The 65058-nt window shown below is 39.7% G+C and overlaps 1 protein-coding gene across 3 annotated transcripts; it reads right to left on the bottom strand.

Moving 5' to 3' along the window:
* Window positions 1–19487: 19487 nt before the first annotated feature.
* Window positions 19488–40165, bottom strand: LOC109215117. Of its 3 annotated transcripts, none has more exons than XM_019379139.1 (19): window positions 40051–40165; window positions 32584–32707; window positions 32198–32425; window positions 30247–30333; window positions 29875–29964; window positions 29660–29786; window positions 29461–29561; window positions 27210–27378; window positions 26850–26971; window positions 25560–25688; window positions 25389–25487; window positions 25238–25295; window positions 25078–25153; window positions 24868–24997; window positions 23906–24063; window positions 23047–23119; window positions 22589–22783; window positions 22135–22228; window positions 19488–20512 (listed from the first exon to the last, which is right to left on the bottom strand). In XM_019379139.1, exons 2-19 carry the CDS (start codon window positions 32656–32658, stop codon window positions 19650–19652), a joined length of 2874 nt encoding a protein of 957 aa, XP_019234684.1. In that variant the 5' UTR covers window positions 32659–32707; window positions 40051–40165; the 3' UTR covers window positions 19488–19649. The 3 variants fall into 3 exon arrangements, with proteins under 3 accessions (XP_019234684.1, XP_019234682.1, XP_019234683.1); XM_019379137.1 differs by having other exon boundaries at window positions 32584–32722; window positions 39947–40149; XM_019379138.1 differs by lacking the exon at window positions 40051–40165 and adding an exon at window positions 39947–40044.
* Between the last annotated feature and the right edge of the window lie 24893 nt (window positions 40166–65058).

Below are 65058 nucleotides of genomic sequence, written 5' to 3'. Positions count from 1 at the left end.
GACTTTGGTCAACATTTTGGGTAAACGGACCCGGACCCGTGATTGGACGGTCCTGGAGGGTCCGTAGAAAAATATGAGACTCGGGCATATGCCCGGAGTCGAATTCCGAGGTCGAGAGCCCGAGAAATGAATTTTTCTGTGAAATTATTTTTCAGAAATTAATATGGAAATTCGAAAAGGAAATTGATTAGAACGTGTTGGTATCGGGCCCGTATTTTGGTTTCGGCGCCCGGTATAGGTCTTATATATGGTTTAAGCGCTTTCTGTGAAATTTGGTTGAAATCGGATGTCATTTGACGTGTTTCGGACCTAAATATCAACAAATGAAAGGTTATGAAGTTTGATGAAAAAGTGATTATTTTGGGGTTTGATTCCTCGTTTTTTATGTTATTTTGGCGATTTGATCGCACGGTTAAGTTCGTAGGATGTGGTTGAGTTAGTGTGTGTGTTTGTTTAGGAGCCCCGAGGGATCAGGAGTGTTTTCGGAGGTGTTCGGGATGGTTTTGGAGTTAGGAAAAATTGTAGAAAAATCTGATGTTGGTGCACAGAGAATTCCTTCTTCGCGTTCGCACTCCACCTTCGCGTTCGCATAGTTTCAGTGTTTTCTCTTTCGCGTTCGCGTCACCACCATCGCGATCGCGTAAGCCAAACTCAGGACCTCAGTACTTTCCCCTTCGCGTTCGCATTCAGTGGCTCGCGAACGCATAGCTTTGCAACTTGCCTCATCGCGTTCGCGGGGTCCTTCCCGCGTTCGCATAGCACAAAACCTGGACCCAGCCCATTCCTTCTATGCGATCGCGTCATACTTTTCGTGATCGCGACGCTTACCAGTTTCTCTTCTTCGCGAATGCGACCCTTATGTCGCGAACGCATAGGGTAATTTTTCCCAGTGATTTTCTTAAGTTTCCAGAACAGTAACTTCGGGTTTTATTCAAAACATTTCACGAGCTCTCTTCTTCCCCAAGCTCTAGGAGTCCATTGAAGCCCCCATTCTTCAAGACCACTTGGGTGAGTAAATTCCCACTTGTTTCCTTCATTTTTCTTCATCATTTATCAAATTCCTAGGCTCAAATCATGTAATCTAGGGTTGAAATTGGGGGAAATGGGTAGAGTTAGGGCTTTTCAATTTTCTTTGATTTAGACCTCGTATAGGGGTCGAATTTGAAAATAAATTGTATATTCGGGCTCGTGGGGGAATGGGTGACATGGAATTGGTTCGAACCTCGTGTTTTGACCAAGCGGGCTCGGGGTCGATTTTTGGAATTTTGGGAAGAAAGCTTAGAAATTCATATTTAGGCATTGGGTTTAGTTTGTTTAGCTATTATTAATATTGTAAAGTCGTTATTTCATAGATTTGATTGAGTTGGAGCCGAATTCGAGAGGGAAGGCGGTCGTTGTGGATTGATTTAGCTGTGGAAGTTGCGGTAAGTGTTTGGTCTAACTTTGGCTTGAGGGAATGGGGGTAGAGTCTTACTTGCTAATTGCTATTTGTCGAGTACGGTGTATAGGCATGGTGACGAGTATCTATACACTGGTGTCTAGCATGACCGTGTGTCCTTATATTGAGATTATCCTGAATTGTTGTGACTCTTCCATGCTTATTTGATGATTTCTATATATTGTAAAGAGCATGAGACGGAGATTATGAAATGACCCTTGGAGCGATGGCTCGAATGTTAAATGAATTATAAGTGAGAAGTGCAAGAAAGTGAAAGAGTTGCTTTTCTCCCTTGCCGGGACGTGTTATTGGTTTTGTTGATTTTCTCCCTTGCCGGGACGTGTTATTGGTTTTGTTGATTTTCTCCCTTGCCGGGATTTAGTTGTGTTGTTATATTTCCCCTTGCCGGGATTGCCGTCACTAGTTGTTACCCCCCCTACCCCTTACTTGTGATTGTTGATCGGGTGAGGTTTTGTTACCTATATAATTGTGGATCGGGTTGCACGCCACAACAACACTATATAATTGAGGATCAGGTTGCAAGCCGCAACAACACTATATAATTGTGGATCGGGTTGCACGCCGCAACAACACCATATAATTGTGGATCGGGTTGCACGCCGCAACAACACTATATAATTGTGGATCGGGTTGCACTCCGCAACAACACTGTATATTTATGGTTCGGGTTGCACGCCGCAACAGTATTGTATGTGATCGGACTAGGTTGCGCGCTGCAACAAATTATGGCTTAAGTGTGTTTACTCCGGATTTAAGTTTATATTGGCTGTTCTATCCTTAAGTTTAGACTTCTTGTTTTAACTGTTGCCTCCCCCCAGCATGATTCCCCCCCCCCCCCCTTGTATAAACTGCTTATTTCCTATTTATTTTCCGCAATATATTTCATAACTGCACAGGTTTATCTGGTAGTCTGGTATAGCGTCGTCACTACTTCGCCGGGGTTAGGCCAGGCACTTACCAGCATATGGGGTCGGTTGTGTTGTGCTACACTCTGTGCATCTTTTTGCACATATCCAGGAGCAGCTTTTGGGCCTCAGCAGTAGGATTTGATTGGGAGCTGACTTCAGTCCAGGGACTTTCGAGGTAGCCTAGCTGACGTCCGCAAGCCGGAGTCCCTTTTATGTTATTAGTTTGTTTTCCTTGTACCGAGACAAACATTGATGTACTTCTATTCAGACTTGTTTTTAGCACTCTTTAGTAGTTCGTGAGTTAGTGACACCGGATCTGGGTAGAGTTGTATTGAAACTTCCGCACTTGGTTTTCAGTTATCTATGTTTTTAAGACTTTCGCTTTTATTTCAATGACTCCTTTTATTTATATCGTTGAGAAGTTATCAGAAAATGTTTTAATACTTGGCTTGCCTACCTCCGACAGTAGGCGCCATCACGACTCCCGACGGTGGGAAATTCGGGTCGTGACACCAGGGTGTGCGTTGATTACCGTGATCTCAACAAGGCGAGTCCAAAGGATAACTTCCCACTGCCGAACATCCACATATTGATTGATAATTGCGCCAAACATGAGATTGGTTCTTTTGTGGATTGTTATGCGGGCTATCACCAGATCTTAATGGATGAAGAAGATGCAGAAAAGACGGCATTCATCACGCCATGGGGAACGTACTTCTATCGAGTCATGCCATTTGGTTTGAAAAATGCTGGGCAACCTACATGAGGGCGATGACAACCATATTCCACAACATGATACACAAGGAAATTGAGGCTTATGTGGATGACGTGATCGTAAAGTCTAGGAAGCAGTCTGATCATATCAAAGATCTGAGAAAGTTCTTCCAAAGGCTTTGCAGGTACAATCTTAAGCTCAATCCTGCAAAGTGCGCTTTTGGTGTTCCATCTGGAAAATTGTTGGGATCCATAGTCAGCCTCGAGGTATTGAATTGGACCCATCAAAAATCAAAGCTATCCAAGAATTGCCACCTCCGAGGAACAAGATTGAGGTGATGAGCCTGTTAGGGAGGTTGAATTACATCAGCAGGTTCATTGCTCAACTTACGAAAACGTGTGAGCCTATCTTCAAGCTGTTGAAGAAGGATGCTGCGGTCAAGTGGACAGACGAGTGTCAAGAAGCATTTGATAAGATAAAGGGGTATTTGTCAAACCCACCTGTGTTGGTCCCGCCAGAACTAGGGAGACCTTTGATTCTGTATTTGATGGTCTTGGACAACTCAGTTGGATGTGTATTTGGTCACATGACATCACCGGCAGGAAGGAGCATGCCATATATTATCTCAGCAAGAAGTTCACATCTTACGAGGTTAAGTATACTCATGTTGAGAGGACGTGCTGCGCCCTAACTTGGGTAGCACAGAAGTTGAAACATTATTTGTCATCTTATACTACTTACCTCATCTCTCGCTTGGATCCGTTGAAGTATATCTTTCAGAAGCCTATGCCCACAGGGAGGCTCACAAAGTGGCAGATCTTGCTCACAGAATTTGACATCATCTATGTGACTCGGACTGCAATGAAAGCATAAACATTGGCGGACCATTTGGCCGAGAATCTAGTGAATGAAGAATATGAACCTTTGAAGACTTATTTCCCTGATGAAGAGGTGATGCACATTGATGAATTGGAACAGGTTGAAAAACCAGGATGGAAAATTTTCTTTGATGGGGCCGCTAACATGAAAGGCGTTGGGATAGGAGCGGTACTTATTTCTGAAACAGGGCATCACTACCCTATTACGGCTCAGCTTCGTTTCTACTGTACTAACAACATGGCTGAGTATGAGGCGTGCATTCTGGGTTTGAGGTTAGCTGTGGACATGGGTGTCCAGGAAGTCTTGGTCTTGGGGGACTCGGACCTTCTGGTACATCAGATTCAAGGAGAATGGGAAACACGGGATTGAAAGCTCATACCGTACCGACAATGTCTGCTTGATCTTTGTCAACGGTTTCAATCAATAGAATTTAGGCATATTCCAAGGATTCATAATGAGGTTGCCGATGCTTTGGCTACTCTGGCGTCAATATTCCATCATCCGGATAAGGCTTATGTGGACCCTTTGCAGATTCAGGTCCGTGATCAGCATGCCTATTGTAATTTGGTGGAAGAAGAACTTGAGGGTGAGCTGTGGTTCCATGATATTAGGGAATACATCAGAATGGGAGTTATCCAGTGCAGGCCACAGGTGATCAAAAGAGAACAATTCGATGGTTGGCAGGTGGATTTTTCTTCAGTGGAGGGGTTTTGTACAAAAGAACTCCAGATCTGGGATTGCTGAGATGCATAGATGCTAGACAGGCCATAGCTATTATGACCGAAGTATATTCTGGAGTCTGTGGACCGCACATGAGCGGGTACGTGCTGGCAAAGAAGATTCTCCGAGGAGGTTATTATTGGCTCACTATGGAGCGAGATTGTATCAATTTCGTGCGCAAATGTCATCAGTGCCAAGTGCATGGAGATTTGATTCATTCTCCACCATCTGAATTGCACACAATGTCTGCACCGTGGCCTTTCGTTGCCTGGGGCATAGATGTCATTCGGCCAATTGAGCCATCAGCATCGAATGGGCACAGGTTCATTCTAGTGGCCATCGACTATTTCACCAAGTGGGTAGAGGCCAAAACGTTCAAGTCGGTAACCAAGAAACGGTGGTTGATTTTGTGCACTCAAATATCATTTGTCGGTTTGGGATACCAAAGGTGATCATTACAGACAATGGGGCTAATCTCAATAGTCATCTGATGAAAGAGGTATGTCAGCAGTTCAAGATTACACATCGCAATTCCACCCCTTACCGCCCCAAGGCAAACGGAGCAGTTGAGGCGGCCAACAAGAATATAAAGAAGATACTTCGGAAAATGGTGGAGGGTTCTAGACAGTGGCATGAAAAGCTACCTTTTGCATTGTTGGGTTACCGCACTACTGTTCATACTTCAGTAGGGGCGACTCCTTATTTGCTGGTGTATGGCACCGAGGCAGTGATACCCGCGGAAGTGGAAATCCCATCCATTCGGATTGTCGCAGAAGCCGAAATTGATGATGATGAGTGGGTCAAAACCCGCCTGGAACAATTGAGTTTGATCGATGAGAAAAGATTGGCAGCAGTGTGTCATGGCCAGTTGTATCAACGGAGAATGGCAAGAGCATATAATAAGAAGGTGCGTCCACGAAAGTTTGAAGTGGGTCAGCAAGTGTTGAGACGTATCCTTCCACATCAGGCTGAGGCCAAAGGCAAGTTCGCCCCAAATTGGCAGGGGCCGTTCATTGTAACTAGAGTGTTGTCAAACGGTGCTTTATATTTAACAGATATAGAAGGCAGATGTGTAGAAATGGCCATCAATTCCGATACGGTCAAGAGATATTATGCATGATCTTCTTTGGTTTAATTGTCTTTGTTTGTACTTGGCATGTTTTGAAGACTGGAATGACGAAGGCATTTTGTTCTGCTATCTAAACACTTTATCCTTCGTTGGCCCTTTTGAGCCTTGTTTATTTCCTTTCATACCCCTCTTTTGGAATCAGTAGCAAAGATCAAAAGCACAAGTGTGAAAGATAAGTAAAGAAAAGAAAAAAAAGAGAAAAAGAGAAGAAAAAAAAAGAAAAAAAGAAGAAGAAAAAAACAACAAAAAGTGAAAAGGAAGAAAGAAAAGAAAAGAAGAGAAAGTGGAAGAAAAAGAAAGGAAAAATCACAACATACAAAGTGATTCCTATGACATGAACTACGTTCGACCTGATCCCTTTTAAGGATACGTAGGCAGCCTCACGGTTCGGTCCCATCAAAATAAAATCCAAAAGTCCCCAACCAAGAAACTGGGGCAAAAGTTGTGGTTGTTATAAGAAATCTGATTCCGAAAGTTGTAATTTTGAACCTATGTTGAATTGTTTTGAGCCTTTGATACCCTTTCTTTCTAACCCTATCCAAAAGCCCACGTTACGGTCCAAAGAAAGACCTTCTGATCAGTCTTCGAGAAATGCCAAGTCGAGCAAGTAGAGGTGATTCGTGTCAGGGGCAACACTCCGGTCCAAGTAGAAAAAATAATGAAAATGAGAGAGTCTTATTGGTGAAAACCCTCACGGGCTCCGTAAGGCGACGGGAGCTGAGAGAAATAAAAAATAAGAGTCTTATTGGTGAAAACCTTCACGGGCACCTTGAGGCGAAAGTGAGTTGAGAGATGAACAAATGAGAGAGGTCTGTTGGTAAAAACCTTTCAGGGCACCGCAGGATGAATAAGGTCAAGGTTTGGTTGAAGAAGTCAGGTTGTGGAGTTCCGGGGCAACAAAGTACGGCAACTGAAAGTTGATTGGTTGGACAGATTGGGCCGATTAACCCGAAATGCATGTCATGATCCATGGTACCAGCTGTTCCACTCAGATAAGTCTTTTTTTCCTTTTTTTTCCTTTTTAGCAAGTCGTCCGGTTTTGGATTTTCTTTATCCTTAACTCTCAAGGTCATTGCATTTCATTTCTTTTGGGGTTTGTTTCTCTAAGATGTTTCAATGTCAGTCTTGTTCAAAGCAAATAAGAAAGGATTTCAAAGCTCACTACCAACTTCCAAAATTGCAAAGCACAGTGTGGCCAGAACATACCAAAGATAGCATGATGTAAAGTGGGATATAAGGAGTCACCGGAAGTTTCATCGGTGGAATGACTTAGTAATTTCATGGGAGATGCAAAGGTTCAGATAAAGGGGTCAGAGATGTAAAACAACGGTTTGGGTATAGAACACTCGGGTCATTAAAGGTCATAAGGTTTGAAGGTCAGTCAGAAAGTCAAGCGATTCAGGGCCAGTTCGGGGAAGCCGGTCAAAACAAAACACGGCAGCGGAGAGACTTTCAGCAAGAATGCCATCAACTAACCACCACATTTTAAACTGACAAGATTTTTCTTTGATTGAAATAGGGGCAAAAAGTTTCGTTGTTTCGGAGAAACCCTCCGTAAAGAAAGGCAAGCACCAGACAAGTATGACCGTAAATTATCAAGACCCTCCTGGAAAATGGGACCTAGTTTAAATTTCAAAACAATCATGAGTAGCATAATTTAGCATAAATATACCCCAAAGGAATATAAGTTGGTTTCAAAGTCTACATGTTCGAAGATAGGATTCAATTAGGAGTTTTCAGGACCCTCCTGAATAATGGGACCTAGCTTTAAGATTGTTGTTAGATAACAAGATGTATCGAAAATAATACCTTTAGAAGATATAACTTAGATTTAAAATTGTTGTTTAATTAGGAATTGTCAGGACCCTCCTGGATAATGAGGAGTAGTTTAAGACCCTCTTAGATAACAAGATTTAGCGAAAGCCACACCTTTAGAAGATATAACTTAGATTTATAATTGTCGTTTAATTAAGAGTTGTCAGGACCCCCTGGATAATAGGACCTAGCTTTCAAATTCTTAGTAATATTTGGTAAAATGATTCAGTTTACACTCACATATGTGCCCAGCTACCAAACTGGGAGCAAAAAATTTTCTTTGTTTTTGTCTATTTTGTTGAAATCAGGCGCCCACCTGGAGACCACGGGAATACATTTCAAGTTTAGCAGTCAGGCGCCCACCTGGAGAGCACGGGAATACATTTCAAGTTCAGCAGTCAGGAGCCCACCTGGAGAGAACGGGAATATATTCAAGTTCAGCAATCAGGCGCCCACCTGGAGAGCAAGGGAATACAATTCAAGTTTCAGCAATCAGGAACCCACCTGGAGAGCACGGGAATACATTCAAGTTCAGCAATCAGGCGCCCACCTGGAGAGCAAGGGAATACAATTCAAGTTTCAGCAATCAGGCGCCCACCTGGAGAGCAAGGGAGTACAATTCAAGTTTCAGCTTTCAAGTTTCTTATTGATATTTGGTAACATGATTCAGTTTACACTCACATATGTGCCCAGCTACCAAACTGGGAGCAAAAATTTTTCTTTGTTTTTGTCTATTTTGTTGAAATCACGCGCCCACCTGGAGAGCACGGGAATACATTTCAAGTTCAGCAGTCAGGCGCCCACCTGGAGAGCACGGGAATACATTCAAGTTCAGCAGTCGGGCGCCCACCTGGAGAGCACGGGAATACATTCAAGTTCAGCAGTCAGACGTCCACCTGGGAAAAGGGAAAGCACCTCAAAGTACAATTCGAGTTCAGTAATCAGGCGTCCCCCTGGAGAAAGGGAAAATATCTCATATTACAATTCAAGTCGGTAACAAAGGAATTTCACCGGGAGAATACAAGTCGACGAGGCAACAAGGACCACAAGAGCAAGTTTGAAGATATAGATAGGATTTTTGTAATGCATAGATCATAGTCTAGTCTAGCTTCTTTTTATTTTTGACATGGTGTAATAAGGGGTTCAGTAGGCAGTAGTAGCAGCAGCAGCAACAGTGAAATCACAGCTTCATGGTAGTCCCAGCTACCAGACATTCCTGAACTACACTGACCTGATTCCTTTTTAGCCAAGGATATCTAGGCAACCTCGGAAGCAGGGTGCGGTCAAATCTTTCAAAAAATGCTTCCCACGGAGTATTCAAACGGGCAAAAATTGCTCGGATCCGCTCACTCTATCTTTGCCCGAAAACTCTGCGTGTTTCCGAGCAAAGAGGGGCAGTTGTGAGCACGTGATTTTTGCCCTATATGAATTACTCCCACAAATTCAAAAAATAAAATAATTGTCTTTTTATTATTTGCAATTTTGTGAAATTTTGTGGGATTTTCCGTTAATTGTTTGCATTTATCTGTGCATGTTCATTTTATTTAATTAATGAAAAATACAAAAATACTTGGCATTTACATTTAGGGTTTAATTTTACATTCTAGGATTAATTAGCAAATTAGATGTTTTATAAAAAGGAAAAATCACAAAAATAGTTCAATTGGCACTTTTAATATTAATTTATATTTTTGAGTAGTTTTTCTTTTAGTTTGTTTTTAATTAATTGTGATTTGTTTTTTTTTTAGGTTTAATTATATTTTTCAGGATAATTTGGTTTTAGGATTTTAACTTTGATTTTTAGTTTTATTTTTAAAGAAGGGAAGGAAAGGAATTAAAATAGAATAAGAGGAAATTGAAGAGAAAGGAAAGATAGGAATCAGATTTTTTGGGCCATTCTTATTTCAATTTCTCAAGCCCAATTCAATTCTTCCTTATACCCATCCAAACCTGGCCCAGATCCACCCCCAAACCCGGTCCAAGCCCCAGTCCATGAGACCCATGAAACGACGCAGTATGAGATCAAAACTGCATCGTTTTTAGTTCGTCCACTTAGAAGCAATCCTGGCCTTCCATCCAATCTGATCTAAGGGCTAAAATCACTTCCCCCGCTTTTAATAAAAATGTCCGAACCCCCCCACCCCCCCCAATTAACCTAGTACTAGGTCGTTCTTCCCCCTCACCATCTCTCATCTTCTCCAAAAATCAGAGATACCCCTCAACCCTAGCCCGCCGCCACCTTTTCCCACCCCCATGGGGTGGGGGCGCCACCTCCTTTCAACGCCAAAATCACACCACATACCCACCGTGATCTCCTCTCTCCAAATCCCTAACCCATACCCCTCGAACCAACGTTGAACTCGTCGAATCTTAAAGCCGAGTTTAACTCAGAAGTTCAAAATCATCTTCCTTCAAGCCTGGTAACATGCAGTGTTTTCTTTCAAAGTTTGAGAGCCTGACTCAACGAAATTAATGTCGATTCAGTTGTTCTTGACAAAGAACAACGGATTCGACATAAGTTTGGTTGAGTTTCTGTCTCCGTTTGGTTTCGAGCATGACTCGGTAAGTTCTTCTTCCTTTATTCTGATTTTCTTTCAGTGGTTCATCTTCCTCCTCATCCCCTTTCTTTGGGGTTGGTCAAAATTCATTTGCGTATTCTGAGGTTCAAACTGGGTCCTCTTCTTTTCTTTTGTTGTGAAAGCTGGACTATCGGAGTCTTTTAATCCACCTTGTTTTGTTTGTCTAAGTTTTGGTGTTAATAGCATAATTATTGTTTCATTATCAGTTTAATCGCTTAGCTAATGAAATTAGGTCCATAATTTAGTTAATTTGCTGTTATGAAATTAGATTGGTTGTTTCGGTTGTTTTTTTAAAAGAAATGGTTCCAGGCTTCTTTGTTTGGGGAAATTTTGGGTTAGCTCTAATCCGGGTCCATAAGTGTTGTAATTGGTTTATAAATAGCAACAGGCCCAAATAGGGATTCAATTTGGGGTCTATGACCCAATTAGCTTGGCCAGTTTGATCCGGTGGGTTTTTAGGGTAATAACAGGGGTGTTGAAGGGTAATTTAGGTACTCTAGGTAGGGGAATCTTTTGGTAATTGATTGAGAAGCTTCTAGGAAGCTGGGTGGGAGGTTTAAATTGATTTTCAAATTTTTAACTAAGGCCAGCTAGGCAAAAACAAAAATTGGAAAAGGGCCTAAATGCAAAACTAAAATTTGCTATTTGCCCTACTTCCCTTGCCTATAAAGGCACCTTTTCTTGCCTTTCAAGGCAGAGCGAAGAGAAAAAAAATTCTGGAAAAACTTGAAACGGATAGGCATTGTGAGTGAACTCTAAACTAACACTTGAAATTCTGGATTCTTTTGGTGAAATTTCTTGAATCACATTAAGTTTCAGCTTTTGGTTCTCTTGTGTTTGGTTTAAAAACTTCAAAAAAGGTTATTTTCAAGTGATGGCATTTGGTTAGAAAGGTTTTGAGGCTGGGATTTGGGTTTTCAAAAGTGATTCTGGGTTGCTGATCCTATTACTATTTTATTGCTGTTGCTGGTGTTGATTTCTGTTGTTAATCCCATTGATATCTCATTTCTTTGCTTCTTTTGTTGCATTTCCAGGTATGTGACCTTGTAACTCCTTTGGTTGGAAGTGAATTTGAGGAATAAAATGAAAGTGAAGAATTGAAGCATGGAAACTGTTCCATTTCATTTTTCTCTGATTTGTTTTTGTTTAACTTAATGTGATTACTTTGTCCAAATTAGTTGTAGTTAAGCATGTTGTAGTTACTAGTAGAGGTGATATAGTGTTAGATTCATGTGTTTAGCTCTCGGTGCAGCTCGTTGGTTTCACACAAGTTTGAATCATCATTAATTCTGTTAGGATCTGTATGATGTATGCTCATGTAGAGTTAATAATCATGCTCAAAGTTATGTTTAATTGAGGTTTGTTAGAGTCTGCTATTGTTGAATGCTGGCTGTAGCTATGAATTTGGTCACTGAGGGGCATGTTTTGAATATGGACTTTTGGGGAATTATGGTGTTAGAGGGTTTAATTGATTCATACATGCTTAGATCTGTTTCAGTCAAGCTTGAAGTTAGTGTGTGCTTTTGGTATTCATTTCTGACTTGTGCTTACTGAAATAGCCAGTATAGGTTAGAATATCAAACTTTCAATTGGAATCTATGTTAGTAAGTGTTTCGTCTATTCTTGAAACCATGCAGTGCTGTTTTGTTTAAAAGTAGCGAATAATGTTGGATTTTAAGTAACAAGGTGATAGTGAATGAGTTATCATAGGATTATATCTTCATTATAAACATGATTGGACATTAGAATGCACTTTGTATCATGCTTAAAGATAATCGATTTTAGTTTTAATTTTCTGAAACCTTTTGAAGCATTGTAATTTGTAATCGTTTATGTGTATTGAATCATAAAATTGGGCTGTAGCGTGTGGCCCAATTGCTTTAAAGGTGCAGTTCAGCTTGTTGCATTTATTCTTTTGGGCTTCAAGTGAGCCCAATATCCTCTTTTGTGTGCGTATGGATGCCTGAGCACTTAGAGGATTGGGCCTGACATTGGTTTGGTCTTCCAACCTATCGAGTGCTGAATTTCAAAGTAACACCATGCCTGTGATTAACGAGTGTTAGTTTGGACATTAGCCCTTAAAATAATAATGCCAAGGTCCTTCAGCCCTTCCTTATAGTTTGAACAACATTCTTAGTTAGCTTAGGTAATAATAGAAGCCCAATTCCGTTAATTTTTAGAATAATTCGAGGTGTGCTATGCCAAACAAAAATGACAATTGCATGGCCCTCGTTTGACTTAGAATTCGAGGCGTGCCACATAGTGAAATTTCCATGGCCCTTGCAAAATTGCAAACGCGTAATTGATTTAGGCGCGTTAGTTTAATAATCTACCTTCCTAAACTCGGGTGCGCATTTATGTGATCCAAATCCAAATCTCAACGTTAGATAAAATGTGTTGCGGATTGCGGGTGCATTTATGTGACGTGGTTCAAGACATATTTTAAATGACGTTGCAATTTTCCTTTAAAATAATTAAGTAAAGCGGTTATAAAGTTAAAATTGGATCCTAGGCTAAAATATGTATTAAAATCAGATAATAGGCCAATTATAACAGTTGAGCAACCATGCTAGAACTACGGAACTCGGGAATGCCTAACACCTTCTCCCGGGTTAACAGAATTCCTTACCCGGATTTCTATTTTTGCGGACTGTAATACAGAGTCAACCTTTTCCTCGATTCGGGATTTGAACCGATGACTTGGGACACCATAAATCTCCCAAGTGGCGACTCTGAATATAATAAATAAATAATCCCGTTTCGATTGTCACTTTAAGTTGGAAAAAACTCCCTTATACTACCTTCCAGGGTGTAAGTAAAAAAGGAGGTGTGACACATCCAATGCATCTGCTCGATGGATAGACGATATTGCAACAAATACACTAGTCTCTCCGACAGGAACAGTCCCCAAGCAGTGGGCAACTGCAATCGAGTGTATATCCCATGATGCTCGGGCAGAAGAACAAAGGGATTTATGACAACTTATCACCATCTGAACATATGCTTCATACTTTAATTCTAAGACTTCCTTGCCCTCAAAGGTGTCGCGTGTTGTACCTTCAAACGTTGCTACGGCAGATTCGCCAGAAATTAGGGTTTGTTCTTGAACAAAGACGACGGAGTTTGGGGCTGAGCAACTTGATTTTCTGTTAATATATTTCAATATTTTGCATGTATTTCATTGTATTCATTGTCTTTTTGTTCGTTGTAATTCAATGTATCTCGTTGTATTCCATGTATTTCATTGTATTCATTGTCTTTTTTTTCATTGTATTTCAATGTATCCCGTTGTATTCTATGTATTTCATTGTATTCACTGTCTCGCTATATGCCATGAATGTATTCATATGTTTTTTTTAATTAATATAATTTATGTATTCAGATGTATTAAATAATTTCTCTGAAGATTGCTATGTTTTTGGAGTATTTTTCGGTTGAGAATCTTTTTTATAACTGAAAATACAAAATTTGTGTGTTATACTTGAGTTTGTTGAGTTATATTAGGAGTCTATTATGTTAATTGATTCACTTTTCGTTTTAAAAACAGTGTAATCCCCTATTTCACGCCGTTAATACAGTCGAATACAATAATCTGTCAAGCTGTAATCCCATGTTTCACTCCATGAATACAGTCCAATACACTCGAATACAACAACTGATTAGCTGGACTTCCCTGATACACGCCTATTTTTGCTACTGTATTCATGAATACAATAGCTTAAATACAATACATCTTATAACCACAGAAAAGGTATCTATAATCCGTAATATAGCAAATGGTATCTATAGACGGCTAATTACTACTAAAAGATAGTGCTTTATGAAAATTTCTCAAAGAAAAACCCCCAAATTGTTCGTAGACTGTATTTGTGGGTACTTTAGCTATCATTTCATGAAGAGTTGCTTTTCAATGGACGCATCATTTGATTCCTTTCATCAAAAGTCACAACATTTAGAACTCGTTTCACCAAGCTGCCGAAAAATTCTTATTTTGAAAAGTGCTTTTATTGAAAAGTGCTTTTCGAAAAAATACTTTTGTAAAATTTCTGTTTATGTTTGGCCAATTCGTTTGAATAGTGCTTTTGCAAACTCATTATGTTTGGCCAATCTTTTAATAAAGCACTTTTAAGTATCAAATTACGAAAAAAGGACAATAAAGGTTCAATTTGCGATTAGTATTATTTAGAAAAAAATAAATTTAAACATTTATTATAAAAGAATTCAATTAAAATGTACCGTAAAGTAAAAATATAAATTAAAAATTTCAATCAACACAAAATATAGTTATCCCAAAGTAATAACATTAAATGCTTGTATTACTTATTGTTCACATGATAATTTAAATTAGTATTTTAAAAGGCGTTTTCGGGTCGAGTCCTGGGGCGAGGCGCACCAAAAATGCCCCGAGGCGATGGTGTGGTACGAAAGTCTCAAGAGGCTTTCGCCCAGCAATTCGAGGTGTACGCCCAGCAATTCGAGGCGTACGCCCGGGCATTTGGGGCGCACTCCTAGACGTTTGAGGCACGTTTTTTGTAGCAAGGCGTTGTCACGATCCAATTTCCCCTCCGTTGGGTTTCGTGATGGTACCTAGTCGTAGGGACTAGCTAAGCATAACATTTACTGAATATAAACCATAATAACGAAGGTCTAACAGTCTTAATATAGAAATCTTTATAGAATTTACATCTTCCCAAAATCGGCAGTACAAGTCATAAGCTCTACAGAGTTTCACTACAACTTCTAAACACAACTGTATGGAAATAAGTACAACAGTGTGATTACAAAATTAGAAGGTTACTCCTAAGCCTGCGAACGCAGTAGTAGGGTTACCTTGAGTCTACTCGGCAAGAAGCCGCACAGCTACTAACGAACAATACCTGGATCTGCACAAAAATATGCAGAAGTGTAGTATGAGCACACCACAGCGGTGCCCAGTAGGTATCAAGACTAACCTCGGTGGAGTAGTGACGAGAAAAAGTCAAGACACCCACTGGTCTAATAAACTGAACAAGTATAAGTATAGAAACAACAGAACATGATATCTATATAAAGACTACGCGATGTGGTTAACAATACAGTAATTGCAATAAGGAAAGAAAACAGCAAGTAACAGCGGAACACCATAATAAGAACACAGAAAAGTGAACGAAAATACAACCCAAATCCGAAATCACAAATACAACAAAGACAAGTCATAACTTAGCAACTACGGCAGTTTTCACATATAGTCTTAGCCAACAAACTTCAATCAATTAGTCAAATCCTTCAAGTGATAAAATAGTACGAAATGTACTTCAATCAAATAAATATTTTTCAAAAATAGTTCTTTCAAAATAAATACCTTTCGAATATAACCTTTCCAAATAAATATCCTTCGAATATAAGTCACCCTGTGACACCTCATCTCATAATCATACAATACGGGTCTCGATACCTGAGCCCTAACATTTAGCATCCTGTGCCCTCATCATACCTCAAAATCATACTGACAACTCACATGCCAAATAGAGCCATTCTCACATGGAAGGCAAGTAAGCGAGGGTGTGCGTCTATACTTAGAATATCAAGAAGCCTCTTATCCGATAAGGGTACTTAGCCACGTGTATGCTTGTGCAAGTGTCCTAACATAGTTCATACCAGCTAGTAAGCATAAGGAAAAGAAAGGAAAGCACGTAGAATGTTTACACAGGGATAGAATCGATGAAAAGCAATAGCTCAGAACATAGTGATAATAACAGGGGATCTCCCAGGATACCGTCCCGTAGTCCCAAATGTAAATGTGCATGGGGATCTACCGGAATACCGTTCCGTAGTCCCAAAGTAAATATACAGAACATGGGGATCTATCGGGATACCGTCCCATAGTTCCAAACGTAAATGTGCAGGGGGATCTACCAGAATACTGTTCCGTAGTCCCAAAGTAAATATGCAGAACAAGGGGATCTACCGGGATACCATCCCGTAGTCCCAAACATAAATATGCAGGGGGATTTACCGAAATACCGTTCCGTAGTCCCAAAGTAAATACGCAGAACCGGGGGATCTACCGGGATACCGTCCCGTAGCAAAGTAAATATGCAGCGTAACCAACAGAATTAACAGCTACAGCACGGCAGAAATCTCGTACTTCACCACAACAAGTACAACAACAAAAATGACAATAATACAAAGTACGACGAGTAAACCAACTCAAGCACAAAGAAACGGTAGAACAAGTTCACAAGGAATAACCACAGTAAAGAATGCTAGGCATAAAGGGAACAGTTCAACAAGGGAAAAATAACATATAGCAACGATCCCACAATATACAAGTCAACAATAAGGAAGCCAACACGAGTCAAATAGTTTCAAATAAAGGCAAGTCAACTAAGATATAGGTTATCTACACTCCTTTTAAGGTTGAGCAATTTCGAAGGATATTCAACAATTCAAATAATGGTAAACAACAGAAGATAATCTCCGATCCAATTAAAACTAAACAATTATATGATGTGACAATAACAATTTCAATTAAAAATAAGCAGTTATGAAAAGATAGCATGACGATAGAAGAGGCAAAATCTTCAGTTAAGTCAAATAAGAGTCAAATAGGCAATAAGAGTGAATCCTAAAGCAATTAATTCTAACTAAAGCATGTAGAAGTGAAACCAGCAAATTGGAACTCAAACGTATCACGAACAACTTCATACACAGTGAGTAACTTTCCACAAATAAGTCCGAGCACGCACTTGTCACCTCGCGTACACGAACTACAATCAACATAGAAGACTCAATTCCTAAGGGGAAGTCCCCCACACAAGGTTAGGTAAGATACTTACCTCAAAGACGACAAACCGATACTCTAAAATGCACTTCTCAGGTGAAAAGACCTCCGGACGGCTCAAATCTAACCAAAATAACTTCAAAGCACAAATAAAACTCATAAGAAACTATTCCGAATCATAAAGTCTCAATCTTAACAAAATCCAAAAATTGGTCCAAAAGTCGACCCCCGGGCCCGCTCCTCGGAACCCGACAAATTTTACAAAAACCGAGTACCCCTTTCGATACGAGTTCAATCATACAAAAATTATCAAATTCTGATACCATTTTGTCCCTCAAATCATGATTTTTCATTTTAGAAATTTTCTTCAAAAGCCAACATTTTCGTCAACCAAGAATACAAATTAAATGATAAAAATAAAGATAAAATCATGGAATATATCAAATACTAGGTGAAGAACACTTACCCAATCGAATTGCTTGAAAACCCCACAAAGAATCGCTCAAAACCGAGCTCTACAAGTCAAAATATGATAAAAATGGTCTAACCCTCGATTTGGGAATATATTCTGCCTGCCCAACTAATTGTACATCGCGATCGCGGAAGAAGCAATGCGATCGCGAAGAAGAAAATGGACACTACCCAAAAATGCACTACGCAACCGCGAGATGATGCATGCGCTCGCAGAAAAGGAAGGGAACGAGTCACTAGCTGTTATAGCTGAGCTATGTGAACGCGGGAGATGGACTGCGAACACGGAGAAGGCAGAAACATACGTGCGCGATCGCGGACTAGTATTTATGAATCGAAGAAGGATAATTGTTAGCCACCAAATGAGCCTTCGCGATCACGGCTATGCCTATGAGATCGCATAGAAGGGAACACCAGAAGACAGAACAACAGTGCAAAATAGGGGGGAAAATACATGTATCCCACCCAGAACACACCCGAGGCCCCCAGGACCCCGTCTAAACACACAAACAAGTTCTATAACCTAACACGGACTCGCTCGAGGTCTCAAATCACATCAAACAACGCCGAAAATGTAAATTGCGCCATGAATCGAGCTTATGAACTTCCAAATCTTCCAAGTTCTAGAACACGCGCCGAAACCTATCAAATCATCCCGGAATGACACCAAATTTTGCAGACAAGTCCAAAATGACATAACGGAGCTGCTCCAACTCTCAGAATCGCATTCCGACCCGATATCACAAAAGTCAACTATGGGTCAAACTTTTTCACTTTCAAACTTCAACTTTTCCAACTTTCGTCGAAATGCCTCCAATTACCCTACGGACCTCCAAATCTGAATCCGGACACACACCTAAGTCCAAAATCACCATACAAAGTTGTTGAGATCATCCAAACTCATTCCGGAGCCGTTTACACAAAAGTCAAATTTCGGTCAAATTTTCACCGCTTAAACTTTCAAAACTAGATTCCTTCTTCCAATTCAACTCCGAATCATCTGGTAACTGAATTCAACCATGCCCGCAAGTTGATTAACATAATATGAAGTTGTTCAAGACCCTACGCTGCCGAACAGAGCTTAAATTCTCAAAACAACTGGCTAGGTTGTTACAGGCGTAAGCCCCAAAGACTTTTTCAAATTAAAACAAAATTTATTGAATAAGTCATTCATATAATACCCAAATTCTCAAAAGTCATCTTGCAATTACTCAAAAGTTTTAAAAAGGAACTGAAACGTATTAAATTTAAAAGTCAAGGCCTTTTATACTGATTGAAGTCCTAATTTATGTTCTTTCCCAATTCTTTATCTTGCCCACTAGTCTGCCAATATCTCCCAAAAGCAATGAATATTCAATTTTTTGTGTACAAATATAAGAGAACTCCATTCTCCTTCATAGTAGCAAGTTTAAATTTCAAATTACAGGTTAGTCATCATTTTTGTTCCTCCATATTGCCTTATTCTTTTCGTCTCAAGTTACTTATGCTTGTAAGTAGCATATAATAGATTGTTTTGACTAGTTTTTTGTTTTGACTAGCGTATATATGTATATAGTTTTCTTCAATTTTTATACAATTTTACTTGTTTATAAATATTTACTGTAATTATATTATTTTATAAAATATTAATAATTAAATACCCATGGGGCTTACGCCCTGTGCCTCGGGGCTCACGCCTCCCTGAGGCATATGTAAAACGCCTCGCGTTACGCCCATGCCTTTTCAAACACTGATTTAAATATGTCAAAATACATCATTTAATATAAATTTAAAATCTACTCTTAGGAATAGGAGAAAGAGAATAATAATATGATTAAAATAAAAAAGAGAAGAAATTTATAGCAGAAATAAAAAGGAAAAGAGGAAAAGGAAAAGAAAAATATTAAATTAAACCTTCCGTTAGTGCTGGCTTTTCATGGAAGTTTCAAGGTATCTAGCCGCTTAAACCTTCACTCTATAGTTAGAACCGGAAAAACTATACGCACAATTATATCAAACTTATTAAAAACAAGAGATTTTAGTTGCTTTAGCATGATTATGGCCATGTGCTCGATCCTGGAATTATACACACTTACAAAGTTTGTAAAGCTTCAGTATCACGTGCAAAGAATATACTACCATAATTTAAACTTGTATTGTCAAGTACAATGGTATTCTTTTGTCTTGATGATATAGTTACACTCGCAATGGCAAAATTTGAGTGAAATTTTGTCAATTAATCAGCGGTTTAACTACATCCAACTGATCACTAGATCCAGTCTCAACAAGTCTTGAAATTTCCTGTGGCACTGGAATGTTAAGCTCAGAACATATCAAGTGTATTATTTTCGCAGTCACAGATCCAAATGACAACTTATTCAGAGTTACTGCAATTGCAAACTTATGCTTGAGGTTACAAAAACCAGTAGATCCGCCCATACCGGAATGCCCGAAGCCAATAAGTTCCCCATTTGTTGAGTAACTCCTTTTAAACCCAAGCCCAAACTGCCCATTAGGATAGGTAAGGTTTTCATATTCTCCAACTCCCATGAAAGCATCATGAACTCTTTGGTTGTGGAAGAGTTTGTTATTCCGGTTATCACTTGACGTATCACCGCCACTGTAGCTATTGTCATCGGGAATCCGGACGTAAACATTACCTTTTCCATCATTTCCATAACCATTATCAATAGATGAACTTCTATTTTGAGTCGGTCCAGGACCATCAACATCTGAAGCAGCAGCTTTCTTTCGAGACTTTTGCTTCTTAACAGTCTGTTGAGAAGGGAACTTTGGAATATGTGGGTGGCTTCCTAAGGTTGGGATGGAAGGATAATGCGGTGGAGGAACTCTCCCACCCTCAGCGAGTGTAGCATAATAGCGGGCTAGGGCACGAGCTGAGCAGTGTCCATTGGCAGCAGGTATAATAGCACGGCGAGCATAGAGTGAGTTGAATATGGCAGGTAAAGTAGTTGCAAGTTGAGCGATCTGCTGTGGCTGGAAGGTGGATGGCAAATCTGAACGGTTGCTGACATTCGACAACTTGGTGAGATCATTCATATCTACTGTAAGCGTTGCAAGTCGAGATTCCACACCTGCAATAGGGAATTTTAGGTGTCAACTATCAAATGGTTTCATCTACATACATAGTCATACTCCCTCCGTCTCAAATTAACTGCCGCGTTTCTCTTTTACACGCCCCTTAAGAAAATATTAAATAGGAAAGGATTCTGACTGCTTTACCCTTATTTATGTCTTAAATTATAATCTGTTTTCATTAAATATTTACTCATAATTAAGGTATTTGTAGTCTTCAAGAACAATTAATATTAAAGGCAGAATAGGAAAAAAAATTAAGTTACTCTTGAACTTCTAAAATTACAAATAATTTGAGACAACTATTTTTAGAAACCATGACAGATAACTTGAGACGGAGGGAGAGTCTCTCTCTATATATATAGAGAGAGGGGGGGGGAGGGGGGGGGCTGTGATTATAGCTAGGAAGAGACTGATTAAATGACCATGCTATACAATAAGACCCTTCAGGATGTACCCATCCCTTGCCCTCACGGAAGGGGATTGCGCATGCTTGGGTGGGGATTTGAAATATGGGACTCAGTGGAATAGAATTGTTTTTAAACCTATATCTTCTATATGTGAGAAAAGAAGGTCTGAGTGGTTTGATCATTAAATGTGTAAAGCAAGGCTGTCACTCGCCTCCAGAATATAAATTGTTTGAGATATGAAACTTTTCTTTGTGGTTTAGACGAAACCTACATAATCGGGACATAGGCAAATTCAAAACTTGATAGATCTACTCCAATAAAAGAACATCACATTGTTGCATCAAGATATTTGGAAGAGAATAGGAAGGGGAACCAGGGTTTTTTCAACAAGGGGAAGCCTGGGAGTTGCTAATTCTGTAGCAAGTATCTACATCAACAAGTGCTCAAGCATGAAGCATATTTACATGGTGATACAGAAACTTCAGTCCGGAAAGCCCTTTATAGGTTAATTTCTTGAGGCTTTGGGGTTCTAGAATTGACTATACAAAATCCTGAGAACTCTATGGCTGTCCTCCTCCTGAAGGTCATAGGTCAATGCACACAGCAGCTGGTTTCTCACAGTTCTGTACCATGTGAGAAATAAGATAAACAAGGTGAAGAAATGGAATGCCAAAGACTAAATGTCATACGTCCAAATTCTTCTACAGTCACACTTTATAATGTATCATTATCACTATTATTATTGTCATTGTTATAGCAACTGCTTTGTCTGACGCCAGATGGGTTGGAAATTTTGACAACTTAGTGATCAGATAAGCTACCCCTCAAAACTTGAGGTGGTTACCGGCCAACTGCCCACCTACAAGTACTCATAACTCCAGCATGTTAATACCGACAATATTTCATCTGCATCATATAAACATGGGAAACTTATTTTGAACCTTAATTTTTAACGAGGTAGCTGCGATAATATTGAACATGGATAAAAGCAGTCTAAATTTTCATTTTTCGGAAGTATGACCTATGAATATGGTATATCCCGCGCGGTTAGATTAGTTATCAACTGACAAGGGACCTAGAAACTATGACGATTATTTGCTAACATGTCAGTCAGCATAGTTAACGAGATTGAACAAGCAAAGATGAGCCAATTGATAGCAAAGGGCAGTAGGAGGAATTAGGAAATAATAAAAAGTAGACACTAATCATGCCTGGAGGAATTCCAACATAGAGCTCGCCGTCAATCTTTAAAGGGCGAACAAACACTTCTTCTAGGAGTTCTTGAAATCTTCTTCCTGATGCTCGCTGTATTGAGATGACAATAGATAAATACCTCAAAGCATGTCAAGATTTTATAATATACTGATAGCAAATATGTTTTTGTACAGACGCTCCACTACAAAATTATTTCATTTCAAATTCGAAAGAGGAGCCACTAATAGGTACTGTCAGATCTTTCTGTAACAAACCAATCCCCATCGTCCCATCGTGACCATAAACATGGTTCACATTTGGAAACTTACCTTCAAAATTTAAGTTAAATTTAGTTCAATAACATTTGGTGCTTTGCATACTTTAGTTGATGCATTAGGGGTCATGACACAAATAATTGGCAAGCAATTACAGTCATAAAATTTGATCAGAAAATATGAAATGCAACATTACCTCAATAATGCCACCGCATAACCAGCCAAATGACAAATAATGGTACACCTGCTCATGACCCGGTGCAGTTTCTGCAGCAGTCATGGCAATCCGCTTTAAACATTCATCCCAATCAGTCATCAAAAAAGGATCTTCTTGGCTAATACCACCCATGGCATTATGTAAACCAGAGGTATGGTTAAGAACATGATGAACCTGCCATAATCAAATTAAAAATAAAAAAAAGATAAAGAAGCTTGCACTCAAACTGACATAGTTGGAAATTAAAACAATTAATATCCAGGACTAAGAAATAGGTATTCTACAATTCTTGGTGTTGCTTTCTGTCACTACTTTCAAATATTTTCTGGGGAAAAAAAGAATGAAATTAACTTTTCTTCTTCTTTAATCATTTACTCACTCAAGAAGTGTCAGAAACAATTTCTATTGTGGTGTAGCTCATAACTTCTTATACATACCTTTATTTGGTCTTTTCCATTTGATCCAAATTCAGGCCAAATATTTGCAATATTGTCCTCAAGCTTCAGCTTTCTGTTAGATATAATGTTCTCATTGGTTAATTGCAAAGGCAAAAATTATGTACCCCAAACAAAGCTAGAGCACAAAATGTCTCACAAACATAGGGTACCTCCTTAAACTTCAAAATGAGCAAGACACATTGAAAGGAAAGTAGAATTACAAAATGAGTATAGGAAAGATCAAGATCATTAGTAGATAAACCGAAAATATTTCTACTTTGAAGCTCTTAAAGTTTGAATCAGTATTTTTAAAATGGACGTATGAGCAAAGGTGTTTCCATCCCATGCATACCTTCTGAATTTTAATTTTTTTTTTTAAGAATGGTTACATATACCTTCTAAATTTTGATTTATCAGGAGCCTTCAAATGTAATGGCATATTCGATAAATAAACTACAGCAAGGAGCAAGTATGAAGAAATAATGACACGCCTCGATTGAAGGCAGGCCTTAAAAAAAGTCCCAAACAGGGAGAAAGGAGGGTGGTTGTGGTAGGCTAGCAGCCAGCGTAAACTTAGGCTAGCGGCGCACAGTTCGAAACTCGATGAATAGTGCCTCCCCCCCCCCCCTCCCCCCCACCACCACCACCATTATTCTCCACTTAAAATACTAGGCTTTTGTTTGCGGCAGAGTTCGAACCCGTGATGTGCGCCAAACCCACACATCACAACTTGTGCTCTTACCACAAGACCAAAGCCCCCGTTTTTCTAAACGATTTAGAAACTTCTGTATTTTAGACAAGAGGATCGAAAATTAGGACATCCAGAGTAGACATTGAAATTATTTCTAGGATCACATACCCATTATCAACCAGCCAGTGTACCAGTCCAGCACTGATTCCCTTTGTTACTGAAAAAACAGAAAATAAGCTATCGGGTTGGACCGGACGAGGATCATATTTTCCAAGTACCCCAGCAGCAGTATCAATGATCACTTCTCCATCTTTGTAGGCACATACCTTAAAATACACAACAAATAATGAGCATGCCTGAATTAGTGAAACCCAGGAATGAATCAACAGAGACATTTTCTACATTAGAACATTTGGCAGCAGTATGACTAACCCCTGCAGCTAGGATCTAAGATCACTTCATTAAAAGAGACATGGAAGCCTCTTCTGAGTTGTTAAGTCCAAATCTAATATCAGAAACCCAGAAAGGAACACTGAATAACTCTCTACATAGAGAAAAATTGAGTATATATGTGATTTGTAGCACTATAGAGTTTGACTAAAAATTACCCCTTCCTATTCACTTAAAGAACTCTCAACTCAAATCAACAACTTCGAAGACTAAATTATGTCCTTTACAATCTGAAACATCCACATGATCAGCGCAGAATTTTCCAGTGCTCCTCACTCATCCACAGAATAATGAATTGTCTAGTTGATATTCTCAGTAACTGACTGCTCCATCTTCTGTAACTTTTTTTTTTTTGAGCTTTCTTTTCGTTTCAAGGTACAGCCTACCTCTACGCCAACCCCAAATTGAAAAGGTAGTCCGAACTCTATAATTAATTTATTCTATCTGATTGAGTGTTCAATATGAGATATGGGTTCACTAAAACCTTCCTTTTCCACGGACTTATCTTGACTAAAGACCTTGCGTTACTTTTTCCTGCAGCAAGAAATTGTACTCCCACAGCATTAGTAGTGTTAGCTACCCCTGAATTTGCAAGAAGAGTTGTGTACAAAGCCTTTGGGAAGGGAAGCAGGTTGATAGGATAATCAGACCGCAAAAACATGGAAGTTACGAGTATGTACCTGGATTCCGAGTATCTTCTCAGCATTCCCAAGCTCAACCAAAAGCTGCCTTAGCTTGGCTTCAACATCAGAATGAACTGGGGTGTCATAAATCCATCGTGGATTCAAGGATGGCCCTCTATTTAAGTTGCTGGTACAAGTTGATGAACAACACTCAGTGAGCAATGCATCCGCTGATATATGGTAAAATAAGCACAAAACTGAGCTAACCATTGGAGAGCAGATTCAGCAAAAGGTCTCATGATATCGATATAAACTATGCGGACATTCATAGTTGCAGAAAGCCCTGAGAATCACAGACAACCACTGAGTCAGTTCTTCATGCTTAGATGAAACAAAGAGGAGATAATAGTGCGCATTCATCACAAACCTCTAAGAAGATTAAGAACCCTCCCAAATATAACAATATCACTAGGAAAAGCATCAACCTGGAGAAAATATAATCAGCTGGTTCAGAACAACAAAGTCAGTGGTTGATAATTCACAGAGTCAACAGTGGTCAAAGGGAGCTTTTAGCTTACAGGATTAAAGCGTTTCACTTCCTTCTCATTCAGTTTCATTTTTTCTTGTATAACCTTGAGGTTCTTTGACCTTTGCTCAGATAACATTTTCATACTTTCCTTCATCAAATTAAGAGATAAGTCAGATGAGGGAAATCGAATAGGTATAACCAACTAACAAGAGCATCTTACAAGAGCTTCATTGGCGGGCGTGGAAGAACGGAAGAACACAGAAGTAACCTCCATAGCTTGTTCCGGAACGTCAAGGCGAAACTTGAGTCCCATTTCTGCAAATGCAGACAAAAGTGCAACATGGTCCCCCTGCAAGAATTGGCATCTCAATTTTTACAATCGCAAATTGGTAGAGAAACAACATAACCACATTTTGTTGATTATCTGGAAACAGAAGCGCAAATTGATTGTTGTCACTGGAATAAGAGGCGCCAACAGGGCTTCAATATTTACAGCCAAGTGTACAAGAATAACAAGATGAGAAAACATCTTGCACCTTAATTAAATTTTATATTGAATTTGGTTATAATATGTGCTTTATTCTTATAACTTTATCCTGAAAGAGGGAAATTAATTAAACAAAGATACAATTTAATAATGGGGTTCATTGACCTATTAGCTGGGTTTAAGCACTCTGTACAATTAAATGAAACTATAACACAGATATAAAGGATTTAAATAATTATCCTTTTCTGATACCAGAATATCCACAAGGGTAGATGAAATAGGTCAGGTCTGGCTGGAGAATAGAATGTTAATTATTACTAAAAAGTTGATTATTGACACTTCGTAAAAAGTTAACAGTTGAGACACAGGGCTGATACACGAGTACATTGTTTGTGATGCTAAGACATGGTCAGACTAAGGAGTTCATGTTACTAGGTGGAGTACTTGTCATGGCATATTGGAATAATACTACTGAACCAGTTAAGTACTGTAAGGGCTCATTTGCTTCCCCTATATGAAAAATAACCATGGCATAGGAATCTGTAAGGAATAACAAGCTTGGTTCAGGACATAAAACTCTGCATATTAACAGAACATTTGCTTACCAGTCTTTTTTCCATATAAACAATACTTGCATAACTTAAACGGTAATATTGTATATTATTCGATGCAAGATAGGAATTGGAATACAAACAATACATAGATAAGAGCATCTAAAATGATTTTAAAAAATACACTCAAGTAATGCGCCTTGTTTTAGTACCCACAAAAATAAAACCTTATATGGTACGAATTCTTAATAAGTTGTAACTTTAATGTTTTTTGAAACAAAAACTTGCACTTGCATACTAACTAGTATAGCTACTTGACATTTGTACTGCAATCCCTGCATAATAATTTTACAATATTAGTTATCGCATAATTCATTCTCAAATTATTACTCACCACATAACCATCATATATTACAGTATATTACAAGTATATTACACAGACCTCATTGGGTGTTAAAGGAACTGGACAAACCTCAGCAGCTGCCAGAAACATTTTTGCGAGAGCTTGTTTCAAGGAGCTTGAAAGTAACTTTGTGAGCCCAAAATCAAGCAAAATTGGGCGATGAGGGGGTTCCTTGCTCACCAGAAAATTTCCTATTCTTGACAACCCAAAAGAATATTAAACACAGTGAACCACTGTTAAGAGTTGGAAACGTCTACTCAGCATAATTAGCAGGACGAAATGTTGTAGCTTATGTAGAATCTTTGAGAGGTAAAAAGCATAAGCAAGTTAGTCTTGAGTCTTGACAAGCAGCATATCAACAAAATCACGTCAGGCGTAACTCAAAGTTAACACAGTGCCTCATCGAAAGAGAAAGGAATGAAAATCTACCTGGATGAGGGTCTCCATTAAAAAATCCATCAACATAAATTTGGTGTGCATATGCACGTGTAATTTCTTCGACAAGTTTTTGCTTGTCTACTCCCAAAGCTCGAAGTGATTCAGCGTCATTCAAACGAACACCATCCATATACTCCAGTATGAGCACCTTTTCAGTGGACTGCCATTTCAAGTAATCCAATATAAGAATGTTATTGAGAAAGAAATGAAGACATCTCACAAATACAGGGACAGAAGTAACTAATGAGACAATGGAAGTGATTGAAGCCTGCACCTTTCTAAAATAATCGGTAAACTAATATAAAATACCATAAACAATTTCAGCATCTTTAGGACAAGTGAAACACAATTATATAGGTGAGTGCATCACACATCCCCTCATTGTCAAACATAAAGATTTTTCTTTTTGATCAGGTAAATAAAATTTCATTAATGAATGGGCCAAAACGAAAGTGGCCACATACAAGAACTACACCAAAAAAGGAAGACTACAAAAAGATATGGTTCTCTACAAAAGACACCCAATCTTCTATACAAACGGGGACTTCATGGGTGCACCAAAAAAGAATAAGGGATAGGAGGCTACTCCTCAACTGAACAAAACTCATATCTCCCTCAGCCCTATTTCTCTCTCCAAATAACCCACATGATTGCTAGAGGAGCAACAGTCCATGCCCTGCGCCTTCTCCTCCTTCTCCCACCCTTCCAGCTGCACATTAACTCTTTTACTGTTCTTGGCATTACCCATGCTATGCAGAACAAAGAAATTATTTCCCTCCATAGCCTCGAGGCTAGGCTACAATGTAGAAGGAGATGATCCACATCTTCACCCGCCTCCTTACACATGAAGCACCAACTAACACAAACGACCATCCGCTTCCTAAGGTTCTCGGCCATCAAGATCACCCATCTAGCTGCTAACCAAATGAACAAACACACTTTCCTTGGAACTTCAGTATCCAAATTGAGCTATATGGAAACACATCCTCCTCTTCAACCAAAAGCTTTTCATAGAAGACTTTACAGAAAAAACTCTGTTGTTCCCCAACCTCCACTTCCATGCATCATGGCTATCAAGTGACTAACATAGCTTGTGAAGCAAATCTAACAATCATTGGATATTCAATCACTTCCCAATAATTGAAATCCCTCCTGAATCTCAAATCCAAGAAAACCTCTCCGCCTTGAATTTCTCGAATTTGTTGGACAGTCAACTCCTTTTGGCATGACACTCTGAAAATTCTCGGGAATTGATCTTTCAACATATTATCCCCACACCACTTATGTCCCCAAAAGCTAACTCTCACCCCTGTCTCCTTCAAACATAAAGATATCTCTGTCATAAACCAAAGGGAAAGGAGTGGACCCTTGTGAAAAAAAAACGGAAAAGGAAACACCCTACTCAGTTATTTCCTCCCTGCTAGACCTAATACTTGTTACTCCCTCCGTTTCCATTTAGATGATGCAGTTTGACTTGGCACAAAGTTTAAGGGAAAAAAAAGACTTTTAAAACATGTGGTCCTAAAAGCTTAAGGGGCAAAAGCTTTGTAAGGCCATGACATTTATGTGGCTATAAAAGCTTCTCATTAAGAGTAAAGTGGATAAAATGAAAAGTTTAAAGTTAAATTGTTTTCGACTATAGAAATGTGTCATTCTTTCTTTAGAACGGACTAATAAGGAAAGTGTGTCATTTAATTGAAACGGAGGGAGTACAACACAAGCAGACCGTCAAGCGACACATAAGATTGAGCTGGTTAGAGACCTTTACTGCTAAACCACCTTAAACTCCACTCAAAATCAAGCATAAGAAACAGGAGTTCAGGTATACTTATCTGCGCGTGCCATCTGTCTTTTTCTTCATGCAAAAAATAACATGAAAAGAGATGCAATAATGACTAGATTTCACCAAGTACCTTTGGTGGATCCTTACAAAAAAAACTACTACTACTCAGTCCCAAACAAGTTGTAAAGTCCCTCTTAAATCATCCATATGAACCTTGGTGAAGTCCCTCTGACCATTACAGGGAACATGTTTCCTTCTAGGCGATAGATCTGACATAACAACTCTCTACATGTAGATGTATATTAACTACTTACGGCAGTGGAGCTCCTCTCCCTATTAGTTCTATCAATAACATCAAATTTATAGAGCATTCAAGTAGGAACTTCTACAAGAGACTAGAGCTCTTCAAAAGTCACCAATAGTAGCTTAGACAACTTCCAAAATACTAGACGAACGTACTTGAATGACTTCAGGAATTAGTACATCCACGTGATTAGAAGGCTTGCTATCATCACATCTTTTGTTACAACAGAGATTTCTCGAGACCTTTCGAGTGTTTTCTGACAAACCAAAAGAAAAAAAAAAGCTTAACAAACATGATCCAGAAAAAAACACTGCTGAAGGATTAAGAAAATCATTTTGACTACTTGAAGCATACCAGCCTCATGATTGAAGTCTAGTTCTTTAGGTGCTTCTTTGCACCATTCATCTATCATGGGGTGGAAATTATATTGCGGTTCCGCCCATGCTATCCAATCAACTATTGACTTGGCATTTTTCAGGTCCTGCAAAAGAATGGAGTAAATGACACTACTCTTTTTCAGTACTCTATATTCACACAGCGAAAAAATCATGGCCTCTAGCATAAAGAACCTCCAGTATAACTGCTTTTATGCCGTCATGCTGAACTTTGACGACAACTTCCTGTCCATCACTCAAAGTTGCACGATGAACTTGCGCTATCTGCAGAAAAGTAATGTTAAGAGTGGTGAGGATAACTTATAAGCCTCAGGTATTGAACAAAGAAAAACGTAAAAAGACAATATTAGGACCACCACCAGTCCTATAACTCGCACCAACTTCCTTTATTATACTCCACATCTCCGTGTACTTAATAAAACTGACAGAATTAACTATAGATTTTACAGTCAAGGTAGAAAACCAGTGGCTGTATTACTGCCAAAACCGCCTAGTGAGAAATCCTTGTTTCCACTCTGCACCTATCTTTTTAGTTCAGCCACTTACTGAGGCAGTTGCCAGAGGTACGTTGTCAAAATCCAAGAACAGATCATCCATGGTCTTCCCAAACTCCTTTTCTATGGTGTAGCATACCTGGGAACAAACAATTCATTCAATTAGTAACATTTATCTGATGAATGTTTAGATATTCTTTTTATCATTCTGATGAATGTTTGGATACTCTTTTTAATCAATTTGATGAATGTTTAGATATTCACACTGCATAAACATAAATTGAACTTCTACTGATGTCTTGTATGATTTTATGAGCAAAAATATATAGATATTACCATGCTCTTAGAGCAAAGAAAATGAAACCATAAGGAGCTATGTAGCTAATTTCCTGCTAAAGTGAATTAGGCATCCCTAAATTATGTCATAGAAAAGACTATCTGAATGATATAGGAGATAAGTAGAAAACAAATTTTTAAAGGATTTAAAAGGCGCCACTGAAATGTATATCTCTAATGCTTACAAAACACAAAGAGTTTCCATGGGAGCAAGCTAGAGCTATTTCGACTGAGCTACTTTTTGAAATGGTTCTGTCTAGCAAGGACAGTTCAAGAGCAGTAATAGTCCCTAATAAATGGATAATAAACTGACGCTTTTTGTTCACAATGGCATATAGGTTTTTCCATAATCTGTGCCTTCACACTGCAAAGAATGCCATCTTCTTGTGACTTGTAATTGAGGAATTGCTGTCTCCCGCAATCAATTTTCTTTCCTCTTAAACTTTATTTCCAATCAAAATGCAGTGGGTGGATGACATAGATGTACGCGTTTAAAAATTTGAGAAACAAAACGACATGGAGCAGAAGGGTTTTTTCCTTTTCTTTTTTTTTTCTTTTTTGTTTTTGGAGGGGGGGGTCGGGGAGGGGGGGTCAGGGGGGTTCTGAAGGAGAGGCTATATAGGTACATAAACTTGAGGTTTTCGGATAGGGAGGAATTTTGTTAAAAATATGCTAATCAATGAAAGAAGAAGAAAAGAGGAGGAGGAGGAATCATGTAAAAACATTAAAACGAGATAAGTATTTCAAAAAATACTTTAGTATCAATTCAAAAGTGCAAGCAACATAGAATAGATAGCACAGTGGGATAAAGAGGCACGTATTTTCCCTGCTTTCTTTTGGTTCTCCTGCTTACTTCAGAGATGCACCATAGTATGACTTGTAAGTAAATGAAGTCATGGAAGTTATTAGCATATCTTCTCAGCTCGATGTAACCTGAGGTGCTTCGATTATTAAAAGTTATCTAGGTCTTCATGGTCATGTTAAAAAAGCCAATTAAAAGTTCGACTTTAAAAAGTGGTCAAACACAGCCTCCACTCGTTTACAATTTCTCTATCCTCTCAATTTTACCCTCTCAGCCACACAACAAATGGAACACATGGGTCAGATGTGCAAACCGCTCCTTTAGTGTGCAAAAGATTCTTGAGTGAACCTTCATGATGTTTCTCAAGTTTCAATCATAAAATCATATTCAGGTTATCATTCATATATTCCTCATCGGAGAACATCCATAAGACTAATCAGATCTCAACGTAGAAATTATAAAACTAGAGCCCCCCCCCCCCCCCCCAAACCCCGTATAAAAAAGAACCCTCAAATAGAGTGCAAGGAGAAGATAAACGAATAAAGGAGGACATCCAGAAAAGAAGGGTAAAAAAGCTAGAACATTAACTCACCAAATCCAAAGCACCCGTTGATATGAAAATTGACAGAGAAACTATAAAACTAATGGCAGATAACATACACCTCCACATCATAAGCATAAAGATAAAATTCAATTTCATGAGATTCTAAATGGTTCCTGAAAATTTAGTTTCCCTAGATGATAAAAGTTCTAGCAATAGGGTAGTTATTGCAAATGACTAAAATATAGAACCGATTGGCTAGCAATAGGGTTGTTGCAAACAATCCATTTCTGGAACTCCTTTGATAAAGTTGACCAAAGTTACCTCTTTTAAAGAGCGTGGAGGAAGAGAGTCCTGTAATTGCTTCAAAAGGCACGTATAAGCCTCTGGCAGTACATCAGCACGTGTTGAAAGGTACTGTCCAAGTTTCACCCACAAACCTTCAAGCTCTACTATTAAATTAAGCACACGCTTAGCATTGCGTTCATGAGCTTTCTCCCATAGAGAAGCTTTCTTAGACTTGTTTGCCCACTTTTCTCTCTGCTGTAAAGCCTTGACGAAAACATCACATAATAGTGTTCATAAGTTCTTCAGTCTTGTTAGCAAAAAGAAAAAGAAATAAGATGATAAACCCCAGTTTCTTGCTCTTTCATCTTTTAACTTTCAAACATAACACTAGGAAACTAGCAGCTATGCCACATAACTCATACCTTGTAATCAAAGTAAATGATAAGCGCTACAGTAAAAACTTTCACACGCCTCTTATAGATGTTTCCCCATCCCATTGTTTGTAGCCTGTTTGAGAAATGTACTTCTATCTAAGAAGGAACAGATCTGAAAGAAAGGAGACTAAAGAAAGAGTTAGTTTGGAAAATATGAGTTCTATCATCCTGCTAAACCAGCATGAGCAATAGCAGTTAAAGGATGCAAAAGAAGTTCTGAAAACTTTAGTTCAGAAATAACGGCTCAATGGTAAACTTACACACTATGAGAACAGTTATGAAGACTGAGGTTCAGAAATACTAGCTAACGGTAAACTAACAGACAAGAAATCACTCTATTTCTATCAATGTAATGTCAATAGTGGGAGGTATATCAAATAATAGGAAGCCCTCCCCCAACCCAAACGGAAAAAACAAAAGAAAAGAAAAAATAAAAAGCAAGAAAGTAGGGATTGTCATGCGAACAAGCAAATGAATGATCTCCTATATATCAAAACTTAGTTAGCACATGGACTTAAACCAGATTACTCATACCTGTGGTGTCATTTGGTAAAGACCAATCCATAGTAAAGGAGTAAATGCAAAGTAAAATTAGAGTAAACAAAATATCTGCACAAGGTAAATGTGTTCTTACAGATCTGAGAAGAGTCATAATTCAGCTACTCCCTCCATTTTATTTTATATACACTCTTTCCTTTTTAGTCTTTTCTAAAAAGACCGCTTTTCTAAATTTATAACTCCTTAATCTTACCATTTTCATTTAGCCCTTAATAACATACTCTTACAGAAATTAGCATGGCATGTAGAAGTCGCTAGATATTAAGGGTACTTGCATGTTATATATAATTAGCTCATATGTCAATAATATTCATTTTTAATTAACATGTCCAGGGAACACCTTAACACACACACTACCAGATTGTTGCTTCAGAACTTCAGTAGCCAGTGTTATTAAGAGCCTGCTTAAGGTGCACTTAAGCCCTAAAGCTCAGTGAAGCACATAATGATTGCTTCAATTCGCCTAAGCAGCGTCGTAGTGCAAGCACCAACGCATTAAGTCGTGAGCCTCATTTCCCGCAAGCTCTACGTTAAAAAGAGCAGCACCAGACATTAGTACAGTTAGATGTGTGAATAGGATGCACATTACGAGTACACATCCTACCACCGGCAAGGAACATGGTATTTAAGTGACAGCAGGTGCAGGGTACAGGGACGTGCTCATACTCCCCCTAGTTCACAAGGAATATCTCAGCTATAACAAAAAGATAAATATAGCTGGCAAAAAGGCATATCAATTGTTGAATAAGCATTGTGAATGAATATGTTAATGAGTAGGAACATAATTTAGGCGATTAAACTAGAAATTGTGTCTTTGCATTTAAATCATGTATCAAAGTTAATTGACTACTTTTACTTCATTTTTTTCATTTCTTTGTAGTTTTTTTCAATTTTTTCGTCTGTACAGTAATTTTTTTTGCATTACCTACAATGCTTTTAGTCTTTTCCTTAATTGTGCCTTTATTCACTAAAGCAACTCCTTTAGTTGGGCTTTCCGCCTAAAACCCCACCAGACACTTTGCGTTTGAACTCTTTTTGATAATAATAAATCTTCTCATTAATATATTGGGGAAAATACCCTATATATGGTGTAAACAAGAAACAAATAAGCCTACAAGTGAACGTATTTTTCTACAAAAACCAGCCAATCATCAATACTTATTGGCATATCATATGTACTCCAACTTATGAATTTTTCTTTTTTTTCTTTTACCAACGTATGAAAAAATATATATCATATTTACTCCAAAAATACACAGATGAAAAGTTTTCCACTAACATCTATATAAAAGTTGGAAATTCCTTCAGATGTTCTTCTATTTATCTCAAACGCTTTATTTCTTCTCTTCAAATTCCTTAGTTGCTGGTTATTGTTATTGCATGTCATCTATTTTATGGTTTTTAGGATGCTGTCACTATTTCTATGGTTATGTTGACAATACTGATGAATTGTCTTTTCTTGTTTTATTGCCATCTTCCTGAGCCGAGGGTCTATCGGAAACAGCCTCTCTACCTTATCGGGGTAGGGGTAAGGTCTGCGTACACACTACCCTCCCCAGACCCCACTTAGTGGGATTTTACTGGGTCGTTGTTGTTGTTGTTGATTTTCTTGTTGATAGGGGGCTTTATTTTTATGCCTTTTCCTGCCGTAGCAGTAGATTACCTAAAAACTAAATTACTGCTTGATTGATCTGGTTCATTTGCCTCAAATTCTCTAATGTGATTATAGTAATCACTTATGTAAGGATGAGACAAATTCTATAACGAAGTACTGCAATATGAGAAAACAGAAACTACATGCTCTTAGTCTCATTCAAGAGAAAATGCTGCTGGCAAATGGAGAAATATATGCGAATGATATGTTCAATTATGCTAAATTGTTAGCATTCTTGGGTATATAAAATCAGCTCCAGCAAAGGATTACTATTCGAGGATCGAGGCCATAAACATATTGTTGAATACACAGATGTTGATTAGGCAAGATCACCTACTGATAGACGTTCCACATCGAGATATTGTGTTTTAGTAGGAGGTCATTTGGTCTCTTGGAAAAGCAAGAAACAGAATGTAGTTGCTCAATCTGGCAGTTACCTGTGGAATTAGTCGATGTACGCACAAGCTGGCCCGGACACCATGCTTATAAAAACTATATATATAGTTGCTCAATCTAGCGCAAAAGCATAATATTGAGCCATGGCTATGGCAACATGAGCTAGTTTGAATCAAACAATTGCTCAAAGAATTAAAATTTGGAGAAATCACCAGATAGAACTTGTGTGTGAAAATCAAATTGCCCTTCATATTGCATCAAATCCAATTTTCCATGTGAGGACTAAACATATTGAAATTGACTGTCGTTTTATCAGAGAGAAGATCCCTCAAGAGATATTGTTACAAAATTTATGAAGTCAAATGATCAACTTGCAGATATTTTCATCAAGTCCCTCACTGGTCCTTGTATTAGTTATAAATACAACAAGCTCGGTATATATAATTTACAAGCACCAGCTTGAGGGGAAGTGTTAGAATTAGTTCATGTAAAGTGTCCTGCATTGATACAAAAGGTTTTAGGTATATGTAAATATCGTATATAAATAGGGCTATTGTAAAACACATAATACATCAATAATATATTTTCACCCCTGCTTTCTCACACATGACATTGACACTGAAATTTCTAATGCTTTTGTATTTTTCTACTACTAGTGCTGTTTCAAATTCATCTTCCAGCTCCCAGCTCCTCCCCCCACCCCCCAAAACCACAAAAACTACGGCCAAAAAGATATATTTATGGAGCAATATGCAGATGGACATATACATGATACACAGGATGTAGAGGCCATGCTCGATTTTATAGCTCTCTTCAGAGTAGGTAACGACACTTATTTTGGTTGTAACTATTTCTAATCACCATCAATCACTTGATGCTGGTTCTATCATTTTTTACTACAGAACTCAACAACAACAACTCATTAATAATCTCACTAGTGGGGCCTAGGGAGGATAGAGTGTACGCAGACCTTACCCCTACCCCGGAGGGGTAGAGAGGCTGTTTCCGGGAGATCCTCAGCTTTTACTACAGAACTCAAAATGAATAATTGCAGCATGCAAGTTCTCATAAGTAAGAAAAGTTTAAGCAGATTGATGTACAATGTGTATGATAGTATGAAAAATTTGTACATAATACTTAAGCAGTCACAAGTGCTAACATTACATGCAGTAGACCACAATAAGGGCATGAAGCAAATCATATGAAATCTTGAATGCTCTAATTAGAACTTTTCTTAACAATTTACTTGATAAAACAACCAAACCTCAAGCACCCAATGGTGTAGCTTCATGGTCAATGAAACAACACCAAACAACAAACCCAGAGGAATCCCACAAGTGGGGTCTGGGGAGGGTAGTGTGTAATGCAGACCTTACCCCTACCTTGTGCAGGTAGAAAGGTTGTTTCCAATAGACCTCCGGCTCAACATAGACAGCAACAACACAAAGGAAATAAGGTAACGAAAGGATATGGAAAAAACAATAACAAGAACAAGATAGTAACAGAAACGAAGCCGATAGACATGGAAAAAGTAGTAGCAACAACAAGATAGTAACAAAAGCGAAGTAGGAGCACATCAGATAGATATAGACATCCAAGAATAGACTATATAAGAGTAACACAAACTACAAAGTACGGACAAACAGAAAGCTCTACTACTTACTAACCTTCCACCCTAACTTCTGACCTCCATAACTTCCTATCTAGGGTCATGTCCTCAGTAAGCAAAAGAAGCTTCATATCCAACATAATTACCTTCCCCAAAACTTCTTTGGCCTCCCTCAACCTCTCCTTATATCTCCCATATTCAACCTCTCACACCTCCTCATCGAGGCGTCAATACATCTCCTCTTCACATGCCTAAACCATCTCCGCCTCCCTGCCCCCATCTTATTCTCCATGGGTACCACCCCCCACCTTATCCTGAATATCTACGTTCCTGACCTTATCCTTCCTAGTAGCCCACACATCCATCTCATCATCCTTCCTAGTAGCCCACATATCCATCCCATCATCCTCATTTCTGTTATTTTCATCTTCTGAACATGAGATTTCTTGACTGGCCAACACTCCGCCCCATACGACATAGTTGGTCTAACCACCACTTTGTAGAACTAACCTTTAAGTCCTGGTGGTCAATGAAGTGGTTGAAAATCATGAGGTCTCAGGTTCAAATTCCAGCAGAGACAAAAACACTAGGTGATTTCTTCTCATCTATCCAAGCCTTGGTGGACAGAATTACCCGTTACCTGGTCCTGTGTAACAGCCCGACTAGTTGTTTTGCACAGTTGTAATTTAAGTTGAGTTTGGAGACTTTCTATAAGTTTGTATAGTTTTGGACCTATTGGGATGATTTTGGGATAGTACTCGAGCCCCTCAGGTGGGTTTTAGCGTCCCACGAGGCAAGAGTGAAAAACCAAAAAAGTCGTGCATGAGGCCAAACTTTTTAGCCTTGTGCATTGGTTGGGGGCTCACTAGAAAAGCACAAGGGTAGGGCGTGCTTTTGAGGCACATCGCACGGGAAAAAAATTCAGACTTCTATAAATAGACCAGCCCAGTGACGTATTTCAAACCTAGCTTTTGCCATTTTGGGTAAAGAGGAGCTTGTGGGTGAAAATACAAGTGTGCGATTTCGACTAAGCTACTAAGGTAATGATTCTACAACATCTCGGGATTTTAATACTAGAATTTGATGGAAGTTCATTTTCAACCATAGATTCATGACAACGTATAACGAAAATTAGGAAAATTTGACCTGACATCCCAAAAGAGAAATTTGATGATTTTGACCAAGTAAATGGACTCTAATTGAGATGCTAAACACATATTTGAACTCATGAGCTTATGTATCACCAGAATTTGAAATTTGTTTCGAAGTTTGACCGAGTAAACTAGGGGTTGACTTTTCGTTAAATTATGGAAATGGTTTCCCTACCTAATTTGATGGTTATTCGATATTTTGCATAGATTGAGGTCAGGGAAATCGTCTTGGAGGACTTGGACTTTCCAAGTGAAGCAAGGGTTTACCATTTCAAGGCAAGTGAGACTTTTAGCTTCTGGAATGCTTGCATTTCCAGTGTCATTATTCAGAACTTACATAAAAGCTTTCAAATACCTAGTATGTTGAGGGGCAAACATGTACTACGACATTTATACAGTTTTCTTAGCTTATATGCTATATATCTAAGGTATTTCTCTTCACAATTGAGTTTATAAAGCATGTTCTATATAATTCATGATAAACTGAGCATGACATACTAGTTGCACTGGTGAGGCAGCATATTGTGATATGTGCCAATTTTAGACGTGTTGAGATTCATAGCATGACTCCATCCGCATCTATTGATATTGTTAGATTACACTGTCTGTCTTATGTGCATTTAATTGATGAGATGAGATGATGCTATCATGCTGGTGGTACATAGTTAACTCACAGTCCGGTTGCCACCTTAGAGGTCTGCTACTAAAACGCACTGATGGTTGAGCATAGTATGAGTTATTGTTGACTATGAATGGTCTACTGAAATGTATAATTCAACACAAGTAGGGGTATGCCCTATGGACGATCTGATGCTACCATATGCGACACCATGAGACACAGCTTATGAGATGTTACGTATTTGTTGCTATTTCACTATACATAAATTGCAGTTATGATTTATGCTATACTTTGTTCATAGCATAATACATTTTCAGACAATTGCTCCTCGGGTCATGGCAGGGGATTCGGGTGAACTTGTTGAGCTTTAGCTCACCAAAGTTGCTATTTCCTGCCTTGTGCAGATCAATAGTAGAGCTGCTGGACATCCTTAATCTTGTTCGAGGCAGCTTTTGTATCCAGTTGAGCTGAGCCAAGCACATAAAAACCGTGGCGTCATCTCTCCTTTATCTTTCAGTTATTCAGTTGTAGTAGGGTTGTTAAACACTTAAACTCCTATACTCAGTTTCATTATAGATGCTCCTTGACAGAGTATTGGCTATTTTGAGCTGATTTCAAACTTGTACTGTTTTTTTATTGACTTCCGTTGTTTATAAAAGTTCATTATTATTATTATTATTATTATTAGCTGCATTTCAATTTTTCTTTCGATATGAGAATGAATTGAGCTGATAAAGGACACGGTTTGCCTATTGGGTAGTCGCTCTTCAAGTGCCAGTTGCGATGCCTGATCATGGGTTGTGACATGTTATGGTGGGACGTCGCACGTACCCGCGGAATTAGTCGAGGTGCATGCAAACTAGCCCGGACACCATGTTTATTTAAAAAACAACCAAACTTCACTCACTACCACAATAAACATCAATAATAACCAAAGAGAACGTGAAAAAGATAAACAAAGTCCAAGCTTTCTTGAGAAATTCCAGATTATAAGTGAACTTGCTATGCATTTATTAAAAAAAAAAAGGCATTATGGGGATTAGCCTGCCAAACATTTCCTTTACTATTTCTCTTACATTCTTGCACAGAACCACTAAAAAGGAGATTTTTTAATTTGATCAAGCACCAATTAGCCATATCTCAACAAAAGGATAAAATGAATTGGGAAAAAGCCAAGAGCTTCAATAAACACAAAAACCCACCTGGGAAATGAACAATCCAAATCAAAACAAATCATCAAGATCCCTCTTAATCAAAACAAAAAATCAGTTTTATATGATAAGAACATTAAAAGAAGAATGTTGACGTACTAAAATGAAGAAAAAATTACTGAATATTAAAGGTAACGTTGTAAAGAAAAAAACCTGGTTACGATCAAAAGATGGTTTCGGTTACAACACCAAATTGGGTAGAACACAGAAAGTAGAAGTGAAGACAGAGGAAGGCGTGTGAATAAGAAAAGACCGACCTCTTTCTTTGAAAAAAACGGGGTTCCACGACGTCGTTTTCACAATACAAGTCTAGTGCTTCAATAGGATTCACTTTCGGTTAACGCTATTTCGCTCCGCACCTGCATCTGAGAGTGATTCTGTATTAAAAAATAAATTTTCTTTTTTAAAACATACGTAACTTCTTTTCAAAGTGGACCCTACCTAATTTTCCTCCTGCCTTTTTCCTTTTTTTTTTTAAACACATTTTGCTTTTTTGCCTTTTCCATCTCAAATTGGTGTTCCTCTTTTTTGTTTTTCTTCAATTGCCGACTTTTAATGGTCCACAATAGCATTTGTTTCTACGATATCTTCGGTCAAATTTTCTACAATTTAGGATAGTTTGTTCACATTTTTAAAAATGGCATGTTACTATATTATTTATTTATTTAGTAGTTTGAAGTGTTCGAGTATAGGTGGGGGCATATGTGGGTTTTTGAGACCATCTCCAAACTTATACCTGCGCCAATTTTTACGCCAAATGTTATTTTAGTGTAAGATTTTGTGTTTTGGAGCTTCAACTAACATTATTTCTTACACCATTTTGATGTATAAATAATGTTCCGTCAAATTTGATGTAACACTATTCATCAAAATAATTTATATTCATCAATATTTTATCATTATCTTTTATTATATAACACTTTTGATTTAACATATTATAAATTTTATATTTAATATCTTTATAATATTACTAGATAGGGGAAACACGGGCACGTGCCGACACCGGAGGTCCTTTGTTGTTTTTATTTTAAATTTTTATTAGTAGGCATGCAAATTTTATTGAATATAAATTCAATAAAATAATTTGAACCATTTTCAATATATTAGTCCAAATAAATATTATGGGCTAACATAATTAAATTAATAATATAAGTCCAATATATATGGATTAAATAAATAAGTCTTAATCCATTGGGCTAGCCCATTTAATTGGGCTAAAAGTGATGAGTCCACTTCACTAAGCCCAAGATACCATCTTCCTAGAGGCCCAGTTTGGTGCCACGTGTCAAATGACGTGGCACGCTAAGTCAAGCGGAAGAGCCAATAGGATTATGCCACGTGTCAAAATGACAAGGCATGCCAAGTCAAATTAAAGGGCCAATAAAATCATGCCACATGTGCAAGTGACATGTTCTAGCCAATCAAATGCGGCCATGTCACACTTCAATTTGATTGGTCGGAAAGAGTTTGTTCTTATCACAACTCTTCCCTTCCACAACTATAAATAGGGGTCTTCATAACTCGGAAAAGACACCAGAAGTTATAACAAGAAGCAGGAAAGAGCTCGTGGATCAAACGCTGCAAATTCCTCCACAAGTTTCAAGCTTCAAGCAATCAAGTTCAAGTTCAAGCTCAAGAACGAAGAACAAATCAAGTTCAAGCTCAAGAACGAAGAACAATTCAAGTATTCAAGATCAAGAACGAAGTCAAATCAAATACAAGGCGTTCAAGATCAAGGCTACTTGTTCGTGATACAATTCGTGACAACAATCAAAGTGTTCCCGACGGATAAATCAAATTCAAATTCAAGATCAAGCTCAAAAGCCCTTGAATATATTTACTGCTGAAAAGAAGAATCAGAGGATTCATAGAGATTGTACACTCAAATATTCAAAATAAAATACTACTAATGTTGCGATATTTTCGGTCTTGATTTTATTTTCTCGAACCAAATTTATTGTCTGCAAATTTTGGCACGCCCAGTGGGACAATCCCTACCTCTCATCTCAACTTTTCATTCACCAAATACCAAGAACATTGAAATGGCTTCAAAGAAAATCAACTCCGGTTCAACTTCCACGAAGGCTGCTAACTCCAGGTTCTATGCTGATGTGGAAAGCATCATCGATGTCACCTTTGGAAGCTTAGGACCAGTTACGAGGAGCAAAGCAAGCTCTTTAGGACAACAAGCACCCCAAGTGTCGTCCGAATCAACCCCTGTTTTTGGATCTTCATCCTCAAAAGGAGCAAGATCTTCCACAAACGCATCTGAAGGAGGGAGCGATGTTGCTGAAAAGATCAAGAAAACTCTTGCTCTGGTTGACCTCTCCGGCTCCAAGCACTCTACTGTGAAGGAAGATGATGATGCTTCAAGTGATGGATCCTCCCCACTTACACCACATAGCGTGAGCCAATCAAGGATCAACATGCTACTCTCCGCCACCCACGGCAATCATGCAAGCCATGGTGACAAACACTTCATCTATGGAGGAGCAGTTGGCAAACTTGACGGAGGCAATCGCTGGCTTGACCAAATGCATGCAAAATCAAGAGGCTAGAATTGACAAGCTAACAGACAGGGTGGGAATCTTGATGGAAGAAGAATCTACCCATGCACCCAGCAAACTCCTAGAAGTTCTAGAAAGTGACTCTCCCCCAAGACAAGCAGCATCCACTAAGGCTATCCCTGTCTCATCTGAAGGGATGATACCAATCGATCAATTGAAGGAGTTCATCGAAGGAACCATTAATAACAAATACGAAGTTGCTGCCAAATCCTCCCTTACATATGCAAAGTCGTACACTGCAAGGGTCGATATGTTGAAGATGCCTGCTGGCTATCAACCTCCGAAGTTTCAACAATTTGATGGTAAAGGTAACCAAAGCAACATGTTGCGCACTTCGTGGAGACGTGCAACAAAGCTGGGACTTATGGAGATTACCATATCAAGCAGTTTGTCCGCTCTCTAAAAGGAAATGCTTTTGACTGGATACGGACCTCGAGGCTGGATCTATCGATAGCTGGGATCAACTAGAGCAAGAGTTCCTCAATCGCTTTTATAGTACGAGACGTACTGTGAGTATGATAGAACTTACAAATACTCGTCAACGAAAGGGGGAATGTCACGACCCTAAACCCAGACCCGGTCGTGATGGCACCTCTCGTGAAGACAAGGCCAGCTGACACATTTCCAATTCGAAGTTAAACAGCTAAACAGCAATACAATAGGCTAAAACATGATTTAATAATGCTAAACAGCGGATAATATCATAACAAGGCGGAAGTACAACCCAAACGCAACCCAAACCGGGGTGTCACTAGTCATGAGCATCTACTAAATCTAAATACAACTGACAAAGTCTGAAATGTACTCAGTACAGTCTAATAAAATGAAGAGAGAGAAAGCAGTGTTGCGAACGCCGGCAGCTACCTTGTTAACTACACTGACAACTGCCACCAAGCTCAGAAAATACCTGAGTCTGCACACAAGGTGCAGGGAGTAAAATGAGTACTGCCAACTCAGTGAGTAATAATCATAAATAATGACTGAGTGATAAGAAATCACGAAAAGAGCATCAACATGCTGTATAGAAGCAGTTTCAAAACCTATAAGAAAGCAATAAAGCTGTAAAATCCTTTAAAACATCTTAGCTCAGTTTAAGCTCTTTTGAAAAGGACTTTTTCAACAATTACGCAAATGAATACAGAACGACTAGTGCAGATGGGCACAGAAATCCGCCCCTCGGGCACAAATACACAATCCTTTTCGTAGCTTAAAAATTCAATTTAAATGAAAGATTATTTAAAACATTTGTTCAACAGTTTCAATAGAGGCTCGGTCAAAAGATGAGTGAAAACAGTAATTAAATCACCATGTTCAATGGAAACTCACTTTAAAGAGGAGTGAAAACAGTAAATTCATAACTAGCCCCTCAGGCAAACATCACTCATGTACATGTATATATCTATATATATAGCCCCTCGGGCAAGCCTCTTAGTCACTGGTGACTCAACTCTTACCAATTAGCGCTCACACTCAGCACTCACACTCAATAGGTACCATATAGTAATCGTTGCGGCGTGCAGCCAGATCCGTATCTCGCTGCGGCGTGCAGCCCGATCCATATATATAGTCGACTGCTCTCACTGGGGGTGTGCAGACTCCGGAGGGGCTCCTACAGCCGAGCGCTATATCGCTGCGGCGTGCAGCCCGATCCAATATATCGCTGCGGTGTCCAGCCCAATCCATATACATATATACATATATATAGCTGCGGCGTGCAGCCCGACCCATAAATATATAATCCTCACAACCAAGCCCTCGGCCTCACTCAGTCATTAACCTCACAATCAGACTCTCGGTCTATCGCAGTCATCAACCTCACAATCAGACCCTCGATCTATCTCAGTCATCAACCTCACGATCACTTGAACCATCAGTAAACAGGGAACTTAGCCCAAACGGTGTTCACATTTTTAATAAATAAAGTGATGAAACCATATTTGAACAATTGAAAGGTAAAACAGGACTGAGGATATGCTTTCAAAACAAATAGAGTGAGAAAAAACAGTGAAAGTGCCCCTAAGGATCTCAACAGGTCGGCACAAGGCCCCAAACATGGTATACAACCCAAAATATAATATCAATCTCTAAAAATATGGAATATCATAAGATTTCAAATCAAATACGCGACTTAACAATCGTACGGGACGGACCTAGTCACAATCCCCAATAGTGCACGACCCCACGCTCGTCATCAAGCGTGTGCCTCACCTCAATATAGCACTACGATGTGCAATCTGGGGTTTCAAACCCTCAGAACATCATTTACAACCATTACTCACCTCGAACCGGCTAAATCTCTAGCTTGCGACGCCCCTACCCCTCGAATTGGCCTCCACGCGCGTCGAATCTATCCAAAATCAGAACGAGGACGTCAAAATATGCCAAGGGAACAAAGCCCAAGCGAAAACAATCAATTAAGGGTACAAATCCCGAAATTACCAAAACCCGAGCCCCGATCCCACTTCCCGAAACTCAGAAATTTTTACATCAATAGATTCCTTATCTCCCCGCGAGTCCATACATATCAAAAGTGTTCAAATCCGACCCCAAATGGTCCTTCAAATTCCAATTCAAAAATCCAATTTCCAAGCCCTAGTTCTTCACCATTAGGCTTAATTTTCATGATTTACTAGGTGGAATTCACACAAGAATCGAGTTTTGAGTTCAAAAATCTTACCTCCAAGAAATCTTCTTGAATTCCCTCTTCAATTTGCTCTCCCAAGCTTCAAAATCGCTCAACAATGGAGGTTCTTAGCCTCAAATCGCGGAATAGCCCTTTTAAAACATTCTGCCCAGGCATAAAAATCCTTCTTCGCGAACGCGGTCAAAGCCTCGCGTTCGCGAAGCACAAAAATTCCGCTGACCAAAACTCTCCTACGCGAACGCGACCCCACCATCGCGAACGCGATGCTTCAGCCTCTCAGACTTACGCGAACGCAACAATACCTCTCGCGAATGTGATGCATGCTAACCCGGCCCTTCGCGAACGCGGGGAATCCCCTTCGCGAACGCGAAGGCCAACCCTGACGCCTCCCTTCCTGACCCTTCGCGAACGCGAGGGTCTACTCGCGAACGCGAAGACCAAAATACCTGCAACTGCTGGAACTCAAATCTGCAACTTTCTCAACTTCGAAATGATCCGTTCAACCCCTCGAAACTCACCCGAGGCCCCCGGGATCTAAACCAAAGACACAAACATATCCTAATACCTTATTCAAACTTGTTCCAACCTTCAGACCACTCAAGACAACATCAAAATATTAAATTTGCATCGGATTCAAGCCTAAGAATCCCAAAATCTTTTAAATTACGTTTTTGATCAAAAACCCGACCAAACCACGTCCGAATGACCTGAAATTTTGCACACACATCCAAATGACATAATGGAACTACTGCAACTTTCGAAAATTCATTCTGACCTCTAAATCAAAATCTCACCTAACAACCGGAAAACGCCGAAATCTCAATTTCGCCAATTCAAGTCTAAACCTTCCACGGACTCCCAAAATGTATTCCGATAACGCTCCCAAGTCTCAAATCACCTAATGGAGCTAACCAAATCATAAAAATTTCGATCCGAGATCATATACAAACAAGTCAAATATTGGTCAAACCTTTCAAATTTCAAGCTTCAACTGAGAATTGTTCTTCCAATTTCATCCCGATTACCCTGAAAACCAAAACCAACGATTTACATGAGTCATATTACATCACACGGGGCAAGTCATGCCCGAGAACTGACGACCAAAGTGCAAAAGCTCAAAATGACCGGTCGGATCGTTACATCCTAAAACTCCCAAATTTCTACCCATTTTCATGCTAAAATCTATACATAATCAATGTATTTAACTCAAGATAGGTGGGGATAACTTACCTTGTCATTGATGATGAAACCCCCCACTTGAAGCTCTCCAAAAATTGTCCAAACAAGAGTGAATGGAAGAGAATGGGCCAAACTCCCGATTTAAAGAACCTCACTACCTCCAGCATTTCCGCACCTGCGGTCACTTGACAGCTTCTGCAGTTCCGCAGGTGCGGCCCCACTACTGCTTTTGCGGTTTCTCACCTGGCTGCCCTTTTCGCTTCTGCACCTTACCTACCGCAGGTGCGGTCCCGCTTCTGCGACTATATAACCGCATCTGCGGTCTCTTCACTTCTAGCCCAACACCACATCTGCGTTCCTCATGGCTGCTTCTGCGGCTTCGCACGTGCGGCCCAAGCCTCGCAGGTGCGGTTACACCAGAAGGTAGCTATTTTACTTCTTCTTCAAATTCCAAAATTCATCCTTTAACCATCCGGAATCCACCCGAATCCCCCAGGACCCTGTCCAATCATACCAACCAGTCCCATAACATAACGCGGACCTACTCAAGGCCTCAAATCACATCAACAACGCTAAAATCACAAATCACACACCATTTCAAACTTGATGAACTTTAGAACTTCGAACATCTACATTCGATATCGAAACCTATCAAATCACGTCCGATTGACCTCAAATTTTACACACAAGTCATATTTGACATTACGGACCTACTCCAACTTTCAAAATCAGAATCCGACCCCGATATCATAAAAGTCCACCTCCGGTCAAACTTCTCAAAAACCTTCAAATTTCTAACTTTTGCCAAATGACTCCAAAATGACCTACGGACCTCCAAATTCACTTCCGATCGTGCTCCCAATACCAGAATCACCATACGGAGCTATTCCCAGACTCAGAATCCCAAACAGACATCAATATCACTGAAATGCACTTCAACTAAAACTTATAAAATTCTTTCTGTGACGACCCGGCCCGTCGTCACGTGAGTTACCGCCTCGTTGTCCCCATATTACGTTCCCCTGCATTTTAGTGTCGGTATTAGAGGTGATCAGATGGAATTGGATTGGTTTTAGTTGGAAATGAGGAACTTAGCCTCTTAGAAGGAAGCTTGTTTTGGAAAAGTCAACCGGAAGTTGACTATATAGTTAGAGGGCTCGGATGTAAATTCTGGTGATTCGGTTAGCTTCGGGGGATGATTTGTGACTTAGGAGTGTGATCGGAATTGAATTTGGAGGTCCGGTGTAGAATTAGGCTTGAATTGGCGAATGTTGAATTTTGGCGAATTCCGGTTGGTAGGTGAGATTTTGATCCGGGGGTCGGAATGGAATTCCGAGAGTTGCAGTAGCTTCGTTAGGTGATTTTGGATGTGCGGGTAAAATTTCAGGTCATTTGGACGTCGTTTGGTTGGGTTTTTGATCGATTTGAGTTTCGGAAGTTTTTAAGAAATTTAGGCTTGAATCCGATGTGATTTAATGGTTTTAGCGTTGTTTGACGTGTTTTGAGGATTGGAACAATTTTGAATAAGGTTTTAGGATGGGTTGGTGCTTTTGGTTGAGGTCCCCGGGGCCTCGGGGGTGAATTTGAGTGGTTAAACGAGAGTTTTTAAAGTTGTAGCAGGTCTGCAAATTGCTGTCATCTGGTATTTCCGCTTCTGCGGAAATGGACCGCAGAAGCGGTTCCACAGAAGCGGGTATAAGGTCGCAGAAGCGATTTTGGTGCTTGAGTGAAAAGTTCCGCATAAGCAGACCCTTTCCGCATCAGCGGGTCCGCAGGAGCGTGCTTTTAACCGCAGAAGCGGTCTTGGGAGATCCGCAAAAGCGGATAGTGAATCGCAAAAGCAGAAGCTGTGTAATTAATAAAAAACCGCATAAGCGTTAGCGGGACCGCAGTAGCGAAAAGGACTGTTGGCAGAAGGTTTAAAGGGGGTTTAATTCATCCGCGAGCTCCACCATTTTTCCTCCATTGTTGAGCGAGCTTGGGAGCTATTGACGCGATTTTTGAGGATTTTGACTGGGAAGTAATTGGAGGTAAGTCCTATGGTCTAGAAATATCATTTATTTGAAGAATCTACTTTTAATTCTTTGAAAAAAAATTGGGAAAAATTGGAAGAACTAGGGCTTATATTTTTGGAATGAAAAATTGGGATTTGGAGGGGCATTTGAACTCCGATTTTGATGAATTTGATATGTATGGACTCGTGGCGAGACGAGGAATTCGGTGATGTAAATTTTGTAATTTCTCGAGTAGTGGGCCCGGGGCTCGGGTTTTGCCAACTTCGTGATTTTGGTTGTTTTTCGAGTCTTTTCGATTGGGTTACGATCTGTTAGCCTATTGTGACGTATCCTATGTGGTTTTGGTCAGATCCTAGGCGCGAGGAGGTCGATTCGAGAGGGAAAGGCGTGGCGAGCTAGATTATCGGCCGGCTAGAGGTGATTAATGATTTTAAATGATGTTCTGAGGGTTTGAAACCCCGGATCTGCACAACTTGGTGCTATGTTGAGTTGAGACACGCGTTCCATGACGAGCGCGGGGTCATTTACCATCGGGGACTGTGACTTGGTCCAGTCCGGATGATATTTTACCGCGTATTAGTAATGACTTGTTGTTTTCACTATGATTTGGTCTTATTGCCATATTTGGGACTTATTGCCGACTGTTTGAACTCTTTACGGACTATCATCAATGTTTTCCTCACTGTTTGAAATATTATTTGAACTCAGTCCATGTGATTTACACCGTTTCTCGAACTCAGCCATATTTACTCAAACTTGGATTTTTAAACTGATATTTGAACTATTGTTTGAGCTGGGTATTAATGCTTTACTGTTGCCCGAGGGGCTGTTGACTATTTCTGGACTGATTGAGGCCGAAGGCCTTATGTGAGGGCATGGTGAGAGAGGTGAGGAGGCTTTCAGGCCTCGTATCGATATTGTTCAGGCTTTCAGGCCTTGTTGATAGCGCTTGGGCTGTAGGACCCCCTCCGGAGTCTGCACACCCACAGTGAGCGCGGGTACCCATCTAGAGTGATTTAATATTGAACAGTGGTAACAATGACACTATTAAACGTGGTTGGTCAGGTAACAATGACTGACCAATCAGGTAACTATGATTGACCAGTGGTAACAATGACACTGGAGTACGCGTTTGGTCAGGTAACAATGGCTGACCGGTCAGGTAACAATGGCTGACTTACTGATTGAGTATAATTGATGTTTAACTATTTTCAAAAAGGTTTTTCTTATTATTTTTCACTGGTTTCTACTATTATGCTGAAGTTGCTGCTTGAGATAGCATTATTTGTGCCCTTGTGGGATTTTATGTTCTCAGTCGTTATTTATTTTTATTACTCACTGGGTCGGAGTACTCACGTTACTTCCTGCACTATGTGTGCAGAGACAGGCACCGCTGAGTTCGTACCTGAGCGCTGATTTCCTTCCAGACCAGGCGGACCAGGAGAGACGAGGTAGCTGTCGACGTCCACAGCCCCGTTTCTTCCTTATCTTTTGCATATTTTATTCATCTTCAGACTATGTTTTCCAGACTTGTAGTATATCTTTCATCAACCCTGTAGTAGCTCGTGACTTGTGACACCCCGATCATCGGGCTGAGTTTTGGATGGTTGTTTCCCGTTATGTTATGTTTATTTCCGCACGTGTGATTAATCAGTATTTATGGATTAAACCTGTTTATGCTAAGAAAATGTTAAAAGCAATGTTGATTGTTTCTGTTGGCTGGCCTTGTCTTCACGAGAGGCGCCATCACGACCGGGTGGGAATTGGGTCGTGACACTTTCAAAATGCTAACTTACACAATGGGCGCCGAAATGTTCCCGGGTCATCCAAAATCCGATCCGGACATACGCCCAAGTCCAAAATCATCATACGAACCTACTAGAACCTTCAAATCCTAATTTCGAGGTCGTTTACTTAAAAATCCAATCCTTGTCAATTCTTCCAACTTAAAGCTTCTGAAATGCGACTTCTCTTTCTAAATCAACTCCGAACTTCCCGGAATCTAATTCCGACCATGCGTACAAGTCATAATACCTGATGTGAAGCTGTTCAGGGCCTTAAACTGCCGAACGACACGCTAGATCTCAAAACGACCGGTCGGGTTGTTAAACCCTAGGTGTGAATGAGTTATAATTTTGCGACTACATTTGATTTATTACTTAAACATATCATCTTTTCTTATAGTGTTTTTTTGATTTTAATTGCAGCAAATTGACACTACACAATCACAGTCAAGCTTCATTGATCTCAATGTCGAAACTGAATTGGAACTATAATAAAGAATATTTCTGAAACTTGGAGTTCTCAGTAGGCCTAATTGCATTGTTGTCTTATTTGGTCCAGAACTTTTTGATTTTGAAGAAATTTTGCTTGTTTTGTATAAACTTTGGTGTTTAATGATTTTTGAAACTTAAACATATCAATTTTTTCTTCATATAATGTTTGTTTGATTTTAATGGCATATTAGCTACTACATTATTGTTGCTATCTCTCCCCACGATTTTGGATTAGTTACGTTATATTCTAACAAAGAGAGGTATTTGTAATATTGAATACAATCACTAATAAATTATTCTCTTTTTTTATCAACTCACTAATAAAGGTATTTCTAATATTGAATCCAACCAGAAATGCCCCATAGACCCGCTGGTTGATCAAATCTCCAATTTCTTTCCCTTTCATACTCACACACGCAGGTTCGAATCATGGCTGTAACATTGTTCTTTCCCTTTTGTTTTCATCCGAAGAGTCTAGAGGTGATTGAATTGTATTTAATATTTCGGTCTCCAATACATTAAATCACTAATTAATATAACTTTTCGTTATTCGTGATGACTTTTCTAATTCTCTATGACCAAATTGTATTAAGATCTTCAAGAGTTTTTTTTTTAATTTTTTTTTGTTCTGGGTTCTATTACATCTGAAAGAATATGAGGAGGTGTAATTTTCAGTCCTCTTCCCAGTAATTTAGGTTTTAGTCATTTTTTTCCTTATACTAAAGGTATAAAATAATTTTCATAAACATGAAAAAACTATAACAAGCAAAAATCACAGACAATAATTCCACTCTCCTTAAAATAATAAGTATATCAATAATACAAGGAAAAATAACAGACAATATTATAAGAAAATCATATTAATCCATAAATATTTTAATGACAAGGGTAGAACACAATCACTACATGAAAAACCTAAGCATTAGATGTTCCTATCCTAGTACTTCAAGAGCGAATATCATAGCACTTGATGTAGCCTTTACAAGTTCAAAAAGAAGAACACTTCCTTTCTTCAGATTGTTGTCTACAACAAATTGTTTCCACCCCTTAACGAGTCTTCTTCAAACAACACCTGTTAGAGTCACATTCCACTACTTTCCTTTACATCGTAGTAATGTCTTAACCATACTAGGAGGAAGATATTGATAGATAATGTTTGAAAGGTACTGCACAAGAGTAATGGAAAGATAGGGTAAAAATCATATCATGTTAACTAAAAAAAGAAAAAAATTGAATTTACCATATGATCGTGCTTGATGTACGATCTAGGCACGTTCATCCTAAACCATGGTGTCACGACCCCAATTCGCCCTCCGTGAACTATCGTGACGGCACCTAGTCTCTATGACTAGGTAAGCCTAATAAATGCGGAAATCAACTAATCTTGTGGAATAAATAATCAAAAAGCCGAAATAACTGAAAGAAATAACATTTAGATGCCGCTCGGCATAAAAACACACAACTTCTCAAATTCTGATACAATATCCCAAAACCCGGAAACTCACGGATCCACAAGCTGTGATAACACTACATAGCTCTAATCTCCAGAATGTCTAACAATAACAGAAAGTACAGAAGGGCTAAGTACTAAAAGCAGGAATAGAAGAGACTCATCGGTCTGCGGACGCGGCAGATATACCTCGAAGTCCCGTAGAATCGCCTCGCCTCAAGAATGGTAAGCCTGAGTAGAGATACCTGGATCTGCACATAAAAAACATGCGCAGGAAGGGCATGAGTAAACCACAACGGTAGTCAGTAAGTGCCAAGCCTAACCTCGATTGGGTAGTGACGAGGAAGGTTAGAGCCCTACTGAGGTTAAATAAGATATAAGGTTTAACAATGTGAAATAACAGTGTGGATAAATAACACGAGATATGAAGGACGGCAACAACTATTACAAAGGCAAGTAAAACACAGTAAAAGAACACAACTCAGCTCCGAGATAACAACCGGGGATCTCCCAGGATACCGTCCTGTAGTCCCCAAATATAAATGTCATATCCAGTGGATCTCCCGGGTGCAGTGCCATAATCCAACTCATAAATGTGCAGGGGGATCTCCCGGAATGCAATTCCGTAGTCCCAAAGTAAACATACAGGGGAGCTCCCGGGATACCGTCCCGTAGTCCCAAAGTAAAAGTGCAGGGGGGATCTCCCGGAATACCATTCCATAGTCCCAAAGTAAACATGCAGGGGAGCTCCCGGGATACCGTCCCGTAGTCCCAAAGTAAATACGCAGCAACAACAAGAATTCAGTCCAATCAATTTCATATCAAAGTGAAGCAGGTAATCCTAGCATAGCATGGTGCACATAATATAATTAAGGCAGTTAAGGCAAATAGAGCAATTTAGAGAAGTAGACATGCTTCTCTAGGCTACAGCAGGTTTAATTTCCAAACGGTGTAAGTAAGAAAAGGAAGAACACAATTCAATGTTATTTTTAATGAAAAGCCGGATTTCCAACAATCAGCACAAGTACGCGCTCGTCACCTCACGTACGAGGCATTTCAAATACCACAATATCAATCCTAAGGGGAAAAGGTCCCCCACACAAGGTTAGACAAGCCACTTACCTCGAACAAGTGCAAGTCAACCCGAAACCACGCCTTTGCCACGAGTATCCGACTCCAAATGCCCCAAATCTATTCAATTCAATTTCATAATGTAAATAACACTTCAAATAAATTCTATAATTAAATTTTAAGCTAAGACGCAAAATTAGGTAAAATGACCAAAATGCCCCTCAGGCCCGTATCTCAGAATCGGGTAAAATTTATATTTCCAGAATCCTCATACTCTCATGAGTTAAGGCATACCAAAATTATCCAAATCCAAAGTCAAACTCCCAATCAAAAGTCAAATTTTAGGTCTAGGAACTTTCTTCCAACTTTTCCCCAATTTTCATCCCCAATCCGAATTTAAATGGTGAAATTAACTATAAATTGATGGAATATAACTAGAAAGGGTTAAAGAATCGTTACCCAATGATCTTCTCTTCAATTCCCTCTCAAAATCGCCCTCTCCCGAGCTCCAAATCGATTTTTCAACTTTTGAAACAAAACCCTCGAAATCTCATATTTCTGCCCAGCAGTTTCCGCATCTGCGGTCCCGCTTCTGCGGAAACCACGTCGCATCTGCCACTTTCATTTAATTGACCAGGAGCCGCATCTGCGATTTCCTTTTCGCAGATGCGAAACCGCATATGCGGTACTCCTCCCGCATCTGCGGAATTTGAATAAACACCAACATCCGCTTCTGCGGTCTCCACGCCGCTTTTGCGGCTCCGCACCTGCGGAACCCCAACCGCAGGAGCGATTTCGCTTCTGCGAGCTATTAACCGCATCTGCGGTTTCTGAAGATTGAGCAAAGCCACTTCTACGGCACTTTAGCCGCTTCTACGGCGCCGCATCTGCGTTCCCCAAACCGCAGATGCGAAAATACCAGAAGCAGCAATGCTACAGCAGCTGCAACACTTCCTCAACCTTCCCGTCAACCATCCGAAATCACCCCGAGGCCCTCGGGACCTCAACCAAAAGCACCAATAACACCTAATACCTCATTCAAACTTGTACCAATCATTAAACCACCTAAAACAACATCGGAAACTCGAATTAATCAAGGATTTCAGCCTAAGAACTCCAAATTTCCTCAAAAACGCTTTTGATCAAACACCTAACCAAACCACGTCCGAATGACCTGAAATTTGACGCACACACCCCAAATGACATGACAGAACTACTGCAACTTCCAGAATTCTATTCTGACCCTCGGATCAAAATTTCACTATCGGACCGGAAACATCCAAAATTCAATCTTCGGCATTTCAAGTCTAAATTATCTACGGACCTCCAAAACACATCCGACGATGCCCCCAAACCCGAAATCACCTAACGGAGCTAACAGAACCATCAGATTTCCATTCCGAGGCCGTCTTCACACTGTTCCGACTACCGTCAATTTTCTAACACTCAAGCTCTCATTTAGGGACTAAGTGTCCCAAAACTCTTAGAAACTCAAAACCGAACATCCCGGCAAATCAAAATAGCAGAAATAAACTTGGGGAAAACAGTTAATAGGGGATCGGGGCGTAAATTCCAAAAACGACCGGCCAGATCGTTACATATGGATAGAATTCCTCTTCAATCCATCTGTTAGCATTCATATTTAGAGTATTTGTGATGTTTGTAGAGTAGGAAATGTAGGTTAACTTATGTTTATATATATATATATATATATATATATATATATATATATATATATATATAAAGAGTCGAAAATGTTTCCCCTCCATCAAATCGTTATTTTAAGAGTCCCTTTGTTTCCCTTCAAATATTTTATTTCAAATTTTAGTCAAAATTTTTTATCATGTTTTTCCTTTATCACATTTTTTTCACTGCATATATGTTTAAAAATATTAGGAGTTATAAAGAATAAAAATTTATAATTAAGAGGACTGGGCATATGTTTCCATTAATATTATCTTTAGCTTTATTTCTTATGATTTCATATCACTCATAGAAATATTTGACTATAGAAGAGGGCATTTTTCGTAAATTTATTTTCAAATATAAAACACACAAAATGATCTTTTCAAACTATTAGTTTCATAGAGGAAACCCTTTCATATATGACCAGTTAAACAAGTGAATGATAACAATTTCCGTTTCTGGCTTTTGAGATTTCCGTCTTTAATGTATCATTGAAAATAAAATGAAGAATGGTTGTTCTGATGAATGATAGGAAACATAATAGGAAAAATGTTTACATAAAGGGTAAAAAATATCACGTAATATGATTTTAGCATATTATGATGATTATAATAAAGATTAACCAATAAAATATAGTATATTGATATTTTACAATAATATAATAAAAATATTGGCCTAGAATTTTGTTGCTATGAATAACTAGTGGCCGATACGTATGACCTTAATGAATGAAATTATATATTGGCTACCATATAGATAGACGGTCAAAAAAACTATAAAGCGCAATAATATAATTAACATTACAACCTTAGTTAATGGAATTATATAGTTTCTATGTATAATTAGTGGGCAATACGTATGAACTTAATGAATGAAATTATATATTAGCTTAATGAATGAAATTATATATTGGCTACTATATATATAGACGTTCAATATAACTATAAAAAGTAAAAATATAATTAACTAGTGGTACCATAGTAAATGGAATAGTAATGGTCGTTATGAATAATTAGTGGCCGATACGTAAGACCTTAATGAATGAAATTATATATGACCTTAATGAATGAAATATATATTGGTTACCATATATATAGAAGGCCAATAAAACTATAAAGCGCAACAATGAAATTAACATTACAACCTTAGTTAGTGAAATTATATATGTCACGACCCAAAATCCACTAAGGGTCGTGATGGCGCCGGACACCACTGTCAGGCAAGCCAACACCATATAACTAGTAAATTCTCGTTTTAAAATTTTCAAAATTATTTCTGCTAAACATTAAACAATGAATAATAAACTCCACTGAATAAATAATGATGTCTTTACAAAATTTATTTACTGAATAATTCCGAAATCATCCCAGAACTTGGTATCACGAGTGCATGAGCAGTCACTAGGAAATCAAATGAAGTACAATAACTGTCCGGAATACAAATTTGGACAGAAAATAAATACAATACACTAAAAGAGACTATGTTGGCTGCGGGTCGCCTCAAGAGATGCAGCTCACCTAAGTCTCCGTATCATCCATGCTGCTACGCCCATTAGGTCACTAGAGGTACATGTGCCTGTGCAACAAAAATGCACAGCAAGTGTAGCATGAGTACAAAAACAATATGTACTTAGTAAGTATCGCGTCTAATCTCGAAGAAGTAGAGACGAGAGGTCGACTTCGACACTTACTAGTGGTCCAACAATAATATACCAATAATATAGTAAATCGAGGATTTTCATAAAAATGGTTGTAACTCAATAGCGTGAGACAAGTAAACAATCCTTTCGTTCATAGGAAATTCCAAAATTCATTTTCATCATTTATACATTTATGTCAGGCCAGGGAGAACAAATATCAACATTTATGAATTTCAAGGCAAGCAATACAAGCATGCACAAATCATGCCGAGGTCGTACGGCTTGATCCAACAATATTTAAACTGTGCACTGCCAGAGGGTCGAATGGCGCGAACCATATATGCATCTATTACCCCGCTCGCGAATCATACATGCGACGCGGTCAAATATAAATAAACAATCACCCCACTCGCGATCATACATGCGACACATGTACACATAGAAACACACATTCAAACAGTCAATCAAGACTTCATCAGGGAAACAATTATTCAAGAAGGTGTTGATTTCTCTTTTACAAGTCGAGAAAACGAAGTTTAACTCTTTTAGAAAATCATTTACCACTTCGACACGATTAAAGAAATTTAAACTATCAATGAAGCTACAATTATTTCAAGTAGAGCATGCTTTTAGGTCCTAAACTACCTGGACATAAGCATAATAGTAGCTACGCACGGACTCTCGTCAGCTCGTGCGTACGTAGCCCTCACAAATAGAAGCACATATCCAATTAATTCACCTATGGGGACAATTCCCTCTTACAAGGTTAGAAAGGAGACTCACCTCGCTCCGAAGTTCCATAACCGACATTCCACGCCTTTCCGAAGATTCAAAGCGATGCATAACGCTCCAAAACTAGCCAATAATTATGCAAACTCATTAATATATATTCAATTACTCATAATAATCCAATTTATAATAATTTCAAACCCCGATAGAAAAGTTGACAAAATCGACCTCGGGCCCATGTCCTCGGATTCCGAAATTTTTCGAAGATAAAGTTTGCCCACAACCTCACGAACTCAAATATATAATTTACTCTCAATTTCATGTCCAAAATCGTGGTCAAAATCCAAGAATACCAAATTTCTAGGTTTTCCCTCAAACCCCAAGTTTTCCACTAATTTCCATGTTCAAATCCATATACAATCATGTATTTAACTCAAAACTAGTATAAACCACTTACCTCATGCTTGGTGGTGAAAATGGCACCTCAATGTTGCTCCAAAATCGGATTCAATGGAAGAAATGGGGTTGAAATGAATCAAACCCCCGATTTAAAGAACCTCACTGCCTCTAGAATTTCCGCACCTGCGGTCTACCGCTTCTGCAGTTCCGCAGGTGCGGCCCCACTACCGCATCTGCGGTCCTTTACCAGGCCCCCTCATTTCGCTTCTGCGCTTCTCCTTCCGCAGGTGCGGTCCCTCTTCTGCACCGAGATGACCGCATCTGCGGTCCCAGCCTAGCCCAACCACTTCCACTTCTGCGGCACAAAGGCCGCTTCTTCCGCAACTGCGGCCCAAGCCTCGCAGGTGCGGTTACACCAGAAGTCAGCTGCTTCTTTCCTTCTTCAAATTCCAAGTTTGATCCGTCAACCATCCGGAATCCACCCAAGACCCCCGGACCCCGACCAATTATACCAACCAGTCCCAAACCATAATGCGGACCTGCTTGAGGCCTCAAATCACATCAAACAACGTCAAAATCACGAATCACACCCCAATTAGAGCTTATGAACTTTAGAACTTCAAACTTCTACATTCGATGCCGAAACCTATCAAATCACGTCCGATTGACCTCAAGTTTTGCACACAAGACATATTCGACATTACAGATCTATTCCAACTTTCGTAATCAGAACCCGACCCCGATATCAGAAAGTCCACTTCCAATCAAACTTCTCAAAAACCTTCAAATTTCTAACTTTCGCCAAATGACTCCTAAATGACCTGCGGACCTCCAAATCCACTTTCGATCATGCTCCCAATAATAGAATCACCATACGGAGCTATTCCCAGACTCGAAATCCTAAACGGACATCGGTAAACACTGAAATGCACTTAAACCCAAACTTATGAAATTCTTTCAAAATGCTAACTTACACAATAGGTGTCGAAATGCTCTCGAGTCAACCAAAACCCGATCCGAACATACGCCCAAGTCCAAAATCATTATACGAACCTGCTGGAACCTTCAAATCCCTATTCCGAGGTCGTTTACTCAAAAATCCAATCCTTGTCAATTCCTCCAACTTAAAGCTTCTGAAATGCGAATTCTCTTTCCAAATCAACTCCGAAATTCCCGGAACTCAATTTTGACCATGCCTACAGTTATAATACCTGATGCAAAACTGCTCATGGCCTCAAACTGCCGAACACCGTGCTAGAGCTCAAAACGACCGGTCGGGTCGTTACAATATAGTTGCTATGGATAATTATTGGCCGATACGTACAACCTTAATGTATGAAATTATATATTGACTACTATATATATAGACGTTCAATATAACTATAAAGAGAAAAAATATAATTAACTAGTGGAACCGTAGTAAATGGAATACTAATGGTCGCTATGAATAATTAGTGGCCGATACGTATGACCTTAATGAATGAAATTATATATTGGCTACTATATATATAGATGTTAAATATAACTATAAAGATCAAAAATATAATTAACTAGTGGAACCATAGTAAATGGAATAGTAATGGACGCTGTGAATAATTAGTGGCCGATACGTATGACCTTAATGAATAAAATAATATATGACCTTAATGAATGAAATTATATCTTGGCTACTATATATATAGACGGTCAATAAAACTATAAAGCGCAACAATGAAACTAACATTACAACCTTAGTCAATAGAATTATATAGTTTCTATGAATAATTAGTGTAACGACCCCGACGGTCGTTTTAAGAATTAACGCCCCGATCCCCTATTAACTGCATTCCCCGTGTTTTCTTCTACTATTGTGAGTTCCCGGGAGGATTTATTTCGAGTTTTGGAGAGTTTTCAGACACTTAGTCCCTAAATGAGAGTTTAAGTTTTAGAATTTCGACCGTAGTCGGAACAGTGTGAAGACGGCCTCGGAATGGAATTCCGTTGATTCTATTAGCTCCGTTGGGTGATTTCGAGTTTTGGAGCGTGTCCGGATTGTGTTTTGGAGGTCCGTAGCTTAATTAGGCTAGAAATGCCGAAGTTGAATTTTTGAAGTTTCCGGTTCGATAGTGAGATTTTGATATCGTGGTCGAAATGAAATTTTGGAAGTTGGAGTGGCTCTGTAGTGTTGAATGTGACGTGCTTGCAAAATTTCAGGTCATTCAGACGAGGTTTTATAGACTTTTTGATCGAAAGCGTAATTTGAGAGTTTTTGGAGTTCTTAGGCTTGAATCCGATGTTTATTTGGTGTTTTGATGTTGTTTTGAGCGTTCCAAAGGTTACAACAAGTTTGAATGACGTTTTAGGATTGGTTGGCAGGTTTGGTTGAGGTCCCGTGGGCCTCGGGTGAGTTTCAGGTGCATAACAGAAGTTGAATTGGACTTAGGAGAAATATGAAGTTGGTTGAACCTGTCATAACCGCACCTGTGTGTACTGGACCACAGGTGCGGCACCGCAGAAGCGGTGGAAATACCGCAGATGCGGTTTGAGGTGAAATGGGATTTGACCGCAGATGCGGCCAAGGCACCGCAGAAGCGGTACCGCATCTGCGGAAAGGAACTCGCAGGTGCGGAAAGTCCCCGTTTAATGAAAAGTCGCAGGTGCGACTTGGTCTTCGCAGAAGCGGGACCGCAGATGCGGTTCCACTGTTCAGAACATAAAGTTCAAAATCGAGGGTTTTGGTTTCATATGACAAAATTGAATTGGGAGCTCAGTAGGAGACGAATTTTGGAAAGATTTTCGGAGGGAATTTGCGGGTAATGATTCTTAACTCCTTTTTGCTAATAACACATTAATCTAAACATGAATTCATCATCTAATTTCGGATTTGGGGTGAGAAATTGGGGAAAATTCTGGAAAAGTTCTTAGGCCTAAGTTTCGAGTTTTGATTGGGGATTTGACATCGGATTTGGATAATTTTGGTATGTATGAACTCGTGAGAGTGTGAGGATTCTGAATTTGAAAATATTACCCGATTCCGAGATGTGGGCTTGAGGGGCATTTTGGTCATTTTTTCTAATTTCGCGCATTAGCTTAGAATTAATTAGTAGAATCAGTTACATGAAGTTTTATTTACATTATGCAATTGATTTGAATAGATTTGGGCCATTTGGGGTCGAGTACTCGTGGCAAGAGCGTGGTTTCGGGTTGATTTTGAGCCGGTTCGAGGTAAGTGGCTTGCCTAACCTTGTGTGGGGGAACTCCCCTTAGGATTTGGTATTGTTGATATTTGAAATGCCTTATACGTGAGGTGATGAGTGCGTACTTGTGCTAGTTGTTGAAAATCCTGTTTTCATTAAGTAACTAAAAATTGTGTTTCCTTTCCTGTTTATACTACTTGTAAATTTAAGCCTGCTGTTAGCTTAGGGAAGCATATCTAATTGACTTAATTGTTTAATTTCTCAAACTGCCTTATTTGGATTATGTGCAGCATGCTAGGTTTGAAATACCTGTTTTACCTTGGTATGAAATTTGGATTGTATTGAGTATTCTTCGTGTGGCTGCTGTGTGTTTACTTTGGGACTACGGGACGGTATCCCGGGAGACCCCCCCTGCCTGTTTACTTTGGGACTACAGATTTGTATTCCCGTACATCCCCCTGCACTTTTATATTGGAACTACGGGACTGCACCCGGTAGATTCCCCCAGTACTGGGTATTTATATTTGGGACTACAGATCGAGATTCCGGTATATCCCCGCACACTATGAGTTGGACTACGGGACGATATCCCGAGAGATCCACTGGATATTTATATTTGGGACTACAGGACGGTACCCTGGGAGATCCCCGGTTGTTATCTCTATGTGAGTTGTATTCTTTCCGTGATTACTTCTGTCTCTGTAATAGTTGTTGTTATTCTTATTATCCTGTGTTACTTCATACAATTAGCATTTAATTATATTGTTGTATTCTATACCATTTTATCTTATTTTTCAGCTATAATCAGTAGGGCCCTGACTTTCCTCATCACTACTCCACCGAGGTTAGGCTTGGCACTTACTGAGTACCGCTGTGGTGTACTCATGCCCTTTCTGCGCATGTTTTTCATGTGCAGATCCAGGTACTTCGACTCAGCCCTACTTCCCTTGAGGGGAGGTGATCCATCAGAGACTTCGAGGTATATCTGCCGCGTCCGCAGACCGAGGAGTCCCTTTCCATTCTCTCTCATAGTATTAGCCCTTCTGTATTACTTTTGTTTAGACACTCTGGAGTTAGAGCACTGTAGTTATTCCACAGCTTGTGATTTCGTGAGATTCTGGTTTTTGGGAAATGTAGTTATAGTTTGAGAGTTTGTATGGTATATGCCAAGCGGCATCTTAAATATTTCATTATGTTATTCCGCAGTTTATGGCTAGTTTTATTCTGTTGTTTCTTTTTCCGCAATTTGTTAGGCTTACCTAGTCGTAAAGACTAGGTGCCGTTACGATAGTTCACGGAGGGCGAACTGGGTCGTGACAAGTTGGTATCAGAGCTCTAGGTTCATAGGAGTCATGAATCACAAGCTGGTTTATTAGAGTCTCGTGGATCGGTACGGAGATGTCTGTACTTATCTACGAGAGGCTATGTAACTGTTAGGAAAAATTCCACTTCATTTGATTTCCTTGTCGTGCGAGATTTTTGATATCACAATTCTAAACTTCTATCTTCTATTCTCTCACAGATGGTGAGGACACGTGCTACCGAGATGATCAGGCACCCGCGCCCCCTACTGGAGCCGTCAGTGGTCGGGGCCGGGGTAGAGACCGAGGACGTGCATGCGGTGCAGCCAGAGCACCCACGCGAGCTGCTTCAGAAGAGCCACCAGCAGTTCTAGCTGGAGCCCAGGCACCTGATACGCCCACAGCTACTACTACTCCAGCACTCCAGGAGACTCTAGCACAGTTTATGACTATGTACACCACTCTAGCTCAGGAAGGGTTGCTTCCCCTTGCTGCAGCCACATTCCAGGCTGGAAGAGCACAGACTCCCACCGCCCGCACTCCTGAGCAGCGAGTGCATGTTGAGCAGATCCCAGAGATTATACCAGCACAGCCTGTAGCCCCAGTTCAGCCCGATGAAAGGGCAGTAGCTTTAGAGGAGGAGCAGAAGAGGCTTGAGAGGTTTAAGAAGTATCAGCCTCCTACATTCAGTGGACTAGCCTCAGATGATGCTCTTGGATTTCTAGAGGAGTGCTACCGTATCCTCCGTACCATGGGTATATCAGGATCGAGCGGGGTTTCCTTCACTACCTTTTAGCTTCGAGGAGCCGCCTATCAGTGGTGGCGTGCTTATGAGTTAGACAGTTCGGATGAGGTAGCTTCCCTGACTTGGGCTTAGTTTTCAGATATGTTCACGAGAGAGTATGTTCCCCAGAGTCTCAGGGATGCTTGGTGCGCAGAGTTTGAGCACTTGCGCCAGGGTACTATGACTGTCTTGGAGTATGCTGTCCGTTTCACCGGCTTGGCTAGACATGCACCAGCTTTGGTTTCTACTGCTCGCAAGAAGGTTCGCCAATTTATTGAGGGGCTCATTCCCAGCATCAGGTCTAGTATGGCTCGGGAGTTGATTTCTTAACAGCAGGTGGTGAGCATTACTAGGAGAGTAGAGTGTATGCATGCTCGGGATAGAGAGGAGAGGGGGACCAAGAGGTCTCGAGAGTCGGGTCACTATTCTGGTGCCCGTGCCCCAGCTTCAGCTCGTCATGGTAGGGGTTATATGATTCTCCCCGTTCATTGAGCTCTTCTAGCAGCCAGTGGTATTCCAGCTCCTCCTAGGCCTCAGGAGCCTTATTATGCACCTCCAGTGTCCAGTGCGCCTCCTGCGAGGTGTTTCCAGCAGACCTGGCCCGAGCTAGTCATAGCTGCCACATCCTCCCAAAGCTTTTTTTGAGTATGGTGACACACGCCATATGGTGAGGGATTGCCCTAGACTTGGGAGGGATGCATCTCCATAGACTTCTCAGCCACATCGCGCCCTGCAGAGTTTACAGGCTATGATCACAACACCAGTTGCTACCCCACCTGCTTAGCCAGCTAGAGGTGGAGGTCGCCCTCGAGGGGGAGGCCAGGCCAGATACTATGCCCCTCGTACTGAGGTTGTCGCCTCCGATTCTGTCATCACAGGTACTATCCTGGTCTGTCATAGAGATGCATCGGTTGTATTCGATCCAGGCTCCACTTATTCTTATGTGTCCTCTTATTTTGCCCCGTATTTGGGCATATCTTGGGATTCTTTGAGTTCTCATGTTTATGTTTCTACTCCTGTTGGAGATTCTCTTGTTATGGACCGCGTTTATCAGTCGTTTTTGATTGCTCTTAGTGGTTTTGAGACCAGAGCCGATTTGTTATTGCTGAGCATGGTAGACTTTGATGCTATCTTGGGCATGGACTGGTTTTCGCCCCATTATGCTATTCTTGATTGTCACGCGAAAACCGTGACGCTGGCTATGCCAGGTGTACCGTGAGTAGAGTGGAGGGGTGCTTTAGATCACACTCCCAGTAGAGTTATTTCTTTCCTTAAGGCTCAGCGTATGGTTGAGAAGTGGTGTGATGCGTATCTAGCTTATGTGAGAGATGTTAGTATTGATACCCCTATAGTTGATTCAGTCCCAATAGTACGGGATTTCTCTGATGTGTTTCCAGCTGATCTTTCGGGCATGCCACCCGATAGAGATATTGATTTTGGCATTGATCTGTTGCCGGGCACTCAGCCCATTTCTATTCCTCTGTACCGTATGGCTCCTCCTGAGTTGAAGAAGTTGAAGGAGCAGTTACAGGAATTTCTTGATAAGGGTTTCATTCGGCCCAGTGTATCACCTTGGGGTGCTCCTGTCTTATTTGTGAAGAAAAGGGATGGTTCTATGCGTATGTGTATTCATTATTGCCAGTTGAACAAGGTTACAGTGAAGAACCATTAGCCTCGTATTGATGACCTGTTTCATCATTTATAGGGTGCTTGTGTGTTTTCTAAGATTGACTTGCGTTCAGGCTATCATCAGTTGAAGATTCGGGAGCCAGATATCCCGAAGACTGCCTTCAGGACTCGGTATGGTCATTACGAGTTCCTTGTTATGTTATTTGGGCTGACCAATGCCTAGCAGCCTTCATGCATTTGATGCACAGTGTATTTCGGGCATATCTTAACTCATTCATCATTGTCTTTATTGATGACATTCAGGTATATTCTCGGAGTCGGGAAGATCATGAGCAACACCTGAGGACAGTGCTTCAGACTTTGAGAGAGAAGAAATTATATGCTATGTTCTCAAAATGTGAGTTCTGGTTGGATTCCGTGGCATTCTTGGGTCACGTGGTATCTAGTGAGAGGATAAAGGTGGATCCGAAGAAAGTGAAAGCAGCGCAGAGTTGGCCCAGACCATCCTCAGCTACAGAGATCCGTAGTTTTCTTGGCTTGGCAGGTTATTACCGTCAATTTGTTCAGGGGTTTTCATCTATTGCATCACATATTACCACACTGACCCAGAAGGGTGCTCCGTTCTAGTGGACGGAAGAGTGTGAGGAGAGCTTTCAGAAGCTTAAAACAGCTTTGACTACAACTCCAATTTTGATATTGCCTACCAGTTCGGGGTCTTAT

The sequence above is a fragment of the Nicotiana attenuata genome, unplaced genomic scaffold (genome assembly GCF_001879085.1).
Source record: "Nicotiana attenuata strain UT unplaced genomic scaffold, NIATTr2, whole genome shotgun sequence".
NCBI lineage: Eukaryota > Viridiplantae > Streptophyta > Magnoliopsida > Solanales > Solanaceae > Nicotiana > Nicotiana attenuata.
The sequence above is the reverse complement of the archived record's forward strand: the minus strand, read 5'-3'. Positions and strand labels throughout refer to the sequence as shown.

What these genes read in the sequence shown, in the direction of transcription:
- LOC109215117 (XM_019379139.1), bottom strand. Translation starts at nt 32,658, where the DNA reads ATGGGATGGGGAAACATCTATAAGAGGCGTGTGAAAGTTTTTACTGTA. An exon ending in GCTGAATCTGCTCTCCAATG is followed by an intron (nt 24,998 to 25,077) that starts GTTAGCTCAGTT and finishes AACTTGTACCAG; the next exon opens with CAACTTAAATAGAGGGCCAT. An exon ending in TATGCGGTGGCATTATTGAG is followed by an intron (nt 22,229 to 22,588) that starts GTAATGTTGCAT and finishes ATCTCAATACAG; the next exon opens with CGAGCATCAGGAAGAAGATT.